At 37.8% G+C, this 72,089-nt stretch overlaps 1 long non-coding RNA gene across 1 annotated transcript; it reads right to left on the bottom strand.

Moving 5' to 3' along the window:
* Window positions 1-13,924: 13,924 nt before the first annotated feature.
* LOC101705638 (uncharacterized) lies at window positions 13,925-66,169 on the bottom strand. Its single transcript, XR_002396107.2, has 4 exons — window positions 66,077-66,169; window positions 35,954-36,035; window positions 35,391-35,445; window positions 13,925-17,422 (listed from the first exon to the last, which is right to left on the bottom strand). It is a non-coding gene; the product is annotated as an uncharacterized LOC101705638 (long non-coding RNA).
* Between the last annotated feature and the right edge of the window lie 5,920 nt (window positions 66,170-72,089).

The raw sequence follows: 72,089 nt of genomic DNA, 5'->3' as shown, positions 1-72,089 counted from the left end.
GGCCTCTCTGTCCCTTTGTCACAGGTTGACCTGCCATGACCATAGACAGAAAATCATATCTACTCAGATGAAGGTAAAAAACAGATTTTCAATTGGAAATTTTCCACCCTGTAATATTTACTTAGGCGCCTACCTGTGATTATATGGGTAGCATAGATCACTTCCTCTGAGGTGATCTTCTGAGCATCGTGGCTGTGGTACTTATGTTCACATAGGCAGTGGAATTTGTTGAAAAGTTTGTGTCCTCCAAATCCAGGCTTTCTGTGATGCCTCTTTGGCCTGTTGCAAAGTTTCAGAAGAATCCAGAGGGCAGGCGATTTGGACTATAGAATGTACAGGTGAAACAAGGCAATGCTATCAGATAAGCCAAGAGTGAAGAAGCAAAGTAAATCCTGTTCCACCATAAAGTGGAAGGGTGACTGGGTTCTCTAACTCCTGCTTCTCACACAGGCCTTCTTTAAATAAATCTCTATGAAACTATGGATTGGATGAGTAGAATTGCAAACTTATATACTGCCTAATGTGTAAGAGGTAAACAGAGTTTGCATCCCCTAGTTTATCCTCTACATTTTATAGTTTCCTGTTTACAGCAGCCTCTGACAATCTCTCTTATTAACTTAAGAGGTGTAATTTTGATAAAAAGTAAATATTGTTCGATCCTTTTTGTTTGTTTGCCTAGAATCTGGATTCACTGATCTGCGTTCATGCTTAGATAGGAGGTGCTGAGTGTTGTAATCTACATGTAATAGGCATTATGAGATTTAAGAAAAATAGCTCAGGCTGCAGTTGAGTCAGTTTAGGACAGATCATTATAAAATTCCATTATCACCGCTACAAGTTGGACTATTTGTCATCACAGAGGAGATGACAAGCTCAGAAATACTACATTTGTTATTATCAGATGATAAATGATATTCCATTAAAGCTGCAATACATCATTGGCAAAGCTGCAAAGAAGATATCAAACCTATCAGGACTTGGCTTATAATTTAATTTTCAAAAGCTGTCAACTAAAATTCCAAAGGCTAAGCATTTTCATTTTTAAAGTTCATCTTATTTATTTTCCTCATCTGTTAGTCTAATTTTGGTGATATGGCAAAAATAACTGATTATGTGCAATGTATAATTCTCTTCTTTTGATTAGGTAATATATCAGGTGTCAGGTATTAAAAATTAAATGACAGATAATAAAACAAGAGAGTCTCATAAAAGACATCTTATTTTGATTTACTCACTTCTTGAAATATAACAGTAAAGGACAGGTCAATATTTGTTAAAGGCATATACATGCTGCATAAAAGCATATTTACTGATTATTAAGCAGTCTTTCATGCCATCTATGGGGAAGATAAACATGCTTTTCCTTTTGGTGTTTATAAAATCTTTTCACAGATGAACAGATGATTCTTTAGCTCAATTCTATAAATCATAACCACATATTCCTTCTATATGTGCAAGTGCTTATGTTTTCCGTGTTATTATCATTACCAACATTTGAAGCACTCAAATGCTGGCTGAGACAGGAACAACTCTTATCAGTTCCCATTGTCGAAAACATAAAGGCATATTCTTTCAATTTATGTGTGTTCTGCTCCCACTCATAGACTTGCAAACATCTTATAAAATGTTCATGGATTTCCTGATACTATCTGAATACAATGAGCAAATTGAGAATTGGGGAGCAACTTCAAGATTATTTTAACAGCTCAGAGAAGGGAAGAAATGTGCCCAAAACCACACAGCAAGTGAGTAGAAACGATGGGAGAAAAGGCCATGACCCTCAATGCCTATTCTAATTTCTTTGATGTAACACCACTCTAATTTACAGTGTCCAGTGTGAAATATGATTTAATACTCAATATTTGGTTAAGCATCTATTTATTGTTTATTTTTCTTAAAGATTCATTAATAAAATGGATGGATGGATGGATGAATAGATAATTCCTTAGTTCTCTAATCCTTTTTATCTGAAGGTCTGATTTAGTAAATAAAACATCCAGAGTCCACCACAATCCGAAATGTTGAAAACATAAGATGTTAAGGTGCTTCCCATGACTGTTCCTGATATGCTTGGGTTCTATGGAGCATTTCCAGGCACCCTCAAAAAGGCAAGAGCCTCTTTGTCCAATGCTGAGCTAATCACAGTTATATGGTTTTAAGCCACACAGGGACTTTAAAGAGCTAGTGCTTTGAGGTACTTCTCACTACTTGGGGACAGTAGGACATCCACCTGTCTAAATTAGTAAAGCCTGTGGGCCACTGGGGGACATCAGTTCTCTGTGAGACATAGCATGGTATGAGCAAAATGAGGGGTAGGCGAGCTGGTTTCCAAAAGGTAAATAAATTCAGTTCAGAGGACCATTCATACCTCTCCCTCCCCTTCTTCCTTTCTCCTCCTCCTATAGTAAAATATGCAAAACATAAAATTTACTATTTTAACTACTTTAAAGAATTCAGCTACGTTAATTTCTTTCTAAATGTTCTGCCACCATCACCACCAATTCTTTCCAAAACTTTTTCAACACCTCAAATAGAAACTCTGTATTGAGCAATAATTCCCCAATCCCAGTAGCCTCTAATCTACTTTCTGTCTCTATAACTGTGCCTATTTTAGATATTTCATCCAGTTGAACTCATACAATATTTGTCTTTTACTTGAAAGGGACTGTATTTGAAAATATAGAAATTTCACACACACATAAATATACATATATTATATATTTGAATGCATATATAAAGCATATATACATGTATGAATTTATAACAAAAGATAAAAGGCCCAAACTTGCCTTACCTGTTTTTCTTCTACTGTTTCAGATTAACCAGAGGCAACAGTGTGAATTGTCTCTCTCCACATATTTTCTAGACCTGAATATTTAAGTTATATAGTGACTTCTAGAACAACTCTGGCCTCAGACTACTTGGACATATGACACTGGGAAAGTTATTTAATCTCCCTAGGCCTCAGTTTCTGGATTTGTAAAATGCACTGATAGCATCACTGTCTTAGAATTGTGTGCACGAAAGGAGGTAAAAGTGTCCAAAGCACTTAGCACAGGGCCAAGCAAAGAGTAATCACTCATTAAATGGTAGCTGAGTATGACATGTAGCTTTAGGTTTTAAAAGCAAAAATGCAATCACGTTATTCATGCTGTTATACAATTTGCTTTTTAAAATTCCTTCTTAATTAGCACACACACATAGCTCATCCTTTTTTAAATGCTGTATAATAGCAAAGGTCTACAGTTTGTTCACATATATGTCTTGCTGATTTTTTTATGAATTATGTGGAACCAGTACTATTCTTAGGTGGGGGGAACACAACGCCCTAAAAGTAATGGTAGCAAGGAGATGATTTATTGAATGAACTGAAACCGTGTTCATGGCATTGTACCTGTGGCTTTCTATGCCTTGTCTCTGGTCTTCATTATCCTGTCCTGCCTCTCTCGAAACAATCTTAAGTGTATACAGTCTTGTCTTCTACCTTCAAGCTGGCAAGTGATTTTTGGCATTCTGGAGAATTCCACACTCTCATGGCCATTCACTGCACCACAGACCTACCAGTCTTGCATTACTTAGATTCTTTTGTCAAGGTTTGGGCAGGGAGTGAAGAAGGGAGGATGGAGGAGAGGTGGGTGGTGAATGGGGTCTTGGGTTGTGCATGGAGAGATACTAGCTGAGGGAACAGTGGAGTCAGGAGCCCTCAAAGAAATGTTCCAAAGAAAGATGGTAGGATTGTTTATTTATTTACCTTTTGGTTTCAGAGGTGAAACTGGGAAGCTGGGTCTACTCTTTTTAAATTAATAAGATTTTAGCAACATACACAACATAGAAGGTGAAAGGCAAGCACACTTTAAAGACATCTGCTATCTTCCTGGCTCCAGTGTGGAAGAAAGGGAAGAGTCTTTGCTAAGAGAGAAATTTGGGTTATAGCTTCTTAAAACTCTAGACAAGAAGCTGCTCATCTTGGATGCAAAGAAGTTGAAGCAAGGACAGTTTAATAACCCTCAGTGTCCCAAGGAGATCCTGTCTAGTGAGGAAAGAAAAAGTACATTTCTTGGAAAATCTTGACAATTAAGAACCAGTTCCTGCACTGTCTTCCTGCCCCCAGAGAGAAGCTATCAGGCCCTTAGGTTGGCTGGTGTTGTCCTTAAGAGCAGTCATACATTCTGGGACTGGGATGCCCTTACTTAGGTATCTCACTAGTCCTTATACATAATATAGGGAAGTAAAAACTAATTGCTGTCTTACCTTTCAGATATTAAATATTGAATTTAAATATTAATATCTAAATTCAAACTCTTGAACTATAATATAGGGGCATCAGCCAGTTGTATATTTAAAATTTATAGGTTTCATGTACTTCCCATGAAATTCTAGTAAACAGAGGGACTCTAGATATATGGTGACATTTTCTAGGAATAGCCCAGTCCTTAGGAAAAGGAATTTTCCCAGAGGCCCCTTGTCAAGAATTGATAATTTTTTATTGCCTGGAATTACATTTAGCCTCTTTTAAAAACTCTTCCCAGTTCTCTTAGCCATATTTAAGTCCCCAAAACTCCATGAAACTTTTCCTACTACTCCAGTACACAGATCTTTTCTTTGAAATAATTCCTACAAAAGCTGTATTATGGGTAATGCTGTTTGGGAAATTTTCCATTCTTTTCATTGACAACAGTTTTGTTAGACTATAAATGCCTTGGGAATAATGATAGCTTATCATTTTCCTTCTGTATCCATTTCCAGTTCAAGAATCAACCCAAGCACATAGATTGGGCTCAGAAAATATTTATGGGTTGTTAGTACTGGAAAAATCTCCACTTGGGAGAAGAATAACAATGCCTACTTTCCATTTTTTTTTTCCTAACTCAATGATGAGGTTTTTGGACAATTGTTTTATTTTTACATAAAAATCTTAATCTGGTGATGGTAGTTTCAAGAAAAGATATTCTATACCTGGTCATCACCGCATTTGTCTCAATTCTTAAAAACCACGACTTACAACAGGATACTTTAGTAAACACAAGTTTATACAAAATCTCTAAACACACCCCTTTGAAAAGAGCAAATTCAGAGACTAGTAAACTTCAGATAAGGGAGCTGAGGCAAGAAGAGAAATGAGCAGTCTAAAGTAGTATTTAGTCAGAGTCATTTGTAAAAAAAAAAATAAAGAAGAATTGGATGCTCATAGGAGGACTGGGAAATTATGATGACATAGTTTTTGGTGTATCTTCTTTGCAATATTTCTCGGTGTTATCAACATGGTGTCATGCTCTAAGAGTAAGAAATTTAATTTGTGCTTCTGCTCAAACTTAGTGAACTCTTCACCTAAACCCTTTTTCTGTGAAATATCTCTGGCTCTATTATTCTCAAATTTATATTTTTTGGATCTCTACTAATTCACCCATCTCTCATCTGGTCACTTATTTGGTACAAAGCCCTCCCACTGAGGGCTTTGAACTAAGCAGAAGCTTCCCAGATTTCCACTAAATAGGAGAAATACCAGTCCTCATCCATTCTACATCCACCTCCCAAGTCTGAAGAATCCTCTATTACAATAACAGCAGTATGTTCAAAAGCCCTCTCTACAGCTAGAATATCTCTTCTACTGTTTATTTTGCAGGTTGATTATATGATGTCACAACAAATTTTACCCCTCAATCATCATTTTGTCATGTACATGTAGCATGTAGTAAATGTGTTGTTACAAAGTTTTTAATCTGTGATCTAGATAGCATATAAGATAGGTAGTTACGCCTGCAAAAAATGAAACTTGCTTCCTGAGAACCCAACTCCAAATATAGAATGACCAAAAGGGATGGCTGGGAATTGACAGCAAAACCTACAGAAAAGGCGTATGGTTTCCCATTGACTTTAAAGTAATTCTGTACTACTGTGGTATTGCTAAAAGCAAAAATTAAGATTTCAGGCTAAGTTGACAGGGGAAGATGGACAGAGGTGAAATAACTTTCTCAGAATCACTCTCAAGTATGATAGAGAGGGTAAGAAGAGGCACTTGTCCGCTCTATGCTGGTCAAACCACTGATTCAGAGTTCTATAATTAGTTATGAGTCCTATATCCCAAGATGTTGAGTGATAATTGGTAAAGTATGAGGAAGAAAGTGAGGGCAATGAACCAAGATTGTGCAAGAGGCATAAGCACATATCTTACAACTTAGACATTTGTAAGATTATTGTGGGAGTTGGCTTCTGACTTTAGTTCTAAATATAAGGTCAGTGGATATAAGTTTAAACAGCCAGATTTTGACTGCACAAAAAAGTATTACTGATGGTCAGAATCATCTGGAATGAACTGCTTCTTGCATTCTCAAACATCTCAGCGGGAAGAACATTCACCAGAGACTGGGAAACTCCTTGGGCTCTGCATTGTAAAAGTTGTAAACAGGGTAAAGAGAAACCCAAAGCCACTAGTAACATGTTTAAGGTCCAATGTACAACTTTTTCCAGCCCCTTCAGCAAAGGTGTATGTGTGAAATTGCTCCTCCAGGCCTTGCACTGGTAGGGCGGAAATACGTACTTGGATCCCCCAGTTCTTGTCTGCCTTGGGTCAAAGAAGATCTCTCTAAGGCTCTGTTCCAACTCTGAAATTATTTAGAGAAATTCTTCCTTTTGCCAGCCAGTCACAATGATGACTAGTCATGACCTCCAGGAACCCCATCCCATCTCTGAATCCCAGTTTGCATTTCTATGAATTGAAAACATTCAATTAATCATGAATCCTTACTTTCCACCAAAAATCTAATCTGTGTTCAGGTGTTATTTACTGAGGATAAATGAAAAATGTGTATTTTTCAATGGAGGATTCCTAGAGTTTTAGCTAAAGTAATGAATCCCCAAGCTCTCCTCCAGCTCTGTTTCATGTATGTCTGTAAAATAATAAAGGATCACACTAGAGCCTGTGTTCAATTCTAATGTTTTTTCGTAGCCTTAATTTCCCTACATGGGCTAGATGGTCACTATAACCAGTTCCTATTCTCTATAATTCATGCATACTATGATAAATAAAAATCTGGAATTTGGAGCTCTACAAGAAAGACTTGGAAATGGATTCTCTTTATTGGTTGACCTATCTACTTCCACCAGGAAACTCTGGGTTCACCTTTAACCCACTCCCTCTGAGCTATTAGGAACCTACCTATTCCCAGAGACCTACCTAGGAGATGACATGCAGATAGTACCCAAACACACTGCCATCCACAGATCCCTCTGTATCTTACTGCGTTCTGGGCTGGCTGAAGAAATCAGAGGGAAATTAGTACACCAGGACCAACACTAACAGTGAGGGAACAGGCTGGTGGAAGATGCACCTCACTTTCACAGCCCTTTACTGTCCACTCAGAGGGGTTCTTTGAAGGCTCCCAGTGGGACTGAGCCTACTAATTCACAGCAGTACCTTGCCCGGGGCACACCCTCAATTGTCCTTTTTTCATTCTGTGTCATGTGCCTTCACACTCTCACTATGTTCTTGGAGTCACATTTCAAAGAAACTACTGATACCCAAATCCCTATCTAGACAGCTGCTTTTAGAAAGACCACACGCTCACACACCCTTTAAACTCTGATTCTGCCATCTTGATCCTTGCTGGATGCAGCTACTTTGCTCAGTCTCCCTCTGTGGGACTTAGAAGGGAAAACAATGGCAGGGCCCAAGTGGAAGTTGCTGTGAAAGCCATAGCCCTGGGCACCATGTTCATCCCTCCCACCCCATCCCAGGCATTCATCTCTGTCTTCTTTTTCAAATTTGATTTTAAATATTTACAGCACCATACATCTTCCCCACCAGATATTACTAATGAACTGTTATTGTCTGCAAAACCTACCGGATGAATGATGGTCAACTTAAAAAGAGCATCAATGTTTTATTCGTAAAATAGAAACTGGAAACAGAAAATGCTTGCACATTTTAGGCTTTTCATCACTATTATTGTTGATCCTGCAGTAGAGAGAAGGCACTCTGGCCATTAGCAAAATCAAGCAGAACCAAGGATTCCACGTGGCACAAGTAAAATTATAAATATAAATATGTGAATGTGTACAAATATTTAAATTGATAAGTAGGGCAAATTTTAAGAAATTGTACATTTTAAACTTGCACATTTCAAGACAAAGGATGAAGTGGTAGATGCCTTTTCTACAGGCAAATATCTCATTGATAAAGTAAGAACTGTGTATACTGCACTGTCCTGTCAGTGGGAAGGTTGTGCCTTTCTCATTTCTAATGTCTGGGTTGAAATGAAATGTCAGAGATCCTAGACAGCAAGGCCACCAACATTCTAGAGCTGACTTACTTTCCATCTCACTTCAGCTCTACCTTGCTTCTCTTACTGCCTGTTCACTACTGAGAGCCCCAGCTAGAGGCTCTTGTTTTGATGACAGGTGGCCAGGGTTGGCAGCATGAGTGCCTCCTGGTGATTAGATTTTGAGAGCCACACAAGTCACAGCTCAGTACTCCACTGATCTTATCAGCTGTGTGACCTTTGGCACACTAGTTACCCTTGCTAGACCTTAGTTTCTCTATCTTGTATGTGTACAAAAGGACAATGCTGGTGCAGACAGTATGCTCAGTATGGACGCTAGTTCCTTGCAACACAGATGGCTGCTCTCTGCCCAATAGGCAGTGAACAAGCACGACCTCTACCTGCAAAGTTGCTATGGATGTGAAGACCTGCATCTTTATTCTATTTATGTATTTCTATATTTATTTACTGCAGTGTTAGAGACTGAATCCAGGGCTTTATACATGCTAGGTAAGTGTTTTACCACTGAGCTACACTTCCAGCCCAGTACTTGCAATTTTAAATGCTTTCTCTTTGCCTAATAAGTCTCCTAATTCCAGATATTGCAGTTTAGGTGAGATCATGAGATTTAAGTCAGTTAGAGGTTCTTACTACTGTAAGTTTATGGCTTTTCCCAGCAATAATTCCTTTCTGGAGGATAGGGAGCAACTGTATACCCAGGCCCACCACACAGCCTCACTGGAGTAAAGGCCAGCACAGCTTCTCCCGGCACCATTCTGCCAAGGTGGAATCTGGAAAGTGGACACCATACCAAGAAATAGAAGCAGTGGATACCAAACTGGGAGTCAAGCACCTGGGTTCCCCACTCAGACCCACCACTGGTTATTGGGATAATGGTAGCCCAGAGATTTCAGACATGTGCACTGGTCATATGGACCATATGGACCTGGAATATGGACGGCCTGGGCTGGAAACTTGGCTCGGCCATTCTCTTACCTGTATATCTTAAGGGAAATAATTTACTCTTTCTTGGCCTCTGTTTCCTCTTCTGTAAACCAGTAGTTCAAAGATGTTTAACAGTTCAGTGAGCCAAGTTCATGAAAAGTATTCTGCAAAGAACCAGAACCAGGCAGTGCTCAGGAAATACCTGCAATTATTGTTCCAATCTTGGTATCACCTATAAAGAGGATGATCTCTCTTATTGCAGGCCCAAGCATGACATTTGCTGTTTCTGTATCTGATTCTTGATGACCATCTGAAAGAGTATGCTCAAGTTGATATTTTACACACACAAAAGAAAAAGAGCATGTGATGTAATTGCATTTAACCCAAGGAGGTCACTGCCCAAGTTACAGAAACTGATCACCAACCCCATCCCTCATATGGAGCTAATAATTCCCTATTCTTCTATTCAGTTGCAAATTTATGAAATAAGAGACCCAGTCCACTCTAGAGGGGGAAGACTTCAGCTAGACCTGAAGCACAGCAAAGTGGGAATTGAGGCATTGTGGAAAAGGGATAGTTTTCTGGTAGGATGCAACAGGAAAGTCATGTGTTTCCTCCTTTCCAGCTTTAGGACTGCCTGTCCTTTCTACTGAAGAAATAATTCATCTGTATTGGATATCCTGGCTGGGCAGGAGTCAGTTAAATCTGTTCTCTTTCAAAGGTGGACAATTGAAAGAACAATGGGGACTTTGAAAGTAGAATGTCAAGAGCAGGAGGCTTGAGAGAGGATTCTACTCTTATGTGACTTTCCTGTTATAGCTGTGTCACTAAGGCTACAGGATCCACTTTCTCTCTTCAGCATCCTCACTAATTTTTGGTTTTGTCAATTTTCATTTGAAGCCAAGGATGCTTAGTTCTCACAAGCACAACTCTCCCTACTTGTCTCCAGGGAATAAAATATCTCAAATGAACAATCTACTGGTGCTCTTTTCTCACTGGGAAAAATGAGTAAATCTCATCCTCAAAGACATTTGCCTTTACACAATATATACACCTCATCCAACCTTATATTCAGAAACATTTGGCCAAAATCTATTGTACATGTCCCTTTTGGGGATCTGGGGAAACTGAGTTTCCAGTGAGGGAATTATGGAGGTCATAGTTGGCATGTTTTCTCATGAGGTGTACCATGCCTCTGAGAGATGGATAACAGGGATCTAGAATTCAACAATTTGTTAAGAAGTCAAAGGTCCCCAGGCAGCACCCCCAAAATATGCCAGTACACCAGCCACCTTGGTAAATAGATATAAGGTTTTCCACAGTCCCTTTGGGATTTAACTCTCATGAGTCTCCAATCACAAATCACCAAGGAAATCTTAACTGAGTAGCAGTGCACAGAGAGTTAATTGAGTCATTTGTTCCAAGAATGTCAGCTTTTGCTGCTATTTCTATTCTGAACACTGACTCATACTGTTAATTTAAACTGTGAGTGTAACCGTGGAGATTTCATTACCTTTGGCATTCTTTTTTGTCCTAGAAAATCTAATTTCAGAGTAGAGAAGGGAAAGAAAGAAATACTTCCATTCCCTGCACTCAAATTCTTCACATACAGAAAAGTTTCCATTGGTCCACTAGAAGAAATCACCACTGGTGTCATTTTGTACCCTAGTTTGTATGAATGTAACACTTTTAAATTAAACATATAAGTAAGGTCATGCAGTATTTCTGTGTTTGACTTATTTTACTTAGCATAACATCCTCCAAGTTCATGCATGTTGTCATAAACGGAAGGATTTCATTCTTTTTAAAAGCTGAATAATATTGTGTTGTTTATATTTACCTGTTTTCTAAAAAATCTGCTATTAGCCTTTTGGAGATTTCCTTGTATGGATTAGCCTGTTTTCTCTTTGGCTTTGTTTTTGGTTGTTTACTTTGTTTTGTTTATTTTATGTTTTTGTTTTTGCAGTACTAGAGATTGAACCCAGGGCTTTCGCACTGAGCTACATTCCTCAGCCCCTCCTTTTTTTTTCTTTTTAGACAAGATCTCACTAAGTTGGCATGTTGTCCAGGCTGGGATTGAATTTGCAATCATCCTGCCTCAGCTTCACAGAGTGCTGAAATTATAGATGTGCATGTCCTACACCTGGCTCTTTGGCTTTGATTTACAATCGTTTGAATATAATACATTTTAGAGAATTCACTGTTTAGAAATTTGTTTAGAAACTCTTGAACTTCATATAGCTAAATTTCCATATGTTGTCTCACATTTAGAAAGTTTCTTTAAATAAGCTTTCTGCTTCTTGTTTCTCTTTCTTCTTCTTTAACTCACATAATGCATATTAGTAAAGTAAAACCTTGGTGTAGGAGCATAATTTGTTCTGGAAAGATGCTTGTAATCCAAAGCACTTGTATATCAAAGCAAATTTCCCCATAAGAAATAATGAGAATTCAGATGATTTGTTCCAAAACCCAAAAATATTCATATAAAAATAATTACAATACTGTAATATAATAAAAAAAAATAAAGAAAATACAAAGTGTGAAGAAACATAAACAAATGAACCTGGACTTACCTTTGAAAACCTTCATGGCTGGTGTGATGGAAACAAGAGAGAGGGGGGCTATTGTGTAGGATGACTTTCACTGTCGCTGAAGGAATCACTGCTATTTATTGGCTCAATAGAATCTTTTTCTTTTTGTGCAGCTTTAACAAGAATCCTAGCCAATGACACTTGTTTTTGCCTCCTTTTCAGGATTTTGCAGAAGTGTGACAATGCATTGTTAAGGCGATTCATCCCTCGCACTGCTACAGCCTTATTTGGGTGGTGCTTTTCTACAAAATTTTGCACTGTTTCTCACATTTTCCGCATCTCCCTAATCTTATTTGAAGTCAAGGGCTCCTCTACCTTTTTCTCCTCCTCTGCAGAGGAGCTCTCCTCCAAAACCTCTTGCTGTTGGGAAACCATCATCCACAATCCTACAGGAAGAAAGAGAGAGAGACACACACAGAGAGGGGTGGATGGAAAAAGAGAGAGAGAGAGAGAAGAACCATTGGCTCAGTTGTGCTCAAGAAACATTCAGCATCATGTCCTACTCTTATTGCAAGACATTGCTTGTTTATCAAGTTAAAATTTATTAGAAATATTTGCTTCTCTTGCAGAACAGTCATAGAACAAGTTCCTCACAATTCAAGGTTTTACTGTGCTTGGTATGGTGTCCCATAAATCTCCTAGGCTTTAAACTTATTTTTGTTCATTATTTTTGTTTTGTTTTGTTTCCCCTTCAACTGGACAATTTCAAATGATCTGTCTTTGAGTTCACAGATTCTTTCTTCTCTTCAGTCATGTCTGGTGTTGAGGTTCTCTATTGCCCTTTTTCATTTTATTGATTGTGTTCTTCAGTTCCAAAATCTCAGTTTGGTCATTTTTTTTGCAGTTTGTCTCTTTTATTAAACTTCTCATTTTGTTCATGTCTTAATTTCCTTATTTTGTTGAGATAGCTATTCTATACTCTCTTGCAACTTGTAGTACTTCAAGAACTACAGGTACCAGGGGAAGAGCGGAAAGGAAAGGGGACACAAAACAGAATTAAGATAAGTCATATATATGTACCAAATATTCACAACGAAAGTAGTCTTTCTGTATCACAAACATGTACTAATAAATAAAGTTTTAAAATCATGTTGAATTTTTGTCAGTCAGTTTGTAAATTTCCATTTCTGCAGGGCCATGTGCAGGCCCCCAGTCCCAGGGTGAGGGTATGCCTGAGTTACACAGAGATTTGGGAATGTCTGTGGATCAGTTGACGGGGTCCACAGGCAAGATGTCCGAGGTGGCTCCTGGGCAGGCTTCCTGATGATATTTGTAAAGTGGTCAGTAAGATCCAAAGCCCTTTGTTGAGTTCCCAGCTCTGGTTTCTACAAATTTCTGTCTCTCTTCTCTGCTCCCAGTCTTTCCCTACCTTTCAGCCACACCAATGACCTCAGTATTGAGGATGAGGATAGAAAAAAGTGGGCAATGTCCCACAGAGCTGACCAAGCTAGGTGCTTACCAATAAAGCTCTCACTGTCCCCCTTGGGAGACACTGCTGGCTAAAGTGGTCTTTCTGGCACTGACCTTGCTCCCTTGGGGAAGAGGTGATGCAGATAAAGTTAAACGATTCTTCTTACACTCTTCAATATATTTTCTTGGAATTTTTTCTCCAGTGATTTACTGGGACAACTCCACTGGACTCCTGAACTTTTATAAAGGTGCTCTTGCCTGGAGGTAATTGTCAAAATTGACATTTCTCTAGAAAGACAGTCATCGAAAACTCTTATCCCAACACCTTGCTGATGCTACTTTATTGATAAAAAGCTATTTTTATACCCAAAACATTCCTGTGAGGTAAGCATCTTATTGTTCTTTCATTGACTAGATAGGGTAAGAGATCTATCCTAGGTTAAGTAGCCAGAACAATGTTAACATGGAATTGGAGGCCAAGGATGTGTCACTACAGAGCCTTGTGCAGTCTGGGACACCACATTGGCCTCAATTCTGTCCATCCATTCAATGAACAGACCCATGCTGACTGCTTTTATAACAGAATCCCTTCATATGATTTGCAGATAGGAGAGTTCAACATATCAATTCTTTAAGGTACTTAATGTTCCAGAAATACTCAAATGTTACTGAGACCTTGGCAAGGTATTTAAGAATGTTCACAAGAGCATTGTTGACCTTAGAGTTAGCCCTTGACTGTGTTTAGCTGTTCAGTTCCAACAGAAATAAAAGCCAAAAGAATTTCAGCAACAGAAAGCTTTCCCCTTAGATGCCCACCCCCAGGTTAATGACACACAAATCTTTATGCCAGTACTTTCAAGGACTTCTCTCCTTGATTTACTATTTGAAAAATCAAAATATTGTGAACTTTCAAAGGTTGTTTTTCTGATGACAAGCAAAGAGATTAATGGATTGGTTTTTTTACTGTTTATTTTGTTTTGGTTGAGATCTAAGGGTTATTTTACATCCCTGAGAAATTCCAAGTTGCCCTCCAAGCTCTTATCTGACATGTAACCAATTTTTGAGTCTGGCTGGGCTTATCCAGGATATAACTACAGATTGTTCATTGTCAGAGAAAAGATTTTTTGCCCCTAGAATTATATATGTATATCTCTCAGAGGACTCCTAGAGGAGAAATGATCAATGAGGGGCTGTGTGCTCGTTCACAAATGTCAGTGCACCCTTTTTTTCCTGCTGACTGCTAGGTTTTTCTGAAAGTTTTAAAAGAAAGAAAAGTTACTATAAGTTACTGTATATTTTCTCATCATGCTTCGAGTGGGGTTAAACAGGACTCATAAAAAATACACTGATTGGCACTAAGTTCCCAAATCTCTGGGACATTACTTTTTCTATACTCAGATTATTATTACTGGTCTACATTTTTTAATTTTCTACAAAGTATAAAAGTATGTTTCATCACTAAGTTATAATTACCTATTGTCACATTGCATTAGTTTATCAGAGTTCTTATCATACCTAGGAGATAGTAAGGTTTTAGAGGAATGCTAATAGGACTGGCAAACTTATTCTTGCTTACATTAAGAAATATTCATTGCACTGAGTCATTTCCAAGAGTACTCTTCCAGATGTGACACAGAATTGGGAGACACTGGACAGCTGGGTGTGTTTATGAGACTGAAGGATTTAGGTGAGCCACTTTGATTTTATTTGTCCTATGTCACATCAGTTTTAGGGAGGTTCCAATGACTCCCTTATGGTGAATCTGTAGAATCTTCCTACCAAGATTTATACAGACTTCTTTAGGACTATATAGCTCTCCTAGAATGGAAAATATAAAGCCATTCCACAGAAGAGCCCTTCTTGGACCTCCTAACCTCTGAGTGGGCAAGAACTAAGTCTCTTGATCACCATTGTGCCTCCCAAACACTATTACATGTGACCCATAATAGATACTCAAAAATATTGGTTCAATTCAGAAATGTGAGCACTGACAAAACACATGGAATTGAACTTCTAGACCAGATGTCACCAGGTAAACACTACGTGCTTCAGTGTCATGTGTGGGAGAAATTCATGTTTGGGTTCTGGAAGAATCTTGTTCCTTCTCCACTATGGAAATAATAAATGCACTACAAATTCTCAATGTTTATAAGACCATGAATTTCCCCCTCAAAGGGAGCTTTCTTGCATAATGTTTACCAAGAATTTCACTGGCATCAGGTTTGATAAGATCCTTGCATAGCACAGCTTCAAGAGATCATAGGCAGACATCAAGCCTCTGTCCCATTGAGGATGTAGGTAGGTAATATCAGCCCACTTGGCTCTTCCTCTTCTCCCAGGGAAGATACTAGAGATTGGGTGGCAATAAATAGTGTTAAGCTATTAGCCACATGGAAATGGAGGGGAAAGGTGGATATCTGGTCCTCACATTTTCTGTCTAGGCTAATGTCCTCTGAGACACTTTCTCCTTCCTTACTTTTAGCCATTGTTCCACACGGGTCTCCAGTTTCTCTTTGACTCATGGCTCTTTCAGCTTGGGTGGCTCCCAAGCCACTCCTGAGACATGCTTAACATTGTGGGATTTATTTTGCTTCCTCCATGTGACCATCTCTGCAAGCCTGTTTCTGGTTCTTTCTTTGGTCATTTGAATCTTCCTTGCTCTTGACCCTCACCTTCAGCCTAAGGAAACTTTGGAAGCATTTTTAATGGAAAAGCTGATTCAAAGTGTTCTTTTTGGAGCTGAGATAACCCAGCTCCTTGAATTAGGTGCATGATGGAGAGGGAATAAAAGGAAATTGTACTCAAAGTGTTTTTCAAAGATAGCTGCAGTTATCTTTTCTGTCCTTTTCCCCTCCTCCTTTTTAATGTGACTTGTCTACTTCTTCAGCAAGAGGGAAGTCTGTTTCACTTCTCCTTGACTCTGAGCTAACCTTGTGTCTTACTTTGACTAAGAGAAGGTAGAGGTATTGATGTGTATGACTTTTATATTGAGGCTGCAAATGTCCTTGCAGCTTTACAATCATCCTCTTGCAGTGCTTCCTGATCAGAAAGAGCCTAGGGTAGTCTCCCTAGAGAAGAGAGGTCACATGGAGAAAGAGGCTCAGTGACAACCAGGACCAATTTCCTGACATAGTGTGAGGTCACCTTGCACTTCTCCCAATTTGAACCATCAGACCACTGATGATACAGGACCCCAGGCAAAAGCAACAGAATAATCTACCTCTGAACCCAGCCCAACTGCTGACTCACCAACCCATACCTAGAACTACAGTTATTTTAAGCCATTAAGAGATAAAGCAATTTGTTATGAGTCAAGAAACCGATACAGATATGAACACCAGGAAGGGCAAATCCAGGCAATGTCTCCATGTATTACTGTGGTACAGTTATGACTTGAGCTTAATGCCCAAACATTTCAGCCACAGACTATTTGCCAGAAAAATTTGCAGCATTTACATGTGGGCATTTCTCCAAGAATCCTGGAAGAAAAGATAGAGTGCTATAAAAGGATGACCTCTTGGTATTAACATGAGTCCCAGGAGAAGTATAGGGAATGGTAATCAACTCAGCAAGAATTTATTGATTTCCCTATGTTATGTCAATACTCGTGGTATGGAAACATCAAAATAATCCCATCCATCAAAAAGTTTACAATCTACTTGGTGAGGAAAAATTAGGGCAACATTTTTAAACCAATTTTCCTTCAAAACTAGTTACATCTTTGAAGCTAACCCTGAGAGGCTCTCCTGCAGCTTAAGCACTGTCGCTCCTAACACTTTTATTATATTAGCATAGCTCCCCAAGAACAAAGCTATCAGCACACAGCATTTATGACATACCGATGTAAATATCCCCAATAATTTATTTCCTGTATAACTTCTATTGATCATGAAAACTCCTATGTGATCTGTGTGTTAGGTCTGCAGGTGCTTGGTGATATTGATCAAGTAGATTCCTTTGTGAAAAGCTACATTGATTGGTTTCCTGACACTCTGTTAAGGCCACTTGCAAAGCTGTTACTCGAGACACTTGTAGTCAGAGGAGTGGGATTCACCCATAATGTCTTTCTGAAGGGAGACTGAATGGAAGATAGATGGATGCGGACTGCTTTCTCTGTGCTAGTTAAACACGTAGTGATCCATCTCCTGGCTCCTTTTCCATGGGAAGAAAATTAATATCCAGGCAGTGAACACTCTCCTCTGTCCTTGGAAAATCCACCTGAAACATACAAGGATAAGGGAGACAGTGTTGGTCATTTTAGCAGCCTGTTTCACCTACACCATTGGCAAAGGCATTCTCTGCTGCTTCTTTGCAGAATGTCAACTGCTAAAATAAATAAAGAAGAAAAAAGAAACAAAAGTCCCAAACAGAACCCCAAATCTGTATGGAAGACAAGAAGTATGCTTTGTCGTGAAAAATACAATGTGAAAAGAGAGGAGTTAGAACAATGGTCCTCAGTGCTTTCTGCCAAAAGAATACAAGATCACAAGTACAAAGGACATGTGGCAATTCCTATTTCTTTACAATTGAAATTAATTAACAGCTTATGCACCCAAAAAAGAACAAAAGCATAGTTAAACCTTGCCCTTCACATGAGCTAAGCAAACTTTGGGGCAGAGAGGGGGCAGGGAGCTAGCACTGGTTCCAGAATCTGATGGTTGCTGAGGCAGCTTTCCCCAAAGCATGTTTTTTAGAACCTATTCCCCTGAAAAGGAATTTGCAAGAATTTCATAACTGACTAAGTTGGACTAACAGTTGGACTATGAGTATTTTTACCTGAGTAACTCCAGATAAAAGAAGTCTTTGGAGTTACATGGCATAGATACTGGCCAGGCTTATGATCTCTTGTGTCAGTTTGATATGATATGTAATTCAGCCATAATTAGTCCTTTAATTGGGGGTTAAAATACTTTAGATTGCTCATTTAATAAAAATAATGAGTTAAATTCTGACTCTGTCACTCACTAGCAGTGTGACCTTTGGCAAACTGAGTACCCACGCTGAGCCTCTGTTTTGAGGATTAGGAGAGATACCACATGTACAGTGATTAGTTACTTGCAAGTAATAGACTAATGTTGATTATTAGTACGTTCCAGTAACAGTCATGTACTCTTGTTGCTTCACACCTTAACATTAACATATAATTCTTGTTATTGAGGCAATGATTTTGCTTGTTAAAGAAGGAGCAACTGTAACAAATTAGGAAGCATAACCAAAGATGGGGAGAAAAAAAGATAACAGATCGAACATCCAGATTAAGACTGAAAATACTACAAAAAGAGTTGTTGTCCAGTGTACAACAGAAACAACAAAGATTAAACCAGAGCTGAGGAGTTTCTGGTTTGGTTTTGAGCCGTCTGATAAAAGGAACAATGGTGAAAATCACAGGAACACTTCCTACTCACCTAATAGGCAAAAAGCCTAAAATTTCTTTTCTATGGGTCTTCAGAGTGCTCCCTGTAACAACCATCCTGACCTCTGTGCTTTTCTGGACAAGCACCATAGGCAGAGAGATCAAAAGACTGAGCAACGCTTCCCACGGGGACCCTCGTGCAGGAAAAAAGTAACTTTTTTTTAAAAAAGGAAAATAATCATAGATAAAGGAGATGGTTTGTAGTATTTTGAATTTGTAAATCCTATAAGGTAGGATTTACCAACATGATCTCTTATCCTGGCTGAGATGTACTGAAAAGCCATACTTGCCCCAATTTGGTAGTGAAGGAACCTAAGACTAGTAGTCATTAATTTAAGATGACATAGTCGGTACCAGGAAACTCTACTCAAACCTGCGTCTTTGACCATCTAACTCTAATCCTTTTTTTTCTTTTAACCTACAATAAATGTAGTAATAATTCAAGTTCAGAAAATAGCAGAAAAGAGACACTAAAAATCTGCCCTGAAATTGGTTGGAGTCAACATTCTGTGGGTTGATGGTGAGTTACCAGGAAAATGAATGCAAGTAGACACCATCTTAAGAAATAGGCAAGCAAAGTCAACATAATCCAAGACAAATATCTATGGGATTCTCTTGTCTATAGGATTGTCCCTGCTCTTGCAGAAGTGGACTGTGACAAGACACGACCCAAGACTCTTCTTATATCTGTTAGCTCCCAAAGAGGTTGGGACTCACTTTTCTGGATTGGTTTTGTAGTGCTGGGATGAAACCCAAGGTCTTGTGCACACCAGGCAAGTGCTGTACCACTGAGCTCCATACATCCACAGCCCCGTACTCAGGTTTCTAAGGACAGGAATATTTTTACTTTTATTATTTTTTAAATCATTTTGTCATATGTAATCTTTTATTAGGTCACAGAATTGACATGTGTTCACCATAACCACTGAGCCCAGTGAATAATGTAAATTCATATAAAGAAAATATTAATTATATTTCCATCTCCCACAAAAGTAAGCATTATACCAGTATGGGGTTTTTCTAGTCACATCTTTTTATATTTTTAAGCAAATAAACATTGATGTGAAGGACTTAGGATTGTTATTACAATTTGGTTTTTTTTCATGTGACAATACATTAGTGATAATCTTCAACTGGATTTATTGTGTTCATTAATAGAGATTTAATTCATATATTTTAGGAAACAATATTTCATAATAGGATTATAGAAGACTGTATCCAATCCTTCCCTTATTTATGAGCATGATGTATTTTTTGTTTTGTTTGCTTTTTCTTTGACAAATAATGTGGTAAATATCTTTGTTTAGAAAAGTCTTGGGGCCATTATTTCATTAGCTAGATTCCTATGAGAGGGATTTATGGGAAAAAAGCTATATATACTTTAAATTTAAAGCATGTTGCTACATTATAAAAATAAAATCCTGAAGGATTAAAGATTTAAATTTTAAACATAAAGTAATAAAATCTTAGCTATACAGAAGATCTTCAACCAGCTACTACAAATCTCTGATTATAAATCATAAGTAAATATAAATCCATATCAAAACCAAGATGATGAAAATTCAACCTTTTAACTAAGTTTAAATTAAACTTGAGGATAAACTCAGGGAGGGAGAGAGAGAGAGAGATTGAGAGAGAGAGTCAGACAGAGACAGACAGACAGAAAAGAGAGTCCAGCAGGCTCTGGGGGAGGCGAGGCAAAATATGAGGAATCCTACTTGATTATGACCCAGTTGAACATCAAAATTCAATGAAGTACCATTATTTTGGGTCCCTGGAAGGAAATTTCAAAATTTCATTTAGATTGGTTTTCACTTAATTTTGAGCTATTTCTATAAACCAGCAGCAGATCCTGGTGTGGTGATCAGGACTAGTATCCACGAGGAGAGTATATGAGGAACAAGTTAACCTTGTCTGACAACCTACAGGAACTTCATTGTTTTGAGTGAGATTTCCAAAATGAGGGAAAGCTGAGCTGCTCTAGTTCATAAGGGAAAATCTAAAAGAGTGTGGAGATATGGGAAAAAGATAACCAGGCACATTAGAAAACAACTGAAAATATTTAATGAGAAAGTTTTGCTGCTAGTGACCAATGTGACTTCTTTAACTCCCCACAAAATAGTCAGAATAGTCTACTTTATTTACTAGTTTTCAGAGCCTGATCCTCATTTGGAGAAGAGGAGGGGTGATAAAGGGAGTATGAAAAAGTGCCAACTCTGTTCTCAGCTGGCCAGGTGTTTCCCAAGGGAGACTCTATCACATTTGTCCAGAGTTTGAAGCACTGTTCAAAAATTGAATTAAAAACAAAATCACATCCCAATCTTAAACCCTTAAACCTCTGGATCAATCATGGTTTACAAAGCATCTAAAGAAAGGAAATTTTTGACCAACTGATCAGAGCAGCACTCAGAATGGAACCACTGATTGAATATTGACCTCAGTAACCAGTGTAATTGCATCTTATTGGCAAATCATTACTAGTTTATCTTAGTGATAGAAGGCATAGATTGAAATTAGAGAGGCATTTACTTCTCTGGATCAAGTGAACAACTAGTAAAACATAACCCTCTGGCCCTTCAAAACATGGTGGAGATGTAGCACAAAGTGAAGGTAGGAGGCTTCCTTGCTAGGAAGATTAGATGGTGGCTTAGCCAGCCTTCTTCAGCTACAGATGATAACAGGATCCTTGCCACCATTTGAGTTCTCACCCTTTCTTCAAAAATACCTCTCCTCAATAAACCTTTCTTTACCTTTCCAGGCTCATGTGCTTTACCCTTAACTATTTTTATTTTGTTCCAGTAAGTACAGTTCAGTGACTAAGAGTTCAATAAGTTGTGCAGTAATTCACATCACCATTTGTCATCACCAGTTTTCATCTTCACACAAACCCAATGAAGTAGGTTTTACTAATTTCTACACTGTAAAAGTAAGGAAAATAATACTTTATTAGAAACAGTCAAAGGTGAAAAATGAATAAGAAAAATAAGTAAATGTAGAAGTTCTAATAAACCGTATAAGCTTAATAGGTAATGAAGCACCCTTGGGATGGGGGGAGGAATACATTCAACTTCACAGGCTATTTATGGGAATTGGTAAACATTTTCTACAAAGGGCCAGATAATAAATGCTAGCCTCTGTTATAACTAATCCATTAACTTTGCTGTTGTCATCAAAAGTAGCCAAAGGACATAAGTAGATGAATGGTGTATTAATCAGCTTTCCTGTCACTGGGGCATAATACCCAGCACCTACAACTTAAAGGAGAAGAGATTTAATTTAATTTGTCTTACAGTTCAAGAATTCTATCTATGGTCAGCTGGCTCTAAGACAGAAATAGCATGGCAGAAAGGTATGGTCAGAGAAAAGGCCCTCACCTCAAGGCAGCCAAGAAGCAGAGGGAGAAGGAAGGAGCTTGGGAGGAAGATATACCCTCCAATGGTGTGCCCCCAGTGACCGACCTCTTCCAACCAAGCCCTAATTCCTAACAGCACTTCTCAATGGATCAATCCACTGATGAGTATAGTACCCCATGACCCAGTCACCCTCTAAAAGCCCCATTTCTTTTTTTAATTAATTTTATTGGTACATTTAAGGTACACAATATAATGACATTCATCATTGGAAATTTGCACCTTTACATAATCCATCTTGGTTCTAATTTTTTCCCCATTTCCCTGCCCTCCCTTCAACCCCTCCATACCTGCCTATCTACAAAGACTTTGTTTCCATTTTTTTCATTTTCTTATATTAATTCCATTCCCTTCTTTCTTTTCCCCTACCTCTCCCACTTCCCCCTTCCCTTTGCACTTTTTCTTCCTATTTCACATTATCCATTAGAAAAGCCCCATTTCTGAATACATGAGACTTTGGGGAGACATGCTAGATCCAACTCATTACAAATAGCAAATTTGATTAAATTCTAATGAAACATTTGGAAAGTCAGGTGAAATGTAGATTTGAATCATGGCTATAATTTGCTGACCCCTGTCCTACAATATAGACTCCCAAGGTTCAAAATTATTTTGAAGTTGTTATAGGATATATAGCAAGTTTCCCATAAATGAAGTCTGATTTCAGAATCCAACTAGGTAAGAATCGCCAGTAGGATCATCTTTTTTCCCTCTTAAAAATATTAACTGTCACTCATAGGTGATTGTGTAGCCACAGCTCAAACATCTCTAAAGCTCTTGCCTGCATAGATTATCCATCTTTACCAGAGCTGAAATGGCAATTTTATGACATTTTTGTAATTACATTTCTGCTTGTTTAACAGAATGATAAATTTATAACTTTATAAATGTTAAAATCTTGACTATGTGAATGTCTTCTATTCAAAAAAATATTCCTGAAAAAAGTTTTCTTCTGAATACTATTTTGTATAACATCCTCAGTAAATTCACCCTAATAACATATGAACAACAACAGTTTAAAACAATCTCTCTCCCAGTTGGAAGACTCCATAATACTGATTTTATTTGCATTGCTTCTGTGTAAAAGCATCTATGCAAAACATACGTATTGCATATAATATACACAAATTCCTATTGTTTTCTTTAAATAAGAGTAGTCCCAGAGAATCTAACTTCTCTTGAATTTCTACAGAAGGTGATGAATCCTAATCTACCTGTCCTTTAGTCAGAATCCCCTCAGGACTTATTACACACATCTATATTGTGTGTGGCCCTAAGAAGGAAACAAATACATACATCATAGAATCCCTGCCCTCAGTAACATTAAAAATCTAGTTGAACAGACAAGTCATAAGGTCACAAAAATTTAGAAAACTGCATGTGGCCCCTTGGTCCCATACCAGTGCACTTCTGAAAACTTTTAAAGGAATTCGTTCCCCATATTGCTAGTAACAGACCATATGATAAATTATATTTTTCTTTTGGCCAAAAGTAATAGTGATCATTTGCATTTACATTTTGCTTTGTAATCTTCTCAAAACACTTTAATAATTTTATATGTACTCCTTCCAAAAAATGGACATAGCAAGTAATATTATCCTCTTTTTATATACTAGAAAACTGGTGTCTACAAAGAGTAGGTATTTTTCCCAAAGCCACTCATCAAGCTAATGGAAATACTGTCATCTAAACCCCACCTCCTGAGTGCCAAGGAGGTGAGCCGTGTGGCCACCAGAACCTTCACCCCCAGTTGTGCCAAGCCATTACCTGGATCCATACCACAAAGTTGCAGGGGTCATAAAGGACATTGTTATGAGCTTGAGAAGATAGAGTAGAAGTGAATGACTGAAAGAGGGCCTCTCTGAGGCCCGCTGAAGAACATTAAAGCCCACCAGAAAAGTGGAGAAGATCTCTGCAATAAAGGCACACCAGACCACCTGAGTTGGGGGAGCAGCTGTATGGACCAGAGCAGCACAGCTGCAAGCAGATCTCAGCAAGGGCTCCACCCTGACCCAAGAGGCTGGGGCACACTGGCTCAAGCCAAAGGCCCACCTGGAAAGAGCTGCACTGGCACACAAGCGACAGCCAGAGGTTTGCTCCAATACCATCAGTAAATGCCCAAGACCTTAGCCAGAAGCTTGCTCACACAACAGGAACTGGGGAGCACAGCCCCCAGCCAAAGTCCCTCCCAGACAACAGCTACATAGGAGCCCTAGCCAGTGGCACACATGGATACCATCCCAAGTGTGCTCAGGCCCCAGCCAGAAGCCCACCCAGACAACAGGTCAGCTCAGGGATCCAGAAGGCCACCTTTCTGAACCCATGAATTAGTCTACTGGTGAGCAGCAGAGAAAAGGCTCGGTGGCTTGCTAAGAATTGAACACCACTGGGTGAGCAAAAAGTTGGCTCAACAAAGGCACAGTGGGCTGCATCTGTTGAAATGAGAAGACACGTAAACAAGTCTCAAAATCAGACTTCCAGATCATGTAAAGCAACCCCAAAGGGAAACAAGATGGAACAATCTGATACTCAACCACCTGGACTCCCTGAACTGGCAACAAAAGAGGATCTGGAAAAATATCAGAAATCAGAAATAATTTCTCACATAACAGCAGAGATTGTGCCCATAGTGCAAGACATGATTAACAAGTTTAGAGTGGACACAGATAAAAAAAAAATAGAGGAGCTGAGGAAAATGATGGAATCTCAACATAGGAAACAGATGGAATCCATAAAACAGATGCAAACAGATTTCCAGGAGATTAAAGACTTCATTGAAAGTTTACGCAGCAGAATGAGCCAATGTGAGGACAGAATTTCAGATATAGAAGATAAGATTGCAATTAGTGACCAGGAAAAGAAAAATTGCTTTAAAATAGTAAGGGACCATGAGAAATCAATCCAGCAGCTGCTAGATGATGCAAAGAATAACATAAGATTGATTGGAGTCAGTAAAGAAATAGGAGAGAGTGCAGACAACATTAAAAAACTGTTTACAGAAGTGATGGCCGAAAACTTCCAAAGGAGGGGAAAAGAACTTGACATACAGATAAGTGAGGCATATAGGCCTCCAACTAGCCATGGTCAAAAAAAATCTACACACAGGCATATAATAGTTAAGATTCCAGAAACCCAACAGAAGAAAAAATTCTACAAGCAGTTAGAGAAAAGCAACAAACCACATACAAAGGAAATCCCATCAGAATCACAGCAGAATTCTCAACACAAATCCTCAAGGCAAGAAGAGCTTGGAGTGATGTATTTCAAGTCCTAAAGAAAAACAGACTTCAACCCAGATTGATGTACCATGCAAAACTATCTTTCAAAATTGATGGAGAAATAAGACACTTTCATGACAAAGAGCACCTGAGGAAATTCATGAATACCAAACCAGCACTCCAAAAATTATTAGACCATATCCTAAGAAAAGACAACGAGGATCACAACCCCAGGAAGCCCAGCAGTATTAATCCACTGATTATGGCAAGAAATTAAATAGAAAGGGGGAGAATCCAACAAGAAGAAAAAGTCATGACAATGATAAGTCAATATGTATCAGTTATAATCATCAATGTTAATGGTCTCAATTCACCAATCAAAAGAAATTGACTGGCAGAATGGGTCAAGAAGGAAGATCCAACAATACACATCATAAAAGAAACACACTTAATTTAAAAACAAACTCATAGACTGAAAGTTAAAGGGTGGAAAACCACACTCCATGGGACAGGAACCCCAAAAAAGCAGAAGTAGCTATCCTCTTTGCAGACCAAGTGGACTTCAAACCAAAATCTGAAACACTTCTGGCCCCAAGAATTTCAGATAAAGAACAGTCAACCTGTATGTACAAATCTATTGTGAACAGGTGTTTTCATTTCTCTTAAAATCTTAAGAACAGAACTGTTGGTTCTTAACAGTAATACAAGAAATTTCTACATTGTTTTCCAAAATGGTTTTATCATTTTACATTCACATTAGAAGTATTAGAAAGTTCTAACTGGTTCACACCTAAGCTGCCATTTGTTCTTTTAATACTTTGAGCTTCATCTCCCTAATGAGTGTATAATATGATCTTGTTATTGTACTGATCAGTATTTTTCTGATTCTATTTGTTGAACACCTTTCCTTGTGCTATGCTGGCTATTTATCATCTTCTTGTGTCTACTTTTTAATTGGGTTGTCCATTAATGAGCTGTAAGAGTTCTTTGTATATTCTAGTCATAGGTTATGTGTATTATAAATATGTTCTGGTTAAGGACTACTTTTCATTTTCTTAACAATGTCTTTTAAAGTTCTAAATTTTGATGGAATCTCATTTATCATTTTTTTTCTTTTTTACATCATCTTTTTTGTATCCTAGGAAATTCTTGCCGACCTTAAATTCATGATCATTTTCCCTTGTAATTTCTTCTTAAAATTTTATAGTTTTAGTCTTTCATATTTAGGTTCATAGATCCTTTCAAGTTATTTTTATGTATGGAAATAAAGGGTCGATGTTAAATTTTTGCATATGGATACCAGGTGTTCTAGCAACATTTGTTGAAAACATTATCTTTTCCTCTGCTCTTGAGTTGAGTTTATGTTCTATAAAATGTTAATGTTAAATAATCTTTCAAAAATCAGTGGACCATATATGTGTGATTCTATTTCTAGATTCTCTGTTTTATTCCATTGATCTATATGTCTTTCCTTATGCCAACACTGTCTTGACTATGGTAACTTTGGAGGAAGTCTTAATATTAGGTACTAAATGTCTTCCAACACATTATTTTTTCTTTTTACTCTTCCAGGTCCTTTGTACTCCTACATAACTTTTAAATTTCAATATCCAATTCTTAATTTATAGCAAGTATACATAGACCTGAATTTTTATATATACTTTGTGTTTTCTAATCCTGATAAATTCAAATACAAGTTCTAGGGGCTCCTAGAGATTTCTTAGTATTTTCTCTGTAGATGATCATTTCATCTACATATAAAGATTTTACTTCTACCTTGCCAATTCTATGCTATTTGTTTGTTTTTATTGCCAGACTATTTTGGTTTGGGCCTATGTTTCAAAGTTTAATGGACAGATGAAGAGTAGGCATATCTGCCCTTGTTCCCCACCTAGGGGAGAAAGCATTGTATCATTTCCACTCATATAAGGCATTTTTGCTGAAAGTATGGAGTACATGTCTTTGATCTGTTGAGAAGGTTCTGTTCTACTTCTAGTCTCCTGATAGCTTTTACCATGAACAGTTGTAGAATTTAGTCCAATACTTTTTCTCCAACTACTGATAGGATCTTATGGCTTGTTCCTTTCCTCTGTTAAAATGATAACTTTTGGGGGTGGATCTTCCGATGCTGAACCAACACTGCCATCCCTATAATAAAACCACTTTCTACATACTGCCAGATCTGACTTCTAATAATTGTTTTGTTAAACAAATTTTTATCTATGTTCATACTTCTCTCTTCTATTATCTTTACCTGGTTTTAGTATTAGCACAATGTTCATTTCCTAAAATGAGGGCAGAAGTGTTCCTTCTTTTTTCTGCTTTAAATGTTTGAGATAATTCATCAGTGAAAATGTATATGAGCATGTTGTTGTCTTACAGGTAGGTTTTAAAGCTAGGAATATACTTTCTTTAATAGGTGCTATTCAAATTTACATTTCTTCCACAGTCATTTTTATTAATTTGTCTTCCAAGGTGTTTCATAAAAGTTGTCATATTTATTTCAAAAAAGATTTTTGTAATATGGGTTCTATATCCTTTTAAATTTTGTAAAATCTGTGGTAATGTCCTCTAAATCTTGATATTATAATTTTTTAAATGTATAATTGATATTGTGGAATAGGAAAAAAAAGGTCTAAAGGATTAGGGGAAGTGGGAGGGGTAGGGGAAATGAAAGAAGGGAAAAGAAAAAATATGAGAAAAAAATGGAAACAAAGTCTTTGTAAATAGGGAAGGGTGGAGGGGGTGAAGGGAGGGCAGGAGAATGGGGAAAAAATAAGAACCAAGATATATCATATAAAGGTACAGGATCCCAATGATGAATGTAACTGTATTTTATACTTAAAATGTACCAATAAACTTAATGGGAAAAAAATAATAAACCCCACCTCCTGAGTCCTAACAGTTGACTATTCCATTAGACAAGCTATCTTTTCTTCTGATGATATATATGAAACATTCATGAAAGCAACTGGAATTTTAATAATGTAGACTTGGATGCCATCAATGCTGGATAGTACACAAACTCTCTCAATCTGGGTCAACTGAAAGAAAGATGGAAACCATGCTAGGGGATCATTTGGACCACAAGGGCCACAATCACAGCCAGTTTCCATGGAAATTGGAAAATTCTTAATAATAGAAGCATCTTTCTCTATCAGGATGATTCCACTCCTCTCTGCTTCTTATTTTCCTCTATCACTAACAGCCACTACTTTCAAATGGCCACATATGGTTAATAGCTATTGGCCCCAAATCTCTGACTCTCCTGTACCAGAACCTCACTGGAGATTTCCCATAACTCTTCTAGTTCATTTACTGGAGGAGGCAATCTGATCCTTAATCACATACTTTACGGATAAAGTTGGGTATAAGTATCATCTTTTTTTATTTGCAGAAGCTTCCAGGCTTTGCAATTTGACCTTCCTTTGGGGTTTATTCTAAGAAGTAAATGAAATATTCCAAGCAGGGTACTTAGAACAATGGGCACAGCAATCTGATACATAGTAAAGAGCTAATAAATAATAGTGATTCTAATCCAGTTGCACCAGTCATTTTACTTGCATGAATTCAACCATACACATTCAGCAAAGGAGAAAAGAGAATAAGAAAATATTTAAATACTGCAAACTTTCAGCATAGCACTCTACACAAAGATTATTGCCTTGAGTGAGCAGGAGCTGAGAGGCAGAGAGCTGAAGTGGCCTCACAGGGTCTCAGTTTCCTTAGGCTTCTCATGAATGAGCATCTTGCCGGCTCTGTGGGTTTTGAAGTTTATTTGTGTTTTTCATGCAATAGAGCAAACAGTCTAGACCAGCACTGGAGGAAAATGACCATACTAAAGTTCTCCAGTGAGACATCTTCTACCCAGGTTAAGAAACAATATACAGTAGTTTTAAAATGTTGGCTTTAAACACTTTTAAAAATTTGACTTGAAACAATTTTGATCTTATACACTGTCATTTTTTTCATTGAGGTGAAACACGTGTTGCAAAAAAATCTACTATCTTAACCATTATAAATACCTAGTTCAGTGATGTTAAGCACATTTACATTGTTATGCAACCAGCACTATCATCCTGTAGAAATTTCTCAACTTCTCAAAGTGAATTTATGTTCCCATTGAACACTTTCTCACTATTTCCCTTCCTCTAACCCCTGGCAACCAACATTCTGTGTCTATGAATTTTACCACCGTAAATATCTCTCACGAGTGGAATCATGCAATACTTGTGTTTTTGTGATTTGCTTCTCTTAACATAGCATCTTCAAGTTCTATCCATGTTGTAGCATATGTCAGATTCCCTTTTGAAGCTTAATTATATTACTTTGTCATTAGATAACTACATTTTTTAAAAAAATCCATCTTTCATCAATGGATATTTGTGTTGTCCACCTTTTTTACTATTTTGAATAAGAGTTCTTTGAACATTGCTGTACAAATCTATGCTTGAATTCCCACCCTCAGTTCCTTTGAGCACATATCCAGAAATAGAATCACTGGATCATATAGTAATTCTGTCTTTAATTTTTGGAGGAACCGACAAATTGTTTTCCACAGTGGCTATACCTTTTCATATTCCTACCAGTAATACACAAGTGTTCCAACAGCTCCACATTCCAAAAACATTTGTTATTCTCTGTCTTTTTATAGTAATAATCATAACAAGTGTGAAGTATTGTCATTTGAAGCTAACCCATTATAAGACACGATTTCACTACATTACAAAGATAAGGCTGATGAAGGGCAGGACATGTTCAAGTGTAACTTACATCATCAGCCTCAAGCCAACTATTAGCCAAGCTATGGACAAGCAGAAACTATAGCAGACCACACATTGCTCACTGTCTCTAGCTGTCATCAATTTGCTTGGCCTATGAAGCCTACAAAGAATCACATCCAGCTGGGAGAAGAAGAAACCGTGCTGCTCTCCATAGTTGGTTCTTTTTCTACTCTTGCAATCAGCAAGCAACAGCCAAGAGGAAGCCCACTGTCACTCTATTTTCCTATTAGTGGTGAGATATTGGTGGAGGAGCTCTGGGCTGATAAAAGCAGAGAAGGCATCTACTGCTTAGGTATAGGGCTTCCAGGCAGATCCAAGATTCTCTGGGTAACATGAATTTCAGAAAAATAAGAAATATTTAGGATAAGTATGTCTGAGATATTGCCTTAATTTTAATTTGTCAACTCATCTGGCTGCCAGTGGAAAGCTGACCTGGAACTTTTTGGAGGTCCATTGCAGCAATGTTCTGAGCTCCTGAAGCTCAGAAACACTTACACTAAGGTACTGGGTGGGGAATGGGTTACCACTATCTGTGACATGGCTACCTGGGGTTCCTGAAATTGCTGCCAGCATCCCTAAACAACGCCCACTAGAACTGAGGTGTCCAGAGAATCCAGGTCTTCCAAGATGACACGCAAAAGGACCTGTAATCAAGATACAGAGGCCAACTATGCCTGAGATGGAAGGATTTGTTAATCACTACTAGGAAACAGAAGTGAATAGCAAAACTACTTCTAAAATGCATCCTCCTCCTCTTCAATAGGAATAGCCAAAAGTGGATGTTTAATTGGAAAGAATATTTTGGATATAAAAGTTGGGTTCATGGCCACCTGACGTACAGTTTCTCATCTCTTGCACCCCCTTTCAACTTCTCTATCCCTATGGTGACCCATCCCTATTGAATAAAAAGGGAAGATTCTCTTACCTTTAATCACTTCCTAGTGTCTCAGACACAGACACTGAAAACAAGTGTATAGTTAATGAAAACAATGAAATGAATGAAGAATAAACACAAGAAGACCTCAGGTTTCCCTGCCATCACAGTATGGGATACCATCAAAGAACTGCAAAGCCTGAAGATGAACAAACTTGCATGTGTCAGAAAGTTAAGACCTAAGGGGTACCCCCAACCCATAGCTTCAACACTGTTAGTGGTGCATTTTCCATGGCTTCTCAGAGGGCCCCCAAGGAATCCAGCACCAGTGTCCACAGTAGGGAACAGCCTGATAAACATGTTTAACTCACTTTTCTTTCTTTCCTCTCACTTTAGCAGGATCAATTCCTATATCTTGAGACACTTCCCAAAATAAACTAACTGTGGAAACCATGATCCTAGATTGTGTTTCTGCTTTGCTTTGCTTACAGATTTGATAGGGAGTCAGTGGTATATAAGACATTTATATTACTGCTTGGGTTTTCTCTTACTCTATGCTCCCATGAGTATGTCCTTCATACCCACAGACTTGCCACAACCTAGATTCTGATGATTTCCAAATCTATAACTGTGGCCAAATTCTCCGTGCTGAGTCATATTCAAGTCAACTTATGTTTTATCTAAAAAATTTGACTTCAATATGTGAAGGAATGGTCCTTCTCATGACCTATCATCTTCCTTGTGCTGCTTTACAAACCTCTGTCAAAGGTATCATTGTAAAAATCAATTTTTGGATTATAAAATACAAACATGTTTAAATCATCATTCTCTCAGGATATTAGCCTATCAGTCCAGCAGTGAGTTCAAGCTAGAGAAAGAAAGTAGGCTGCTAGTGATAGCCACAAGGTAAGTCCCAGGCTTTAGTCTAGGGAGAGGAGAGACATATTTGAGATAAATTTGGGGAAATAAATATTCTTGCAAATGTCACAGAATATGCAAATGTCACATTGAGTACGTCCCCCAAAGGCCTTCTGTGCTTATAGGTGAGGCTTCTGGAAGAGGACTAGACCATAGTGGGGGACTTTAGTTGACTTCCTATTAGAAAGTGAAGCAAGGTTAGAAGCAGGTCACGGAAGGCCAGCCCTATCAGGGTGCATCTTCCTTTCCAACCCCTCCCTTCTCTCTCTGCTTTCTGGCCACCATGATGTGAGCAGCTTTCCCCTGCCCAGGCCCTTTTAACATGCCCTTCTGCCTTAGAACTTGCCAACCATAGACTGGAAACATGAGCCAAAATAAACCTCTCCTTCATTATGTTTGTAGGTGTTGGGTATTATATCTCCACCATGAGAAAGTGACTAAGACACACAGTAATTCTATGTTTTTGTACTCACATAGCAAGATTGTAGTCAGGACAGGGTGGGGCCCTGGATGGCTTACTGCTATCTAGGCTCATATCCTGTCTATCTACAACTTGATTTGTACCCTTTTGAAATATCAAAATACAACGTAATTAAGGGCCTGGGATTTAGCTCAGTGGCACCACACCTGCCTCGCAAGTGCAAGGTCCTGAGTTAATCCCTAGCACAAAAAAAAACCCCAATGTAATTAAAATCTATTATACTGAAAGAATGATGGCCAGTACAGCAGAGGACAGGGAGGGAGCTCCTTCTAAACCTTCTTCAGGGGGAGCTGCTATCTAAATTGTATTTGCAGATCCTCCTGAAAACCGACCATAGTCTTTGTTCTTAAGTTCCACTAAGATATCCTCATGTCCCACCAATGCTGTTTGTTTCCATTCTTTGTAATCAAAGAAGCCTGCTTGAATCCTACTCTCATAAATTTCAAAATTCCACTTAGTTTCCTTTTGTAATATTCAAGTAAAATCTCTAAATTAAAAGTTTTGTAAGGTGTTAATTATAGATACATGTTTATTATTATGTGCATGTGATTTTATACTCCTCATAGTCCCTAAAATTATATAGCATGTTAGTAACATAACAGCAAATATTAATCTCTGAGTGAATATGATAAAAATGGATATATACTAGGAGCTTCCAATATAATATGTAGAAATATATAAGGTAGGGCATTTATAAAAATTTTAGCAATTTCAAATAATTTTATATAAATGAAGCTGGAAATATGCAAAGGGAGTAGAGGGAAGGGGGAAAAAGAATTGAAATGTGTTGGGTACATGTACCAACTCACTAGAGTCAATGTGATCAATATGTACTGCAAACATGTACTAATAAAGGTCAAAAAAAAGTAATAAAACACTCAATATTTTTAAATTCATAGAAATTGAAAAACTTTTAATAATGGAGAATGGCATTGTTTTATTTGATTTTTTTTCCAGTTGAAATATTTAACTTCTAGAAGTTTGGCTTATGGGGAGTCTGCTAACTAACTGGAGCTTTTTTCCAGATCATTATTTGTTCAATGTTGGTTTTGGGGATCTTTCTGAAACAAATCACATCCTCTGGTGTCTTGAGATGCTTTTTTAAGTTATATGGAAAAATGTTTAAGTGCTTTTCAGCTTTGTTTTGGTTGAGTTCTACTGTATTTGAATATTATTGTAGTTTTTTCCCCTTGCATTGTTCTTCTTTGAATGGTTTTAATTTTTTGTATGTGTGTGTGTTTGATAATAAAGTTATTTTAAAAATTTAAAAAAATTTAACTTCTTCAGAACTAGATGGAAATCTTCTAACCACATTAATGGCTGTGAAAATCATCTGATAACATATTGGTTTATATTCTTCCTTATGACACCTGTGGAAAACTTTCAATCTAGTCGATTTTAGTTAAAATGTTTAAAAGTAAGTGCAACTTCCCATTAGCCCAATCTGCTATTTCTCAACTTGTCATAATTTGGCTAACACAGCAAATGGTTAAAACATTTTAAAGGGAAAAATATTTTAAACAAGCTAGGAGCAAACTTAATATAAACATCCCAAATGCAAAGAATTTCTACCTGTTACTGAGTTACTGACATAGTATTGTATATGCTACACTCAAATTAGCATTTGTAGAATTTGATAATACATTAATAGACCATATTTAAAGTACTATTGCTCACATTTTGCAATTTGCTACCTTATATCATCTAATAACACTATTAATAGGATAGTAGTTCAAACTTGTTTAAAGGTAAGTGCTTATTTGATTCTCAAAGCTACACTGTGAAGTATATTTATTATTATCCCTACTTTATAGATGAGGAAACTATATCTGGTAGGGAAATTTCTCATACTAGTTAATTATAAATATATAAACTTCTTTACTCAAAAAATCTACTTCTGAATTTTTTCCTAGTGATACACTTGCAAATTTGTAAAATTACTTACATACAAACCATTCTCCTCATCATTGCAACAGAAAAGACTGTAAATAGTATTATGCCCATAAGTTCAATAAATTATAGCACATTCATATAGGAAAACTTCAAGCTAAATTTTTAAGTGAAAAAAGAAAAGTGCAATATGATATACATAAAATAACTATTTAAAGATATCTCAGTTGCTTCTATATTTTGACAATCGTGAACAAAGATATGTAAACGTTCGTGAATAGGTTTTTGGGGGGGACATAAAATTTCAGTTTATTTGTATAAATACCAAGGAGATTAACTGCTGGTTATATGGTAAGATTTCATTTACTTTTGTAAGATACCGTCTTCTAAAGTGGTTATATCATTTTACATTACCATCAGCAACAAATAGGTGTTCCTGTTTTCCCACATCTTCAGTGGCCTGCGGCGCTCTCTGTGTTTTGGCATTAGCCATTCTAACAGGTATGCGGTGATATCGCAGTTGTTTTAATCTGCAATGTCATGATGAAATATGATGTTAAGCAGCAGTCTGTATGCTGTTTCTTGTGTATATATCTTTTTTGGTAAGGTGTCCAGATATTTCGCTCATTTTTAATTGGATTATTTTGTTATTGTTGCATTTTGAGAAATCTTTATATTTTGCAGACCAATCTTTTATCAGATGCTTTGCAAATATTCTCTCCCATTCTGAAGTTTATGTTTTCATTATCTTAATGGTGTCTTCTATAGTGCAGTTTTTTATTTCAATAAAGTACAATTTGACAATTTTTGGTCTTTTATGGACCATGAGATTGGTGTTATATCTAAAAATCAATGCCAAACTGAAGGCCACCTCGAGTTTTTCCTATGCTATCTTTTAGCTTTATAGTTTTGAAGTGTTCATGTAGATCTGTCTATTTCAGAATAATTTTGTGAAAAATATGTCTGTGTAACTGGACACTCAGGTGTTCAGCCTTGAGTTTTGAAAATATTGCCCTTTCTCCATTGTATTGCCTTTGCTTGTGTGTCAATGATCAGTTGATTATATTCCTAAGGGTCCTTTTCTGGGCTCCCTATTCTGTTTCATTTATTTATGTATCTCTTCTCTTAACATTATCACACTGACTTGATTACTGTATTTATATGGGAAGTCTTGAAGATAGTTAATATAAGAACTTACATTTTGTTCTTATCCTTCAGTAGTTTGTTGGTTCTTCTGTGTTTTCTGCCTTTTCCTATAAGTTTTAGAACATGTTTGTCAATATCCATAAAATGACATGGTGGTATTTTGAACAGAAGGCTTTTAAAGAAGAGGGAATATTTTGATGTTCTGAAGCAATTTTCACTTATTAATTGCACTTTGTTTCCTAATTATTTAGTATCACTGGCCACTTAATATGCAAGGATACGGACACTTCAGCAACTAAATCTGACTCCAAAGCACATTTGGTTAACGGCCACACTCTGTTGTTTCTTAATTACCCTGCCAAGAACAAGGTATTGCTTGCAGTCTAGGCCAATCACTCACATACAGCAGGCACTCATTACATGAATGAATAAGTGCTGGAATGACCGAGGAAATGTGTAAATGCATCTTAAACACATTAGAAATTTTAAACTGCTACGCAAATAGTATGTGTCTTTCCTAAAATCAACATTATTAAGTTATTTTATAAGTAACACCCCTTTTCACTTAATTTCATGCCTTGTATTAATGTACAGAAAATGAAAACATTTGCTTACTTTGCTGTCAACTGTTTCTCCACCAAAAGCCAAGCAGAATTTGACCTTCCATCAGGAGAACATTCTGACCCATTGGCCAATACTGACAATAAGAAAACATCATAATTGAAATTAGCCTTCTGTTCGTGAATATCACTGAAAAATGAGAACTTTAAGACCAAAGACTGTAGAGCAGGGATGTGTGCGTGTGTGTGTGTGTGTGTGTGTGTGTGTGTATGTGTGTGTGTGTGTATCAAACATTTTCGACATTTAGTTTTGTTGCATATTACAATGTGGACTACTAAACTCTGGAGGCGCATTCTGACCTGTTACAATCTCAAATCATACACAAGCAGCAGATGTCAGTGTTGTGCAACTTTCAGGCTGAGTGCTCAAAGAGGCAAACTGGTCTTTGTCACTTAGAAACAGAATCAGCTGTCATTTATATACACAAACACAGCATCCTTAGGTCCAGGGTAAACCCGAGAGGACACACACACACACACACACACACACAAACAATTGTAATTTGAGAAATTACACAGCACCTTCTAATGATACAGCTGCTAATCTAAAGATGAGAGGTTGAGCACAGGATGAACTGTCTAGCCCAATGCATTTTGCTGCCCCAGAAGGAGATGGAGACAACCAGAAAGTATTGTTGTGACTCCTTTGTCATGACTATTGTGAGCCAGAGCTGAGGAAGCCTGGCTAAATCAGTCTTGTCTGATCAGCTGACAGTGCTTCATACTTAAATCCACATGATCAGATGCCCAGCCTTCTAGCATTTCCTCCAGGTCCTAGCTAATCAGTGTCCCTTCTGTTTCTGCAGTGTCATCAGGAGCTACTTTTCTTCCTTTTCTCTACTCCAGCCATTGATTTCTGTCTATTCCTTTCCCACTCACGGTTCTGCTGATAATGCCTTGCCTTGCCACAGCTCCACTTCCTTAGCTCCAGCTTCCTCAACTATCAGCTAAAAGTTCCTTCATCATGAAAGGCCAGGTTTTATAGCTCTGGTCTTTCTTTTATGGTCTCATCATACCCTTTAGTTTCCCTTCCTGGGCTTATCACAATTTACAATTATATTTTTGGTCATTTAATTAATGTCTGAGTACTCAACTTCAACTAAAATATAAATCCCATAAAGACAAAGAAGATGGCTGTTTTGTCCATCATTATTTCTCTAGCCTCTCATATGGTGGACATCAAGGGAAGTTTATGAATAAATAAATGTTAAATCAATAACTATACGTTAAAAGGAGGAATGAAAAAATTAACAAGTAAATTGATTATATATACTCTTCCATGTATAAGTATAAAAACAAAGTAGGCTAGAAGGGGGAGAGACTATCTCATATAGCTAGAATATCTCAGATAGCTGTTTCCAGAATTCTGAGAACTCAGCAGGCTAAGAACTGTGCAGAAATGCAATCTGACTTGACACTATATTTATGGTGTCAGGGACTGAATCTTTCAGTGTAGAAAGAGCTTTCTGTCCAGCACTACTGAATGGAACCATCATGTACTGGCCTCTCATCAGCAAAGGAAGAAGAGCAGGCTACATATATGTGAGGAACACTAGCCTTTCTTCAGAATAATTTATTTGAAATGTATTATGTGGAAGAGAAAAGATTATAGACAAAGATTTCCATCTTTTTCCAGGGACAAATGAGTTGAATTTATTTGTCTGAGATACTGCTCAAAGGAAAGGAAAATCTAGCTATTTTTCTTTCTTCCACAAGATGGGGCAATCGGAATGAATTCAACTACAAAGAGAGAAGCTCCAAAGAAAGTCTTTCCTTATTAAATAGTCTGATCTGGTTAGACCAGAAAAATGGAGCCGGTTTTGAACTTGTTTGTGCATCTGTGCAGCATTTCCTGAAAATATTAGTTCTGTCGTAGACAATAGTTAGGCCAGAGGAGAGTATGCAGGAGAGCCTGAGGCCCATTGCCACCCAAAGATGAGGTCAAAGGGAGACTTTTCAGTTTCCAGAGCCCTTGTAATCCAGACCCAGGGAGCTACAAGAGTCTCTAGCTCAGAAATAGCTGCTGCAAGACTGAGCAAATTTACCATGCAGAAACATTTCCTCACATTAGGAGGAAAACCTAGATGACATATAATGATGCCTATTTTGAACTAAATTATTTTAATATGACAATCAAAATGAACAAATTCTACTTCTTAATATTCTAGTGTCCTGTTTACAGTCGCAGTGGTTACAGTGGAATATTCCATAATGCATTAAATCAGGCCTGACATAAAATAATTACAACATTCAAGTTTTATTATTCTACCTATGACCTATTTGCACAGAACATTTCTTGCTTCTGCTTGGCCATAGATTTATTAGCAGATCATTATAAATTTATCTCTGAAAAAACTTGTGGGAAATGGGTTTGACAATAATTTCCATATTAAGTTAGCAATCTTTAGGAAGATAATATTGGAGTGCTTTTATCATGATTATCTTATTCAATTCTCTTGACTACCCTGTAGGTTAAATATTACCTTTATCATCACGCTTTCACAAGCATATGGGATATTTACTTATTCAAATATGCACAAGACGAAAGCACCAGAGATAAGCATGGGCATTGGCCTTTTAGACTCTTGCTCTTGGATTGCATGGATGGGAGTGGTGAAAAAGAGAGAGGGAAGACTGGACTTATCTACAGAGCCAGTGTATGCTTATATCAGAGGCAAATGCACATTGTACAAGAGCTAGGAAAGCCAGTCAAATTAGCCTAAATAATAAAAATAATTTATTAGATCACTGCAGAAGTCTTACTTGCTCAAAGGATGTCATCATGGACCCAATCTTTGAAGTCTTATGTTTATCTACTAGCATAATCCGGTATGTTCAGGGACCCCAAAATAGTAAAGTCCAGGCTTCACATGGTCTCATACTGTTAGGAGGAATCAATGCCTTGCCTTAGAAATCCCCTCACCTGTCATCCACTCTTTCATAAGTCCAGACACCTGGTTCATAGTTCCATTTCTACAACAATCTCAGCTGAATCCCTATACTGAAGCCAGTCTCACTTAAATCCTTATTGCTAAAATGAAGAAAGGTTTATTTTCCAAAAGGAATGGTAGAAGAAAAAGAAATTCATTTCTGGGAAACCATAAAACATACCTCCTTTTCTGGAATTAAACAAATTATAAAGTATTACCTGTTCAATTAAAATTTATGATTTTTCTGGCCTCTATTGGTTGATTTCAATTATTTAAAAATACAAACTATTGTAAAATGTTCTGAAAAAGGCCTTAGACATGAGCTTCAGAAAGTTTAAAAACTAGATTCACAGATAATACACGCGAGATACTAGGTGCCTAAAAAGCAAGGGCTTGCTAGGTAGCCCTGGAGAGTTCAGACTTTTAGAATAGGTCGGTGTTGAGAAGCTACAAGTGGAAAATAAATACCAAGTACAGAAAAATCCACTTGGCTTTAAAACTTGCTAGGTCTTTTATATAAACATCTATGAGGGAAAAGGTTATGCAGTTAAACCTCTGATATACTCTGTCTCCCCAACCACCTACGTTTCCAAGCCAGTTTCCTCATTATAACAAATGTTTGGAGGGTAGTGAGGCCTATGTTTCTCACAATTTTGTGAGAATTAAAAGCAATAATGTATACAAAGGCTTTGTAAGTGTAAATGTAACTGGAAGAATTATACTCCTGAAAATTTCATTTGTAGTTTTAAACTGCTATATAAGGAAGACACACCTGCCAGCAAACAGGGTATATATTGGCTTTTTCAAAATAGGTAGGTGTCAGTTACTTGACCCCATTTGTGCCAGTCTCCCATCAGCACTACTTCATCAATCTCAAATCTCTCAGAAGTTCAACTAATGCATTTCACATAGAGCACACTGAACTTTTTGTACACCCTAAATAGTATACATGGCTCCATATGTCAGTTTTCAGGTTGGTTAATTGACTCCATTTGCAGATGAAACCATTAAAAACTTTTTAATACAAATCTCAAATGTTGCTATCCTTTCTAACAAAGCTAAAAGTTCTGAAATGCGGTGCTCTCATTGCATTAATAGAGCTGAATTGAGAGAAAATGCTCATAAATTCTTTCATTTCCTCACTAATGCTATTTGTAACAGTCCAGTGGATACTACCAGGTAGCCCTCCCTTCAATATAGTGAGTGTATAATAGGTAAAAAGATTTTCTTGAAAGGGAGTATTGGTCCGTGTCCAAATATTATTGTTTTTCCTGAATAAAACGTGCACTATTATAGAAATAATAGTTACTCACTGTTAAGAGTTAGACATAAAGGAGTTATACAAAGAGCAAGACTTGAAAGTAGAATTCTTAGTATACAAGAACACTTTCTCTTACTTTAAATCTCAGTGGAAATCATTTCTCTATTGCAAAAATAATCCACTCTGATTCTTTTTATAATATGTGAAGTTCTGTAAAAGACTACTCTTGTGTACCCTTAATGTTTCTTGGCTATAAAGAAAAAATGTTTTGAAAAAATTTTCCCTTTCCCTTCATAGTCATGAAAGTCATTAGTTAAATGCAATAGAGTTAGGTTGACATATCTGCCATCTCAGCTCCACTACAGAACTCTGCCACCAGGATTCTATGACAGTAAATAAAATCCATGAAGGAAAGACTCTATTACAAAATTATGTCACTGTTCTTCAAGCATTTTTGCTTGGTACTTGGGATGTAAACATATAAGGTGTGATTGCAAAATATGGTGAATGTTTAAATTCTAAAAAATTATTACAGTAGAAGATACATTGCCATTAATTCATCTCAAAATACTACCTCTTGAAACACACTTATCTCATCGTGTGTGCCACTTTTTGAAGGAGTTCCGAGACTCCTTTCATGAAAATCTTTAGTTGCTATGTAATGCCTGCCTCAATGTCTTTTGAATCAATTCAAAACTTTTACCTTTCATGGTCATTTTGACTTTAGGGAGAAGCCAGAAGTCACAGGGTGTTAGGACACACGGATGAGGATACACTGTAATGTTTTTACCAGCCTGCATTTGAGTTGGATGGCACTCAGCAGCAGCCTTCATATAGTCTTCATCACACCTCATGAAAACACTCAGGAAAGAGGGCTTTCAGAACTGTTTCCACAAGTGGCAAGAACAATGGGCTAACTGTGTTGAAAGGGCCAGGGAGTATTTTGAGGGAGATTAATGATAATGTGTCCTTTACTGTAACAAATTTTTAATTTAAATATTTGTTTTATATTGTTATTACACCACATAGATTAGCTATCATTTCCAAGTTATTAATCTCTGCTTTCAACATAGCTCAAAAAAAATTGCCTCCAAATTTGTGATCACACACTTAATTCCTAATCCTTAGTAATAGCATTTTCTTAGATGTAGAAATTTCATGTATTCCTCATCGACATCTCTCTTCCTGTAACATCCTTTTGTTTAGTAGTATCTTGGATTTTATTTATACAGAATCACTTAAAATTCTCTATCAACCATGCTTTTTTATTATCTTTTATTTAACTCCAAAGAACAATGCTAAAAATGTTCTTTTATTTATAGATTTTTTTCTTTTGACACTTGAAAGTACAACTTAGATTCTTTTATAATAGTTAAGAGTAAAAATTTGGTTTTTGTTTTGTTTTGGTATTGGGGATCAAACTCGGGACCTTGTGCTTGAGAGACAGGTGGTGAAACCACTGAGCTAAATCCCCAGCCCAGAAATTTATTAAATAATACTAATAGCTTTTGTTTATATAGAATATATTGTGTCTTATACATTACTGGGAACACTTTACAGATATTGACCCATTTAGTTTTTTATAACCATAGGAAGCTTTATTATGTGCCGTATTATAGATGAAATAACTGAGGTACCAAGGAACTTTCATAAAATTATCCACAGAATAAATGTCAGAGCTGAGATTTCTAAGCTAGAACCTGTCTTCATATTCTGAAATCCAAGGCAAATAAAAAATAGTTCCATGATGCCAAGGATTTGTAATTATTGCTAGTAAATCACAGGAAAAACAATCTCACTCCAATCTATTCAGGAATGTAATTATCTTGCTTATGTGAAGTTATAACCAATGATACTATGTTTTTGAATGCTACTGACTGGAATAGGAAGGGTAGAGGAAACATTTATCTATATGTGAGCCAATTTCTACAGTGAGACCTTAAGTAAATATGATCTGCTTAATTAATTAGCAGCCTTATTCAGTTTTCTAAATCATATTTAATGATAATAACAACTGTGTGCATGAATTTGTTAAGCAGCTACTGAGCAAGGACAAACCTGAAAACCTCAATCACTTTTCTGACATAAATCCAAATGATTTTCAGGGTTAATGTGTGTCTGTTTATTTAAAAACATGAGAGTATGTTAGATTAGAACTCTTTCAGTTGTAAGTAACAGAAACCCTACTTAAAGAAATTTATGGAGAAGGAGAATTTATTGAAGGCTTTTTGACACAATGGACGTCATCCTAGACGCAGCAAGGACAGGGCCCCCAGGGTTACCTAGATTTTCTTTTTTCAACTTGGTTTCTCTGTGTGTCCACAAGCCTGCTTTCCCTGCAACCGGCTTTATCCACATGCTAAAAACCTTGACTAAGCTGCCATGACTAGAAATTTCTTGATTCTATCTCCAATTTCCAACTCAAAACATTCTAGGAGAAGATTGGTTTACTTTGGGTCAGATGTGTAACACTGTATCAATGGGGTATAGTCCGAGTAACAAGGTCTGGTAAAACCATGGTGGCTGCAAAGAAATATTTGTAGCTGGGAGGGTAGGAGTTCCCAAACATAAAAGGTGACCTATTTCCAGAAAAAAAAAAAAAAAAAAAAAAAGTGGCAGCAGCTCTGGGAAGGTAAAACAGTGTTCACATCAAAAGGCAGGGTTGGTGAAGGCATAAGTCTGCTGCTGACCAGCTGTAGGACAAGACCAGTCAAAAATTCCCTGAGTCTCAAGTTTATTTGCTTTATACTAAGAATAATCATCTTGCCTATTTCACCAAGCTGTTGTAAGAATGGCCTGAAATGAGTGTGCATGTGCGAAGTAACTTGAAAAATATTACAAAATTTCAAGGTATGACTGTTGCTATTACTATCTACATAGGTAACTAAATTTCCCATTTTTCACACTGATGCCTGGACTCAGACTGATACAGCAAGCAGTTTGAACAAATTGAAGCTCATCTAACACCACGGGCTGTGAGTGTACTTCTTCTCAAGCCATATTGCAGTCCAGCTGTGCACGGATATTATGCCAAGTTCATCAAGAGATAGTTGAGTTTCTCAGGGAACAGGAGCAGGGGAGGCAGAAAGAGACTCAGATGGAAGGCAATAACTCAACCAAGAAAGTCTGCATAGTCTACTTCCCAGAGGTCTTCTGTTTCCTTCCCCAGCACTTCTCCATGGTTATATCTTGAAGACCATTATCAGTTAATTAATGTACATGTGGACAAAGATCACTAGTTAATATGTCATCAGTGTGTCACCCTGGCATTAAAATCAGCAAAGAAGGGTAAATGATAAAAGGAATCAATAGTGTGATATCTATCTTAAGTCAGTGCTAGAAAAAGAGATTCAGTCACTGGGTACCACTTTGCTGCGTGAGTGATGAAAACCTAACTTGAACATAAAGCTTGTTGATTCTGTTTTACCTTTCTTCTTATTATAGCAAAGGGACAATTTCCAAATAGTAATATAACATGCCATTTATATCAGTAGTCCTGAACCTTTTTGGCACCAGGGATCAGTTTCATGGAAGACAATCTTTTCATAGCTTCAAGGCTGGGAGGGAGGGAGGAGTTAGAGGTGATACAAAGTTCGAAAGCTAGATCCTTCTTGCACAGAGTTCATAGAAGGGTTTGCAGTCCTATGAGAATCTAATGCCACGGCTGATCTCATGGGAGGGAGAGCTCAGGTGGTAATGCAAGTCACAGGGAGCGGCTATAAATACAGATGAAGCTTTGCTCACTGGCCCACCACTTACCACTCACCAGCTGCTGTACAGTTGGTTCCTAACAGGCCAGGACTAGTAGGAGTTCATGACCCAGAGGCTGGGGACCTTGATTTATAACGCACACTATCTCTTCATAGTCATGTTCACTTAACGTTTGTCTATAAGGATGCATGTATTGTTCACTAGAAATATTGCTGAACTTGGGAGTTTTAAGTACTATAATGAAATTGCAATTTGAAAACTGCCAAAGACTTGACCAAAGACATCCATATGAAACTGAAACGTATGGGTGTTTCCATTCCGAGTCCACTTTACTCTGGCACCTTCCCAGTTAGAGTCTTGAATGATCCCCCCAAAACCCATGTGTTCAGGGCTTGGTCACCACTAGGAGGGATAGAACCTAGCAGCAGTAAATTAGGTCAGCGGGTGGCATACCACTGAAGGGGATATCGGAATCTGCCCCCTTTCTTGTCGCTCTGCTTCCCAGCCACCATGAAGTAAGCAGCTTTGATCTACCACATGGCCCCTGCTATGATGTTCTTTCTCACCACAGGCCCAAAGGCAACAGAACTAAATGTCCAAGGACAGAAATATTTAAAACCATTACCCAAAATAAACTCTTTTCCTTATTAATTTCATCTCAGATATTTGTCACAGTAATTGAAAGCTGACTAATGTAGTAATTGAAGACAAAGAATGGGCCATTACAACTAGTATGACACACAATAATAATTTCCTTTCTGAAGCACATCCTGTATGCAGGCCGTAGACTAAGCAATTTACATGCATTAGATGATTTAATTCTCAGAATAATCCTGTGAGGCAGGTACAATTATGTTCTCCATTTTGCAGATGATGAAGGTGAAGCACATAGAGGTCAAGCACTCTGCTCAAAATCACTTAGCAAGCGGCAGACTGAGTCTCCAAAACAGGCAAATTAGCTACTGAATCTCTAATCCTAATCATTATGCTATACCATCTCCTGAGGACACTAAGCTCAGTGCACCATCTGATTATGCCTTTCAAAAGCTCACCAAGAGAAAGATGCATTTTACCCAGATTTTTGAACCACCCAACACATATTTACAGAGATTTTTCTCAACAGTTCCTGAGTTCACACAGCTCAGCATTGATCTCAGAGATTTAAAATGGGGAAGGCCACAAAGCTATGCGTCTGTCCTCTGGTAGCCCCACCTCCTGTCTGCTTTGTCAGCTTTGGCGAATGTCCACAGGCCTGAGTGGACCATCCTTAGTACCATCCTCATCTCTCCCATGGGAGATGAATACTTCTTCAGAATCAAATACAGTTTCAGAAGTTGTGAGCAGTATGAAGAAGTCACACTGAAAGCAGTGCAAGTATAGAGATATAGAAAGAGAAAGGAAAACAATTTAACTCAATGATACTAGACTGTGCTGTACATTAGAATCACTCAATAAAGCTTAAAATGTAACTACTAATATTTGGCTCACTCCAAGTGAGTTAAACCAGAATATTTGAGGACAATGTCTTGCATTAAATACTGTAGGCATTGCTTTAAATACCAGAAACATTGTCCACATTTGGCAAATGAACTTGAGATAGGCACAGTCCTTCCTTTAGTCTCACTTCCTAAGGGTCTTTCATAGTATGAGCATCTTGCTGCATTGAGTGTGGTTAGGTCCTGACAACTCCATCATAAGTAAAAAATATCATCTACCAAAATACATCTAACTTACTGAACATCAGAACATAGCAATATAATACTGTAGGGTTTTAATTGTTTCTCCTTGTGCAAGGAATTAAAGAATTGAGTAGCTTACTAGGAGCTGCCATTGGCCAGCATCATCTGAAAGAGTATCAGTATTACACCTTGCCAGCCCAGGAAAAGACAAACATTCAAAGTAGAGTTTCTACTGAATGCATATCATTTTCACACCATCATAAAGTCAAACTATCATAAGTTGAGCCATCTAAATAAGAGATTGTCTGTACTGTGAAATCATATATTATTATTTGCTATCATTGCCACACATATTGTGTGTTCATAAATATATTTAGATATTGAGAGATTTTGCACCAGCACAATAGTAGGTACATGTTACAGCTCAGGAGGAGTTCCAATAGGTTTTTCTACTACAGTGAATAACTGAAGGATACACAGAGGAAAATTAACTGGCTAACTAACTGAAACACAGTGAACTGCTAAGCAGCTACCTTCATGCACATCTCCGTTTGTCCTTTATCCATGCAGGATAAGTGTAGCTCCTGCATGTGAGTGTTGACAGGGGCTTGCCATCTTTACCCAAAGAACCTACAGCTCCAGTTGGGGGCCAGTCTTTTACCTTTCTATTCCCTTGAGTCATCGCCTGGCTCATTGCTGTCCCTTTCCAGGAGCAGTCTCACAGATGGGAATTTCCCCACACATAAGGTAGACACCCCAGCCTCCACTATCTTGCTTCTCCAATTTGAAGGAGCTAGTGCTGGGAGAAGAGCTGTTGTCAGCTCTTGACCCACTGTTTCATACACACACACACACACACACACACACACACACACACACACATGCAGAATATGTTTGGACTTCACCCTGGGCAAAGAGATTCATTTAACTGAGCAATAGCAAGATAATTCAAAGATGCATCAAAACCCTCCATCACTTCTCCAAGGAGCAAAAGCAATTGCTTATCTTGTCTGTGTTTGCACAGAAGCACTGAGAGAAAGCTAATTACAGTTGTATAAGAAAAGGCAAGGATGTGGGGAGTTAAGCAACACCAAGCACTACTCTGAGTATGTGCTTTGGTGACATTATCTTTTAGGACAAAACCTAAACCCAGGCTTCTGATGCTTCCTGGCCAGGCCAGATTCCTAAAACACTTGCCCTAGGTGATGAATGTCCTAGCCCCGGGTTCCTACTAGTCAAAGGACAAACACAGGGATTTCCTGCCCTCCCTCTACAAAGTGGCTGCTGCTGTAGTGACTTAAAGATAGCCCCTGCCACTTCCATGCAAGAGGCCCTTCATAAATTTCAGTTGTCAACATGAAATCAATTTTGCTACGGGCAAAAGGGTGTTTCATCGTCCCAATATTTGCACTTGGCTAAACCATATCCACGGGCTGAACAGCCCTTTTTATTTATTTATTTATCCTTCCTGAAATGAACACAATGTGTCTGCGGAGAACCTAAGGCAAAAATTTCATAAAAGCTATTAAATACAAATAGTCCTCTTTTAAACGAAGCGGGTGGGGCTGTGCCTGTAGAACAAAGGCCCCCTTTGAAGACTTGTGATTCTAATTTGGAGCACTTTCCCACTCGCAATTCCAAATCTGCATCATTAAACCATGAATGAGGGAAAAGTAATAATGGTGAGCAAGCTGAGTATTTCTTAATGATTTTCTGTCTTATACTCAAAGCAAATAAGCCAAATGCCTACTCAAAGCCTAGGTTAAGGAGAGCAAGGGTGGGATGTGGTTTTGCAATTTCTTTCTGTTTTTTTTTTCTATAGTCTTTCTTCTTCCACTGAAAGTGTCTATAAAATTTTTAAAGGAAAGTAGGTTGCTAAAATGTACTTAATTTGCCATGATAGATTGAGTCCATGCTTCAGTGACTGTAATTGAATCTGTGACCTATTTCTTTAGTAAAGTAGAAATAGTCTCTGGGGTTTTTGTCACTACCATCTTTTAATGAAATTCAAAAAGACTGTCAAAATGTCTATACTTTTTCTACTGGTTGTTAATGTTATTACTTTACAATTTGTTACTTTTTAATTAATCTTAATAAATGTGTATACACACTCTACCTGGCCATTGGAAATGCTGGACATTGATTCTTCACTGCCATAAGGCAAAGCAAAATTAACAGGACAGAAAGGGCACAGCAGCCAGAAAAGCTCTCCATACATTTTGTTTCCACTTTTAAGAAAATACTTTAAGGCTTCAATTTAGGGAATCTGCCTTAAGAACAGAGGGTTTTGGAGCTCCAGCAGCAAAAGGCTTAGGTGCTGTCCCATGGCCCTCCACTTGCTGCTGCCACCACTAACTCTCCCATTTTGTCAAGGGCTGCAAATGTGGCAAGCTGACAGCCTAGGGGAGCAATATTTTATTGACAAAATATAAGGGAAAATATGTTCAGCTGCTTTTAAGCAGTGGTGTAGGAGGGTGTTACAGAACCAGATGGTCCAAGTTAGTCTTTCATTTGCCAGGATGCTGGAAAAATGCTGGCGGCTCTGTAACTTCATGGTAGTGGCCGCTTTGCCAATGGGTGGTTGGCTGTGGTTTCCAGGGACAGTTTTTCCTCCTGAGACCACAGGGGCCACAGTGGGAGTTGAGTTCTGAGGTCCATCTCCTATGGCATCCAGCATGAAAGAGGGGAACATATCTCTGGGTCTTTCCCTCTATCATATAAACAGGAAAGTTTTCCAGTGGTTCTCAAATATGGCCCCAGATCACAGCAGCAACATCACTAGACCTACTAAAACTGAAATCCAAAAGTGAGGCCCAATAGTCAGGGACCTACCAGTTCGGCTGCTCACTCAGGCCTGTGAACTAATATGCTAGAGAAAAGAATTAGGGCAGCTGAAGCATGGAGGCGGGGGTAATAGGTGGAGAAGACTCACATTAAGATCAGACTGCAAACTGTCAGGAGGGCCCTTCTTATCTAAATACACTGAGGGCTTTCTGTGTCTTTCCTCCGATATTCTCTGGCTAAAATGCATCATCTTTCCCTACCCCTTTACCTCTATCCAATCTTTAATTTTCAAAATCTTGGCCATTTTCCAAGGTTAGCTGGAAGGTCTCTTATCCTAAAAATCTTTTTTCTGACTCCATCTGGAACATTTGGTCTGTCTCTCTACTATAGCCCAGCACTATGGCTTTTCTTATAACAACTACATTTAGCTTCCTGTGCCTATAAAACAAACTCCTTGAACACAGCTGCCCTGCCTGATCACTGATGTTTCCCACAATGCCTATGAGGTGCAAGGAACCAAAGAGATGCTAAAATGAATTTTGGAACACAGGAATTTTTTATTCAGTAGAAAATGTGGACAATAGCCAGGTAATGTATATTGGTTTGGTAAGCACTCCAAATCTCCCCTGTGGTATCAAAGCAGATCTGCATTCATGGGCCACAGATGTATTGTATGGTTCAAAGGTTCTAGAGACACAACTAGTAGTTCAGTCTGATACACTTATTGAATAAGCTGTCAGGTCTTGTGCTAAATGCTTAGGGCTTAGAGATACAGTCTTTGTCCTTGAAATCATGCATGGGTAGAAAAGCACACACTCATACCATTTCCATGTATCACAAGTAAAGAGCTAGCTATGTACAAAATCAATGTGGCACAGAGCAGAATCTCCCTTGCATCTCACTCTGGAGTTACAGGAAAGGTTTGGTTGCCAGGCATGGTGGTGCAGGTTTGTAATCCCAGCACTCAGGAGATTGAGGCAGGAAGATCACTGTGAGTTCAAGGCTAACCTGGGCTATATTATGAGACTTTGTCTCAAAAATCTGAGAGAGAGAAATTGAGAGATTTGTTGGAGAAAAAAAAAAGTGGCTGAATTAAGTCTTGACAAACAAGGAAGAATAGTACCCAGGTGAGGAGAGTGTAGAAGCCTGTGTAAAGGAGGAGGGGCGATCTGAATAGCTAGTCTTGTTAGTTCTCTGCCATTGTTAGAGTGTAGATTTCTAGTTGGGGACCAGCAAAATGTAAGGCTATGTTGCTGTGCTGGGGACCAGATCATGGAATGCTTTATAGTTCATGCTAAGGAATTTGGGCTTTATTCTAGAGGTCTTGGCAGACAATAGAATAGGAGTCATTGTTAGATTTGCATTTTGAATAGATCACTCTGGCTCCAGTGGTGAGGAGGGTTCAAGGGGATGAGGGTGGATGGTGATGAGAGAGGACAAGATGAGCCCTGGGCATTTACAGATTTCCCCAGGGGACAGAATCAGATTCACTCTCAAACCAATTAGGACAATGAGCTCTTTCTCATTAGGAACAAAATTTGAGCAGAGTACAGTTCTCAATGCTGCACAGCAAGCCTTGCTCCTGGTAAATCAAGTGGCTGTTCAGCTGGTTTGAATGGAAATCAGCCCATCTAGTATAAGTGACCTCACTGTCCCCCTCCTTTGATTGATTAGGATTTCCAGCCCATGCACTTGAACATAACCGGCCATAATGGCTTCAACAAGCAGCCATTGATCATTATCATTCTTCCCGAAACCCCCAGGCAGACTAACTAGTAAGCATAGCTATTCTCTCTCAGTCTTACCATCTACATTTTTATAATTTGCTTGTTCATTTCACTTGAACCAAATAATACCCATTTTTACACATGCTGGAGAACATGCTGGAAAGAATGAGGAGGGGTTTTTTTTACTACTACTTATGCTGAGATTTAAACCACATGTAATAATAATTATAGTATTGTTTTTGCTGTTGAGTCATTTAAAGTCCTAAACGGCAGATTGTTCCCATAATCAGAACCCTGGGATCCTAAGTTTGAGGAGAGAGAAAAGAGGAATCCTGAAGATGCTTTTCAGTCCTGGGAACTAATATTTAACAATATTTTTAAGATGTTGTGGCTTAGAAAGCACTCATCACCTGCATTGTCCTTCTGATTCATGAGCAGTGGGATGGTAATTTGTGAGTACTAGTGTTGTTTCTGAGAGCTTGGGCTCTGTCTTGGTCAAGGTCACTTGGCTGGTACAGCTGTAGAATTTGAACAGTGGACATGCATTCCACTGCCTTGTTCCATTCTCAACATCACACTGGAGCAGAATGCTTTGAGATAGGATGGTTGGAGGAAGGAAGATGGTCTAAAAGATGGAAGAAGGCTGAGAAAACTGGTGAAACATGGTCAAGTGTAAGCAACAGGGAATGGTCCCATTATCCTTCAACAAATGGTGCTGCCATTTCCAAAGAGACCATGGATTGAATAACCTCTGAGTGAACTGTTTTATAGATGAAAATAATCAATGTTAAACTTTAAAACAACCTTTGAAAGAATTATAAATTACCCTTAAAATTTCTCTGGTTAACCCCACAGACTGACTGAAAGTGATAAAATAAAGCAGAGAAATGAAAATGACATCCACACCTGACACCAAATAGACAATATCTGTGTCAGTTTTCATCTTTATTTCAACTTTTTGTGGAAAAGATATTGGAGAATATCAAGGAATGACCATAGGAAAAAACATAAATGGAAGATCAATTTTTCTGTGTCCTATTTTAGCTTATCGCATCATTTTTATCAAGTGTGGAGCATTAATGAGTTTGGGAAATTATGAAGCCCACACAGCCACTGCACTGATGATAATGGGGACTTCTGCCTCCTAAAGATATTGCCACCCTTCTCCCAAGGTACTCTTAGCCTTTTAGATTTAAGGGGAGCCCTAAGAACTACAGGTTTGACCATTCAAAGGCTATAATCAGGAGTCTTAATGACTGCATGGTTAGACTATCATATTTTTGCCCCAAGGTACTGATTGATTCTCAAAGGTGGCATTCAGCATCCTTTCCTACCAAGATCTCATTATGCATGTGTAATTTGAGTAAACATTGGGACTCTATTGAATTAAATTCCTCCCTTTAAATTAGCCTTAATACAGAAAGGGAGGAGACAAGATGTTTATTCTTAAAGAGATCAAGTAATTAATTTTCTAAGTTCTATGAAATATTGAAGGAAACCGTGCAAATGAATTTTCAAACAATTAAAACGGCAAGCACTCAGATATGTGTATCTGTGGAAAAAATGAGATCAAGTCAGCAAGAGTCAGTTCAAGAGTCTCATGGGATTTCTCCACCGTGTTGAGACTCATACACATGTGATGGGCGCTAAATAAAATTTCAGTCAGATGCTGATGAACCGGAACCCAATACTGATAGATATTGACTTTTAAAGCATCACTGTTAGAAAATACATCGTGTTCAGTTATCATTTTAGTCCAAACTCATAGCGAGGAAAAACTGTGTTAGAAACTACTATACACACCTTCTGTATTTTTATAGGAACTCAGGGCTTTCAACTTGCTTTGTAATCCGGAGACATTGCAAGAGTCTCAGAAAATGTCGTCTTTTCTTTTAAAACACATGTCTTTTTAAGATTAAACTTTGATAAATTAGAAAATATAACCCACACAAATAATACAAACCCTGAGGATGTCAGATAATCAAGGTTTATTCTAGTATTTGTTATTTAATATTAATCACATGTGTATAAGAGTCTCATCATGGTGGAGAAATATTAATAAATACATAAGAACATGCCTTTGATTTTGTCCTTCAGATACTCATTTGCATGCTCCTATACTCCTAAAATTAGCATTAATATCTGGAAATACTATCTACACGTGGGCTCTCATAGAAGCTCTGGGTTTCCCCAATAATTATTTTAAATCATTGAATTACAGACATATCAGGATCCAGCCAGGATCCAGTGTTTCTCAGTATTGTTCTGTTGACATTTTCACTGGATAATTCTTTGTTGTAGTAGTAACTGTCCTGTATACTGCAGGATGTTTAGCAGCCTCACTGGTTTCTACCTATTAAATGCCACTATATTGTTTATTGATACTATCAGCATGTTTCTAGAAATTCCCAAATGCCCCCTGGGGGCACAAAAATCTCTGACATAAAAGAGTGACTATAGATAGACATGGCATAATAAAACAGAGATCCAAGGCACATTCATAAGAGATCTAAAATATACAGTGACTGACAGCTTGTAGATGGAAAGGAAGAAGCAGAAGAAATTAAAAGACATTCAACAATTCCTAAGTTGAAGGAAATAAAGATCTGATTGAAATTAAAAAGAGCTCTCCACACCAAGACATAGTCTAGTAATGAACTTCAGATATTAAAAAGAAGAACATCTATGCAGGAAATGGTAAAGAGGTAGGCAAAAGTACAAAGGGGAAAAATGTAGCCTCAGATTTAAAATAACTACTTCAGAACTGTCAAAAAATGTTGTGTTCTATTATTTGAAATAAATCACCAAAGTAAGTTATTCTTTGCTTGAACTTAGTGAAGAGGTTGGGCCTAGGACATCTTGTTAGACTATCGCTTATATTCTGAACCATAAACACAGGTACTGACTGAGCCAGTATTACTGTTTCCTATCCTTACATGATACCCTTCCCCAATGGATTCATTTATCCAGGGTTCTTTGGATGCCTATTATTTGCCAGAATTATGCTAATTACTCTGCCTTCCTGCCAACAACGCTTTTTTAATGGCCAAAAATATTTTAATCTTTGCTAAGCTTTTATCTTCAATCTTTGTTAAGACTGAACAGCCTTTACTTGGCTAGTCATTCCTATTTCTTCTTATGTCATTTCCCTCTGTGTATACAATGGCCATTTTTCTCTCTTTTTATTCCTTTTTAAAGTTGGGCTGTGGTTGTTCTTTGTGAACGGCCAGATGTGTGGAGAGAAGGGGCTTCTCCAGTGTGTATTTTATCTTCAAAATTTATATCTGGTGTTTTGCTGAATAGGAGCTTTTCATTTGAATGTGGTCAATTCCTTCTGACTTTTCATTTACAGCCTCTGAGTATCTCATCTTCCTCAGAAAGGCCTTTCTATCACTCTGAGATTAGGATATTCTTAGAGTTTTAGTACTAGCATGGCTGGATCTCAACCAATAAACAGGAGGGACTCAGATGCTTCTGATGCAGTGATCAGAAGCACCCTGGGAAAAGAATGGCATTTTTTAAAAAGGGCTAAATATGTACAACATAGAAATTTTACAAACCAAACAGAAGAAAATCCAACATTGGTGTGGGCAGTCTGTAGGTTTTTAAGGCAGCCCTTGATGAATTTACCTATAATTTGTGAATAGACAGCAAGAACACAGAAAAAAAATTCAAGTTTATGGCCAACTAAGCTCATTTTTTATGGTATATTATATCTGTGGATGTTTATGTGTGTGCTCACCTATATACATGTATGCAGTCATCTGTGGGGAATAGAATGGCCAAATCCATGGATGCTCAAGTCCCTTTTTAAAAAATCCTATACTATTTGCACATAACTTAAACACATCTGCCTATATACTTTAAATCATCTGTACATTACTTAGAATACCTAACGCAATGCAAATTATAGGTAAATAATTGTTATGTATTGTGTTTAGAATAATGACAAGGAAAAAAATCACTGTATAAGCACAATATTTTTCTAATATATTGATCCATGATTGGCTGAGTTTGCAGATGCAGAGCCCATGAATATTTAAATAGACCTTCTGCAGGCCCAGAAAGAAGAAATTCTGGTAAGAACCAGGTTTTTTTTTCAGTTTGGCATATTTTTAAGTACCCAATACACACACTTCTTTATCTTCATAATCAGCCATGGCTCCAGGATTAGACTTTCTCGATTCTGAGATTTCATAATCATCCACTCTTTCATAATTCTCTTTCTTCCTCATTGGTCTAGAAAAAGCCTAACCTAGAGACTTCTCAACTAGTATTATCTCAACCCTCTCTCAACTAAGCTTCTCTTGACATAAGGAGTTTGGTTGTCTTTTTTGCAGCAGGCTCAGATCCTCTAATTTATACTCAGCGTCCTGAGCCCTGCCTACCCATGAATGACCAGAACCTGCAGTGATAGGTAGTCTAACAGTCTTTTGGGCTGGGGATTTAGCTCAGTGGTTCTAATGCCTGCCTCAAAAGCGCAAGGTTCCGAATTCAATCCCGGGTACCAAAAAAAAGAATAGTGGAATAGTGGGACTCTATTGTAACTCTGCCAACTGGCACACAGAAATTTATGCTTTCCACTTTAAGGTCATATACATTGCTGGATAAATATTTCATACTAATTATCATAATAGTAGTTAAGATTTATTAAGCATGTGGTACACATATTGTAATGCTAAGAACTCTTCACACACTTCCTTGTTGTATCTTCACAACCTTATAAAGTGGGTAAAATTCTTATATTATTGTTGGACAGAAAAAAATTAATGAAAGTTCCAAATAAAAATGAGTCAAAAAGGCATTTCCCAAAAGAAAGAAGAATCTATTATATTATTTATTTTAAAAATCCTATGATAAATAATCATTTGTTTTAAATTTGCCATCCCAAGCTATGACCCAGTGAGAATGCAGACTCTTGTCTGGAACATTTCAAAATGTAAGTGATTAAATGGTTGTTTCCTACCAAATGCCTTAGAAAAAGCAGCCTCCCTTTATGAGGGAGGTAACATGTTCACAGAAAAGAGTAGTAGAGAAAATAGAGCAAAAGGAAGGGCAAACTGCTGAAACACAAGAATTCTTGGAGGAGAGTCTGGAATGCATTAGATTCCTTCTAAGATAGGGCTCAGCCTACAACAGCTCTAGAGATTTTCTAAGGCATAGACCACAACCATCCAATCCATGGACAAGTAGCATCTAACATGGGTCCTCTTTACATATGGGGGTGGAGAAGAGAAGGAGAACTAATACTGTTTATTAGGATTTTATGTGGATATTATCACAGTTTTGTTGTTATTACTGAATAGTCATCCTTAGGTATCTGCAGGGGTGATCCTTTCTAGGATTACTGTGGATACCAAAATCCATATTCTCATACACTTTAAGTCATCTCCAGTTACATATACTATCTAATACAATATAAATGTTATGTAAATAGTCATTACACAAAATTCTTTAGTGAACAATGACTATAACAATCTGCACATGTTGAGTATGGACATAAAAATTTTTTCAAATATTTTGTATACTGACATGGCTGACCTGCAGATGTGGAGCCCATGATACAAGGGCTGACTATATTATTGTATACTCATCTTCCTACAAGAAAATCAATGACTCTTGAAACAAAATGATTTTTTGTTGATTTTGAGAGGTAGCAGAAAAGGCTAGGGAGTCAGTCTTGTAAGCTGATTTACATCTGGCCTGGTACATTAGTATTTTATTACTGTGTAGCAAGTTACCACAAACTGAGAGACTTAACATGACCCAAATGTGTTGTCTCAGGTTCCATGATTTGAGGGCCCCACAAGGCTGAAAACAAAATTCTGGTCATCTGCATCCTCATTTGGAGATTAAAACAGAGAAATCTCCAACACCAAACTTCTTTAGATAATTGGAAGAATTTATTTTCTTGTAGGAATGAGATCCCCATTATCTTTCTAGCTTTTGGACAAGGACTGCCCTCAGCAGCTAGAGGCTGTTCTCAGGGTCTGGCTACGTGCCACTTTTCTTAGGCAGTTCATACCATAGCTGTTTGATCATTTAAGACCAACATGAGAATTTGTTTCTTCCATCATGAAGGTCTCAGCCTTTTAAGAACTCTCCTGATTAGGCCAGGCACACCTGTGATAATTTCCCTTGTGATAAATTTAAAATCAACTAATTAGGGACCTTAATTACATCTGCAAAATCCGTTCCTTTTGTCATGGCATGTAACTCAATCATACGAATAAAGCAGTGTGAACACAAGGGGAAATGAATCCAGGGAGCCATCCCAGAATTCTGCCAACCATCCCCATGGAATAAGGACTCAGCCGGGGACTACAGGATGTACCATGGCAGGGCAACCCAAAGCCCTACTAAATGCATGGACAAGGTTTAGGAATATAAGGAAAGAGGTGGCTGGAAGGTGACAAAAGACAAAACTGTGATTGCCAGGCATAGGTGTCCCTTCTGTACTTGGAATGTTTCACAAGAGGAAGAGGGAAAAGGAATGGTGTGAAGAGTTGAATATTTATACTTTGCAAGCTAAGGTTTCCAGACTAAGAAGAAACACATGGCTTATCCTAGACCAGGAAGGGTATGCCGTTTCATCTTGCATCTCAATTCTGATCAACTGGTAGCATCTGACGGCCAGGTTACTCTGAGAAGGACCCTGAGTACTATGTTGTGGTTCAACAGGAAAGAGTGCTGTGTTTGATTAGCAATGTCTGTTGTGAACTCTGGATTCATGATTGGAAGTATATTGAACAAGCATTGGCCACTCCTGACTTAGATTGTACAGGTTACACTAAGTCTCAAAAAATATTAAATGAAAGGTGCAGTGCTCAGGTATAACCAGTGTATATGGAAGAAGTGATCTTTACAAGACAGTTTTTATGCTTCCTATTCCCAAAACAGTCATGTTTCCACCTTTAAACCTCCCATGAAGGAGTTGTTTACTTATACATCTAATCTGTAAATGAATGCTCAGGGAATACCAGGTAAATGTATGAATGGATAGACCCCAAGGAGTGACGGATTACACAACAGAAACCCTTCAATGTCTTAAAATGGTTTCACAAGACGGACAGCTTCCCAACTCACCATTATGCCTCTCCCAAGCTGTATGTATCTCATTTCCAAATGTTGTTCAGAATCCCCAGAAAGAAAGAGTTCTTTCCATTAATGGAAAGATCGGCTCAGTGACTCCCTGAAGATTTGGATGAGCCACATTCCATTGGCAGAGAAAGAGAGAGAGAAGTTCAGGGTCTTGTCTGAGTCTCGAGGCTCCATCAGGATTCCTCGTTTTGATGTGATCAAAGCTCCTGGGCATTTTAGAATTGGGAACATTTGTAGGTCCTCGTTAGAGCCATCTCTGCTATCTCTTTCCTCTGAGTTTGGCAAAGAGAAGTCACCTCCTTTTCACAACTTCACGGCATTTTTTCATGACTCGAAAATGCCCTCATGTTTGTCACTTCTACAGTAAACAAAAGCAAGAAAGCAAATCCATCTGCAGAACGGTGCCATATGAAGCTAAATTAAAATGCTAATGGGTGAGCATGACACAGAGAGAACAGCAGACTGCTGAGAGCTAAAGAAACATGGGTTCCATGCAGAAAGGTGGTTTTCAACCTGGTCTGACCCACCCTGACTGTGCAAGGGGCTACAGGCAGCTGAGTACAGACAGAAGCAGAAACCAGATTTTCATGCCTTCTAGTCCCCATTATTGCTCCTTTCAACTCTTTGGCTTGGCTTTTCTTGGGATGAGGTTGTAAAGTCTGAAGAAATAGCTCCTGCCAATACTTTCTTGGAGAAAATATCCTTTTTTTGCTTCCCTCTCTAACTGTTTATGTGCTACAACTACTTTGATATAGACAATAAGATGCAGTTAACCCTCAAGGATGAACAAGGAGACAATGCCCCACCAAGATGACAAGGGAGCAAACCTAAGCCACTTACCCTTAAAACAGTCAGCAGAATGCATGGCTCTGATATTCCCATCACTATTGAGCCAAATTATTTAGTCTACAGTTGTCAGATGCATTAGGGCAGTTCTCTAATCGCCATGCTATCCCTCGGGTGTAGGCTTGAGGAACAATATAATAGTGAATCAATTTCAAAGATCTTTCGGAGAAAATTGAATGGGATCCGTTGCATTCAAAGATGAGTAGCATCCCTGAAATTTGGAAATGCAATGTAGTTCCATTAAGAAGCTGCTACAAAAATGAAGTAGAACAAGGTATGTAAGAAATGCCAAGCATCTCTATTCACAGAAAGACTTGAGAGACGTGTTTAAAGAAAAGATATTTAAAAAAAGAAAAGATATTAATACTCTACTGTTATTCTAAATGCTTAGGAAAAGAAAACAAAAGTGCAAGCAAACACATAAAACTTTACGTTGTACCATTGTTTGTTTATTGAGTGAGGCCAAGCCATAAGTGTGCATTGATTCTTCGGTTGCCATGGCAGAGGGAATGGTTTCTGGGTTATGATAGCGACTGCCATATGTTCAGCTTAAAGTCAACTGATTCCATCACAAAATGAGGAGAGAGCAGAGGGAGCTGTACAGCCTTATATATCCCAAGACTGCAATTAGCATTGAGTTGTTATAGGAGCCTCTGTTCTAGGCAAGGCACTGGCCATGCCACTGTCACAGCTTTTAAGCAAACATATCTGCAAGGGATTTGTACATAGAAGCTACTGCCCAGGTAGGTCACTGATCAGTCCTTAGCCCACATACAGTTCTCTCTAATGTGAAAAATAGCTCTTGTGTGGTGACTTAGAAAAGATCTACAGTCAAAAAAGGACACCTTCTTTGGAGGAGGGAGCAACCAGAATCACCAACGGCCTTTCTAGAGAGTCAGACATTGAAACATACAGGTGTGAAGGTGTGAATTCTGGGACCACAAATAGAATCAAGAAGTGTTTAACTGTAAGAGATAAATCCTGGATATGTTCTAGAGTCTAAGGATATCTGGACTATTTGAAGTAGCATCACAGAGGGTGAGTTAGGCACATTCTTGCCCAATTTTATTCTCCTCATAAGGAATTCTGGGATGACTGTTTTGTGCTCTGACTCAATGTGACAATATGTATATTGTTATGTTGCCAATTAGGACCCAAATATTCACACGGTCAAAGCACTAATGAGATTTTTAAGAATCCAAGAGATTACTTTTTGGTCTTTATCCAGGTTCCTGTAAGTTATTTGCTCATATAGGCATTTACAATTTTCTGAAACTCTGTGGTATACATTATTAAGTACCTGCTGCAGAAATCTAAATCATTTTTGCAGGAATAGAGGCCTTCTGAAACAACCCAAGTACATAGAAAGGACTCTGGACACTGATACAGCTCCAGTGGACCTGTAGAATGATCCCTATTTTCTTTACTACGGAAGCCCATAAGAATAACAGAAATAGCAACTCAAACTAAGCAATGAACACTCATGTGTTGTCTTCATTATGGCTAAATGATGTCAAAGATCAGCTGTTGTGTATTCTCTAAACACAATGACAAGGCTGTCATTCTTTATCAGAAACTCAAATCTGTCAACTCACTACACATATGAGAAGAGAGTTTGAACAGACACTTTGAGAAAGAATTTCTAACAATCTACTAACAAATCAAATAACATATATAATCTCATTCATATACAAAGAAATGCAAATTAAAACTATAGTTAGATACCACTGCATACCTACCCAGTTGGCCAAAATTTAGAAGTCTGGTAATATCAAACATTGATGGAGATCTCATGTACTGCAATGAGGAATAAAAACTGGTGATACCATTTTGGAAAAGAATTGGACATTGTCCAATAAAAGTAAAGTAATGCAAATATTACACATAACAATCATATGTTCTAGTATGCAATGTGTAAAAGCCACAAATAGAAATTTCCAAATGCCTGACAATACTAGAATGAATAAATAAATTCATTTATGATCAGAATTCTACATGGGACTTTAAAATGAACAAACTCCAGGTACCCTTTAGAGCATGGTTAACTCTATGGAGTAGGAAGAGTTGTTACCAAGAAGGGACATAATGGATCTTTGACCTAGTTAGTGCCACATTGATTCCTATTTGTTCTGTGTGTGTGTGATTGATTCCTACTTGTTCTGTGTGTGTGTGTGTGTGTGTGTATAAATTTACTCTCCAGTAAGTTCTATTTCCAAGTTTTAAAAAGAAAAAAAAACAGTATCCAAAGAAATGATAATTTCTTTTTGTGAAGATTTTACCCAAAAGTATGGAATATACTACAGACAAATCTCAGTAGCCAGGTAGAAATCTATTTTCCACTCATCTATGTCAGCTCTTCCTGTAGCTGCTTGCATTGTGTATCTAATGACTGTTTGAGATAATTAGTTTCACAGAGATACAGGTAAAGAAAACTTGTAGAGGGGCCAAACGAAGAGTTCAGGGAGCTAGGATTCCTTAGAAAGGTAAAAGAGAAAAAAAGAAGAGGAATTTTAGTGCTTCCTTCAGTAAGGGGGCAGAGACTCATGAGCAGAAGATACTCACCAAAATGTGTGTTTCCTCTGATGAGCTCTTCTTATGATAATTATTATCCCTCTGGAGATGCTGATAATTATATTTAGACAGTTTTTAAAGAAATATTGTATAATATTTTCCCCCATTTAGCACTAGCATCAGAGCTGATGAATACACAGTCAGATGAAATGCAGGGCTGCTAGTTTGTCCACAAAGTGTTCCTATCAACCGTGTAAGTGAGTTTTATAATGTATACATTATAGTAGGGGGAAAACACACTCTTTTGGAAAGGACCAATTCTTGGCGCATAATCGTTCCCATTGAATTTAAATGACTTTTGGTCCTATACTGATGCTGATAAAATACTTTCAAATGTACAGAATATTAACCAAATGTTTATATTAAACAAGTCTTTTCAGGTGAAAATGCGCTCGGTGAAGCGTAGCTCGCTGGAACAAGTTAGTGAATATTAATGTTCAGCAGGTCATAAGGAGCTACAAGTCCACCGACATAGGAGGCCAACAGGGAGATAACAGAGCAAGGCTGGTGGATGGGCCCTGCCAAGGGAAGGGGCAATCACATTGGACATCATGCATGGAGATGGAAATGTAGTTTGAAATACAGGGAATGGAGGCTGCCAGGAACCAGGAGGCAGACAGGGCTGGGAGGAGAAGCACCGCTAAGTCCTCTCTGTTCCAACCTCAGCCAGTCTGCAGAGGAGGGTGGCCTCAGACCTGCGGGTCCCCACCAGCACAGAGATTTTTCAGGGCCTGCCTCAAAATTAGTACCAGCCAATTGCCAGTTAATCATGGACCCTGATTTCAGGTAAGTGAAGGCTGCTTATCACCAGAAGCATTCGAACTTATTACAGTATTTCAAATCTGCCACAGCACATGGCCATTTCCAATTATCATTGTTCATCTGTCAGTTTCAAGAAACCATATAAAAATACACAGCTCACAATACACACACATGTATTTCATGGTGAAGCTAGCTTTTATCATCCAGGCTAGAGGTCAGAATAAACATTCTTTTGCTATCTGGGGGTAGCAAAAAGGCCAGACAGGGAAACAGGAGGTCCAGGGGCAAGACCCAGCTCTGACTGTGACCCTGGCCTCACCCCTCTGGACTTCTGTTCCCCTACCCATAAAATGAAGTTTTACGGTTAATCAGTGTGAAGTACTTTGAGCAATGTGAAAGGTCTTGCTATGTAATCATAAGGTATTATTTTTATATTATTAATTCTTTAGAACTTAATGCATCAATTTTTTATCATGGTTACAATCAAATTACATTTTTAGTAGATACTTTTTAAATTGGAAAAGCCATCATTCCTAAGATTTATTCCAGTTCAAAGTGATAATGGCAGGCAAACAGATGTTAACCATTCCCATTTTACAGAGTGAAGAATTTCAGGCCTGAAATATCTGTCTGAAGATTTTTATATCCATTTCATGGCTTTAATGATGGTTGTCCTTTACATCATCCTAAAATGCTGACTTTCTCTAATTTTCAAAAACTGTTTTCAGAAGAATAAGGTGTACTATTTTCCCTATTATTTACTTCAAACCTTTCTAAGGCTATCTTATATCTATGAAGACTCTTAAAATTGTAGATTCAGACACCATGGGGGGGTGTCACCCAATAACTATGCTTGGCCCCAGAGCAGTAGATCATTGGCTCAGAATCAACACAGCTGATGGCTGAGCCAGAAATAGAACCCAACTCAGATGTCTTTCCTACCATGTTCAATCCCCTTTGGGCTTATTGTCAATCAGGGATTTAGCAACATGTTTCAAGGCAGACATGGTATAACTTTTCAATAAATACTGATTGAGTAGTAATGTGAAAGTTGCAATAAGATCCTTCCTTTTTCTCCAAGACCTTACAGTGTGATTGAGAAGAAAAATTAGATGACTGGCAATTAAATCACCATATAAAACAATACAAATAATTATTATCAGGCCAAATACATGAAAACCACTCTTATGGGAGTAGACAAATGATTCCCAATATATGTTTTGAAGAAACAATCCCATAAGATAGGTCATGCATAAGTAAGTAAATAAATAAAAATTCTATGACCAGATAAATTGGGGCATGCTGCACATTATAGAGACATAAGGCATAAATATTTTAAATGATTTAAGACATCCTACAGTAAAGAAATCTACAGAATACTTCCCAGCTTTATGTTTCTTGGACCACAAGACCTTGTCAAGCCTTTCAATAGACTTGGCCTTTTCCTATCTGACCTACAGCCACAGTTGCAATGACTCTAATATCATATGATTCATGTCCTAATCATCTTTGTATCCCTGACTCTTAACACAGTGTCTGGAATGTGGCTCCTTGCATCTATTTTAAAAATTAATACATACCCTGCTTGGTGCTGTGAGGAAGCAGAAGATCACTAACTCATGTTCTTTGTTCCCTAGGGTAGACTTCTTCAGCATTAGTGTTTATATGAATCCACCTAGGGACATTGGTAGAACGGATTTCTCAGATAGTAGATCTGGGTCAGAATGTCTGCCTGACATTCTGATTTTCTAACAGTTTCCCAGGTGAAATCAACCAATGCTGTGGGCCCCAGGATCATGAGTTAAAGCCACAAGGAGGAAAAAGTTGTCATGCAAGCAAAAGGTAGACACCATGAAAAGATGAGATATTTGTCATAATAGATCATGAGCACAGTGCTAGGGGAAAAGCAGAGAGGACATGATTTATTTTTCCTGGGCAGGAAAGAGGACTCCATGAGCAGTGTCTTACAAATGTCATGGAGAGTGGTTGTTCCAGATGAGCTTAGAAGAGTGAGTAGCATTTTGTGTGGTATAGAAAGGAGGACCCACGGATAGGGTAAAAGGCCAAGCAAAGCACAGTTCACTGCATCCTCAGGGAAGGGGCCTGTTTAGAGGTACAGGGTTGGGGAGGGGAGGACAGCAGGAGGCAAATGCAGAATGGACTTTGAACTGGATTGGGAAAGGCACTGTATTTTAAAATCCAAACTTTTAAGTGCAGGAATCCAGAAATCTGGGTGGGTGGTGGGGCCCTTATGCTCCCCTTTCATTAAAGCCAGCTGACAAATGTGGACCCTATCTGCTCCTAGATTCAGCCTTGTTGTCCAATTTTAATGAGATGTCATAGGGGTTTTCCAAATCCCATCATTGGTAAACCATCATCAGTCCCTTTTACTGGTTAAAGATTATGCTGTTTTTAAAAAGCACTTAGAATTTCATGGATTTTTTTTTATAGGCATCTACACAAATCTATGAAGTTGCAAACTTTATTTAGCTGTTATAGACAGACTACTTACTGCTTACAGGGTTGTATTCTGCCATTCTGTTTCATATTTGAGTCCAGCTGTTCTGGAATTTTTTATTTTAGAAACTGGAAAACCAGGATTATTAATAGAATCAGGCAACTAATTTAAATCTGATAATGTGCTGACATTTGGCTCCACACTCCAGCACAGAGGCCCACGTTTACTGTATTTATTTCTGTACAAATGTGTACATGCATGTGTATAAATAACAGCCCTGATACTATGAAGTCAACACTTAATATTTCACAGGACCACCTGGGAGTTATCCTCTGCCTCATAAGTAGGATGGTCTTTGACATGTAAAAATAACTTAGAAGGTGAGTTAAGCCTGCAGGCTCAAGGGTCAGAGTAATTAAAACATCAGAGAATTACAGGTACACACAATCCTTGGTCTTACTGGTAGAGAGAACCATCAAAATCTATAAAATTCGAGCTAAGCTTTTTTGATATGTCTCAAATACCCATTACAGCCAAACAAACCACTATTGGGTATACTTAGCCTACAGTTTCTTTCTTCTTGCTTATATTTTCCTTGTGTGAATTAGATAAGAGCTTCAGGCTTTGGAATAAGCTTTGGTTCAAGTTCCAGATCTGCCCTTTTCCAGCTGTATGACTTGGAACAAATCAGACTAAGCTAAGCCTGTATCCTCATCTGTAGAACGGAGATGGTCACTGTACTTACACAAGAGGACTTCTGTGAGGATCAAATGAGATAACACAGGTGAATACCAAGCACAATGTGCAAATCTAATCCATAGTGATAGATATCAGATCAGTGGTTGCCTAGAGTGGGAGGTCATGAGTTGGTGCTTGGCTGGAGGCATAAAGAGCCATTTTAAGGCCAGAAATAATTCATATCTCTTAAGGAGGGAGAGGTTACATGGCTGTATTTTCCTTGTCTAATAAATGGGAGTGAGGATGATTATAATTCCATCTCTATATTCAAACCATATATTTGAAAGTTCAACTCAGATACTGTGTAGCATTCATAGTTTCTCCAGTCAAAATGATCTCTTTTACTTTAAGATTATTATTTTATACTTCTTAGCCATGTGCTGTCTCTCTGGTATGAAGGTCTGGCTCTTTGAATCTGTTTCTCATCTCCATTTTTGTGGAGGAGGTATCTCCAAGCAGTCTTGGAATCCTGCACAGTTATCTAGTAGGGACCTATGCATTCTTCATCCTTCTAGGGTATCATTGTGGAAAGAGTGAATTCAATGTTACTCTACCATTGGACACATAATTATGGTTTTCCTGCCTCAGTCTCCCAACTAGCTAAGATTATAGGCATTTCTGGCCATATCAGCCAACCCAAATTTTATGGATATTATTTTTTTATCAACTAACTCACTTTCAAAAAGAGCTGTGGTGACAGTAGTGACGATATTTTCAGCTCTATTAGAGTACACCCCCCCCCAAAGGCAAAGAGGGTGGAAAGTATAAATCCCAATAAGGGAATGATGACTGAAGATTCTAGCCCATCTTCCTGGCTACCACAATTAACACCACACAGCAAGCACCAAGCAGAGGGAAAACATGGGAATCCTGGGGTGGTAGAAAAGTTGAGTAGTTATGACAGTCTCTGAGGTTGTAAAAGTAAAACATCACAAAGAATTATTTTTATCTTATAACGGAAGATAGGTGATAGGAAACAGAGAGGTAGATTTTGTGGAGATAGGAAAGAGATGTGGGAATGGGGGTGGGGGTGGGAGGAAAACAGGAAGTCAAATAATTATGATGTGAGATATATGTATACCAATTCCCGAGATAAATGGTATTATGTACTAATAAAAAAGAATTCCCTCCAAAGATTTTTTTGGGAAATAACTGAAACTTCAGCAACATTTCAGGAAAGAAAAAAGGAAGATAAGAATTTGAAAACAAAGATTTGCCTAGAGCAGGTGAAAAGACAGTTTAGTCAAAACCAAAAAATCTGTAAGCTAGGTTTAGAGCTATGCATGGTGTACCAGTCAAAGAGGAACACTAACTGGAGAATTCCCTACCTCCTCTGGAAAATAAAAATGAGATAGCCATCCCTGTAAAATACCCTTCTACTGAAGGCTGGCAAAAAAGTCAGTGTCTTCTCCAACATACCACTCTACATTGCTCTATACTCATTTAATTTATTAACTTATAAATTCATGCCTAATGTTGAGCACATACCACATTCTTGATACTATGTAAAAAGTAGAACATAGGATGGTGAGTAAATGAGGGAAACTCACATGTCTATGGTTCTCAACCTTGACAGCACGTTTCAATCACCTGGAGAGATTTTATGACCTTGATTCCCAAGCCACTCCTAAGACCAATTAATCAGAAGTCAGGAATGGAACTTAGCTATATGCAAGGTTATGTGTGTGTGTGTGTGTGTGTGTGTGTGTGTGTGTGTGTGTGTGTGTTTTAGTGTTACCCAGGATTAAGAGGAAAAAATAGAAATCAGTTAAAGGATAACTACATGGCCTTTTAATGTTATCCTGGAGCATTATCTAACAGTCCAAATCAAAGACTATCTAATTGTTTAAGGTAATATACCTTTACTTAATTTCCTATTTCCCCAGGATATTTCACATTTCTATAAAAGTAGATGTTGCCTTATAAAACAGTGATGCGCAACCTTTGATACATAACAGCATTACAAATAATGGTATTAAAGAATATAGAAGTGCAAGCTTAGTAAAGTAGATGAAACATGATAGCCCTTGGGCTGCTGTAATTTTAATAAGTTTCCAGGTGATTCTGACACATGCCCAAGTTTGACAACCATGTTGTAAATATTTGATATCAGTGCAGTGGACTCTGGTCCAATAACAATACAAATACCTTCTTTCCCCAGTAGAGATGCTAATGTTTGCCCAATTCCAAGATTACAGTTTTTGCCCCATAGAACATTAACCAGTTTTGTATCTCAGTTAGCAAGCTAATTCTAGCCTCCTTTCATATCCATGTCCATGTGGTCTTTCTAATTCTCTTTGAACCAGTTTAAACTCATCCTGCTGGCTCTCTCATGAAATGGATCAAATAAGCCTTTGGCAATGTTCACTGTATGTTTGTATCAGATTCAAGTTTTCAACTTTTGAAAATTATACTTTGATACCAGGTGATGCCATTGTGCATCCAAGATTAAGATTCACTGCTATAAAGTAAAGCCAAACTCCTAGGAGGCCTCCAAATATAAACCACTGTTTTCTCCATCCCAAGCAGAATAATATAATTATTCTTGTAAGACTTTTATGAATCACACCTGATAATAATAAAAATTACCATTTATTTCATATTTACTATTGCCAAGCACTAATCTCAGAGCTTTACACACATTATTCACTCCCTCAAGCACTACCCAACCATGTGAGGTAGGTTCTCTCCTCTTCATCCCAATTTTACAGATGAGAGAATTCAGCCATAAAAAAGTGTAGGCAATTTGTCTATATTCACACAGTTGGTAGAGGACAGGGTTTGAACTCACACCTATGGTTCTGGCTGTGACTTTCACATCTAAGGCATGCTACTTTTCAACAATTGAGATCTACCTTGAGGGTTTTTTATCAAGATTCATGAAAACCTACATCTAGATACATGAATTATTTTTAAGAAATCAAAATAAGCCAAAAAGTCACTCTCTTTGCTTATCTGATGAGGTATAACATATCTTCATAGTCTTTCCCTAACCCCTATAATAAGAATCCTCTTCCCAAAGACAGGTGACTACCTCTCAACATGAGAGTTTGTAAATAAATTATACTGTAGCCCCAATAGAAACCTTGATTGGCATCCCAGAGGAGACATTCCATGTTGTGTAGAAATTTGAAATCCATGTCATAGTTCTGTGAGTTCCTAAAGTGCAAAAATAAAAACAATAAAGAGAAGAGCTATTTTACATTTCTTTCTAATTTAAACTCATACCCAAATCGACATTTGGGCAGGTACATCAAAAAGTGCTTGGTGAGAAATCATCTGTGCACTAAGTGCTTTTTATACCATGAGCAAAGGTCTGAATTGTAAGTAATATTGGCAAGAACAAGCTATAAGTTAAGATGCAAATCCAAATCGACTGTGCAGTGTTCTGGCTTCAAGCCTGGTAATTGAATTTCCAGTTTATTATCCTTAATGTTTTTTAATGTGAGTCTGCAATTCAAGGCAAAATGGAAAGCTGCTCCTCCAAATCTTTCCCCTAAAGCACTTCCAGGAACAATTTCTTTTCAGAGTCAAGAAATGGTTTTAGGTCAGGAGTGCATGTTGACTTTTTCAAACTCTAGAAAAGTCTGTTCAAGGGATGGACTCTACCATGGGCATTGAAGGACATAAGCTGCAGACCAGAGATGCTGGAGTGCCGAGAACTTATGTGAGTAGGAGAACTACTCTCCCACTTACATGGGAGGTTCAGCAGCCATGTCTCATCTGAGAGTCCCAAGGGACATGACCTTGAATTCAGGGCCATGGATCATAGATGAAGAATATGGTTCAAATGAAATCAGCTTCTTCAACATACTTGGGTTACACTTCCAACACTCTAAGCCTTTTGGCAACAGCTAGATTATACTAGGAGCATATTCTCACATTTCCTTCCTCTAAAACTAGGCCTGAAACAAAGCTGGGGACTAAATCATGATGAAATAGTATTCTTAATGAAGAAGGAGGTTTAAAGGTCTTAGCTATATTATTGGGGTAATAATGATAATAACAACAGCAAAACAATAACTATAAACATAACATAATGAGGGTTTGCCATGTTGCAAGCTGTATTCAGTTTTATGCATTATTTATTATGTATTATTATTATTATTATGCATTATTTATTATATAATTTAACTCTCATAATAGCTTTATAAGGTAGGTTATTGCTCCCAATTTCATATAGGGAAACTGAGTTTCAGAGAGTTCAAATATTTTTGCCAGGTTGATAACACTAGAAAGAAGGCCTGGCTAGGAGACAAACCCATTTCTGTCAGCTCTGAGGTTTGTGCTTTGTATTACAGGCTCCACCAAACTTCCCTTCTATTGGATGGAAACCTTTGTGTTTCTGTAAGCATTGTTTAATATTTATGTGTATGTATGTGTTTGTATGTGTATTGCATGTATGTATAATTAATAAAATGAAGAAACCAAAAGTGTCCCACAAGCCTGCTAAACATACATGCAGGTAGCATGAAAATGCAAGTGTAAAATAGCATAAAATGAAAATTAAAAACTTTTACCCAAGCTTTTTCTCCAAAAATAAGCTCTTATATATTTTCTGAGGCATACTGTCAAGAAAAAGTATTCTTTGTTGATTTGTCTCACACACACACACACACACACACACACACACATCTCTCCTCAATTCACAAACAACCCAAAATACATGACCCTTGCTTTTTTTTTTCCAGTATTATATCTTGGAGCCCTCTATGTATGTATATATGTAGAATTTTCAACAATCTCATAGTATTTCATCAATTTATTTAACTATCTCCCAAGTATGTTCATTTAGATTGTATCATTTGTGTAATAAAAAATTCTAATGCAGTGGACATTTTATGAATATGTTTCAGTGATGGAGCACACACTTTTACAGCTTTTCTGTAGATATTCCTTCTAAAGAGGCCTCATTAATTCACCCTCCCATGAACAAATCACAAAGATTACTCTTCACTGTATCCACTTATTTTTGCATTCTTATCACTTGATTCTGCCATTAATGTCATAAAGTAGATTGAGTATAGATCCCATCCCCGCTTCTATCATGAGTCAGGGATAGACCTCAAATATTCTGATTCCAAGTACAGAGTCCTTTTTCTGGACACATTATACTTGAAAGCTGCAAAGATAAATAAAAGGTCAGTATCCTCTGTTTTTACCTCTCACAAATGAAGAGAACAAATGCAACTGGGCTTTGTGGGTCAGAGCTCTGGATCAGGGCTTTAACCAAGTTTGGAACCCACTAAAACACCACTTATTTAGAGTTTGGGATGGAGCCATGACCTATTGTCCAAAGGCATTTTCCTTTGTAATAATTCCATGGAAAGAAAAACGACTTGAAAGTTGTATTTATTAAAAAGCCCAAAGGCATCTGAACATCAATTTACATTTTTCTTTTTATAGAAAAAAGCAAAGTGTAAATGAATGTCAAACATGTGGCTTACAATTTTTAAAAGATGCATGTGGGCTTTTAAAGCTAATGAAAATACTTTAGAAAAAACACATTTCACAATATGGCAAGTCCAAAATACATAGGACATGTAGAATGGGTCAACATGGCAGATTGGGTCTGGTGTAGTCTTGCAGAGAAAATAGAAGATGAGATCTTTTGACCACTCATTATTTCAAAGAGTGGGTGTCAAGTCTCTAGACCCAGGGTCCACTCTTGTGTGGTCTCATGACTTGAGTTTGACTGAGAAACTTCAAAGTTAAGGAATCCCTTTCCATTATTCCTCACCCATTTATTAAACAACTATTCTGCACTGGGGAATCAGAGATGTGAGGACAAACGGGACACCAACCTTCAACCTAAAGAAATTGAATCCTACTGAGGAAGTCAGCTGTGATTCCAATGGAATGGAATCAATGGGGTATAACATATTGTCATAAAAGTACAAAGAATGACAGTCACTCTCCTTGGATGGGGGAAAGGTAAGAGAAGACATCCTAATAGAAGGAGGGCTTATCTGCTTAGAGACCTGGAGGCTGAGTAGGAAACTGAGCACGGAGTTTTCTAAGGACATAGTGGCACAGAGTGCTGTGTGCAAGGGCAGAGAGGCTTTATAGGGAAAGCAGGAAAGGTGGGAAAAGCTGTGGAGGGAAGAATACTTAGGGAGAAGGCTGGAGAGGCAAGAAGGAGTCATACCATGTTAAGATGTTTGAAATTTATTGACAGGAGACATAAACTGTCCCAGGAGAACAATTTTGTGTGCTAGAAAAATTATTTTGGACTGTGTGTGTTAAACAGTCTGTAGAAGAGCAGTACAAGGGACAAGGGGATCAATTAGGATCTTATTGCTGAAATTTCAATGGAAATGATGATGTCCCAAGCTAGGGGATTAGCAGTAGAGTTAAGAGAGAAGTAGACGAATTCAAAAAGGGAACGCTGTGATTAGCTAGCTGTGGTAGGGGTAAAACAAGAGTCAGGGAATCTCCTATTTTTTTCTTTTTTCTTTTTTTTTTTTTCGTTACTGGAGACTGCACCCAAGTTGAGTAACATCTCCAATCCATTTTTAACTTTTTAAATTTTGAGATAAGATCTCCCTAAGTCACCGAATTGCCCAGGCCAGGCTCCAATTTGTGATCCTCCTGCCTCAGCTTCCCCGAGGGCTGGGATTATAGGCACGCACCTCCACATCTAGCTATTCTCCTGAATTTGTGACTTGAGCTTGAAAGTTGAACCTCAGGCATGGACTCTTGGCAATTGGATAAGAAGCAATGCAGTTGTTGAAAAGGTGCTGACTTACTTTCATTAAATTTGCTTCTAAGCATGAATAGAAGGCAATAGAAATAAGACATACTAATAGCTGTCCCATAAAATGTTAAAAGAATTTGATAATCTTTTAAGATCAAGTATTAAGGACTCCCAGTAGACTCTAGGATGTAAAAGATGGAATTTCTCATAAAAATTAATCAGACAATAATCAAACCCTAGAGAAGAAGTAAGGAAATGGAGACTCACGCTTACTGCTGGTGAGCATGTGTATTGGTACAATCCAGAGATTTGACTCTTATACATAAACTCTAAAGGAATTTTGGTGTGCATGTATATGTACAAGGATTTTTTTGAATTTCTGTAGTTTTATAAATCAGACATAATTTAAATATCCATCAAAAGATGCATAGATCTAGTCACGCATTAGAATACTATTTTTCTATTTAAAAAAATAAACCAGGTTTTAATTTATAAAACTGGATAAACCTCCAAAGCATAATTTTACATTAATATCTAGTAGGTTAATATCTACAGAACACACTAAAAAACCTGTTGTGCCATTTGAGATATCCACATTAATACTTAGCAAATACATTAATAATTGAAATATAAAAGGACATCTGGGGACACCTATTTCAGGAAGAAAGGAAAGATTAAAGATGGGTATAAAATGGTGTCAGCACTGTGTGATTTATTATGCTATTAAGTTTCTCAACCTCTGCATCATTGACCTTTGGGGTCAGATACCTTTCTTTTGGAGGACTATGATGTCAACAGCTTCCCTGGCTGCTATCTTACCAAATTCCAGCAGATATCCCCAAGTCATAACCATCAAAAATGTATTT

Source organism: Heterocephalus glaber, unplaced genomic scaffold, assembly GCF_053883595.1.
Source record: "Heterocephalus glaber isolate CG9 unplaced genomic scaffold, H.glaber_assembly_v1.0 deba00000071, whole genome shotgun sequence".
NCBI classification, from domain to species: domain Eukaryota; kingdom Metazoa; phylum Chordata; class Mammalia; order Rodentia; family Bathyergidae; genus Heterocephalus; species Heterocephalus glaber.
This window is presented reverse-complemented; position numbering and strand designations above follow the sequence as displayed.